This window comes from Chaetura pelagica, unplaced genomic scaffold (assembly GCF_000747805.2).
Source record: "Chaetura pelagica isolate M959 unplaced genomic scaffold, ChaPel_1.0 scaffold2, whole genome shotgun sequence".
NCBI lineage: Eukaryota > Metazoa > Chordata > Aves > Apodiformes > Apodidae > Chaetura > Chaetura pelagica.
Genome location: NW_009952796.1, coordinates 4,807,467 through 4,879,555, shown reverse-complemented (window position 1 = coordinate 4,879,555; position 72,089 = coordinate 4,807,467). Strand labels below are relative to the sequence as shown.

Sequence of the window (72,089 nt, the reverse complement as noted above, 5' to 3'; positions counted from 1 at the left end):
AAAAAAAACAACAAACAAAAAGCCCCCAAACCCCTACAACAAACAAACAAATAAATAAATAGAGGGATGTAATAAAACTCCAAGCAAAATGTGTTCCCAGCCAAAAATACCCAAAACAAACCTCAACAACTCAGGATAAAAAGACATTCACAGTCTCTGAATGGTTACTGAGATTAGACATAAAAGCCTCTTCAATTTATCTTGAGTTGTACTTTCCTCTTAATGTCAAAGGGTACCCTGCTGCATAGGGAGATGTTTATACCCTCTCATGAGAAGCTAGAGGCTTCAGATAAGGGAGTGTCTTTGAAAGAACAGAGCTTTAAATGTTTGGGAAGATAGCCTTTATTATCACCCAGCCCTCTATTAGGTTGGTAAGATTCCTGTTTGATTTGGCTGCAATCTCTAGCCTCAAGTTCCTGCCTCAGCTTTTAAAATAGAACCAGAACTCCCTCAAAAAGGGCAAAGGGTGGAACGTGTAAATAGCAATCAAAACAAAAATCCGGTTTTAAAAAACTCTGCCCCTAAAAGATACCCTGTGCTTTTCCCTACTGGCCAGGGTTGGCAGGCTTACAAAGCCAAACATGCCACACTAACCAGTTAAATGCAACTTGTCCATCTATTTCAAACTGCAGACATCACAATCCTGACATCATGCTTCCTTGCTCTAACGATTAGAGGCAATTCAGTCAAAAGGACATACTGCTGGACTCTCGTGTTCATGAGTGCTGGGCGCTGTCCTGGCTCTCCCACCCTCCCCCACCAACCTTGGGACATCTCTGTTTCTTGACCTTTCTGAAGTATTTTTGACAACCTATAAGTAGGAAGTTCTTGGACTAGGTATTTCTACATATTCTTACTACTACTAGGTTTTGTTCCCCGTAGGTTGGTAAGACAACATAGAAAGATAAAACAGTTAAGAAAATCAAACTTGGTTCAGGGAATAAGAACCCTTTATATCTTTCCTTACCATCACAGAGCAACCCTGTCAGACTCTTGCTTCGCAGGAATGGAGTGCACTCAGCTCCCATTTTCTGTTCATATTTTGTGACCTTGCCTCATCTGTTTCTCAGTTTTTCACCATAGTGTCATAAATGATGACTTTCTTGTCTCTCAGCTTTTAAATCAATACATAAAATGTAAGATCAGATAACTGGTACTCTCTCAGTGCACACTAATGCAATTTCATAATGTGATTTCGTTTTTTGGAGAAAGAATCAGAGAAGCTATTATGGGAACAGGAAGAACTGGGTAATCGATCAAGGACACTTTAAAGGCAAAATTCTTTGAGTTTTGAGTGACATATTTGGTTTTGGATTATACATGAGTGGCTTCTGTGACTTCCACTCCATTTGCACATGGAGACAACTGAAACTACTTCCAAAAAGCCAAGAACATATACAGCTGACCCAGGACAAAGTGGATTCACAGGATGATGTGAGATCACTTAAGTCATGGAAAATTTTCAGCATTTATAATTTCTTTTTATATAGCATTAGCATCATGTGGAAGAAGTCATACTCCAGCCCAGTGTTTTCTATCTCATTTCCAAGCAATATCTGACATATGGGATGAACCTAAGCTAACATGTATCTTGAAGTACGACAACACCAGATAGATATCTTGAAGAGCTGCAAGGTGAGAGGTGTGAAAAAGAATCAACTATGGAATTTTGGCGAATAAAAAAAAAAATCTACTCCAAAACTCATTATATTGATCTGTGCTCCAACAGAAGACAAATCCAAAGACATATTTTTTGCCCAGGGACTGCATGGACCAAACAACTCAGTGAGGAATACAAGCAATTTTCTGTGATGGCTGTTTCACCATGCAGTCTTGATGACCAGCCTCTTTTCAATTTGTAAAGGCTTTTGCTTTATAGGGAGAGATATGCTTTAGATTTTAAAAAACCATTGCATTGCAGTTATTCTTATAACACCCTTAATTTCCAAGTATCTTTGCTTAGCAGAATATCAGAAACAGTTTTTGCGTGAAACATGGAAATAAGCAAAGACGAAGAACTAGGTATCACTGGGATAGATTAATTTGATATTAGAAGAGAAGGAAATTGCAAACAGAAATTAAGGTATACAGCAAGGGAAATCAGCACAACACTGTATGAACATCATTATGAGATTCAAGAACACCCAAATAACCTCAATGAAACCAAAGAGAGGTCTCTGATGGGCAGTGGAGATGCCAGCACATGAAAGGATCTAACTTTTCCTAAAAGAAAAGAAGGAAAAAAGGTGAAGGATTCTGAAGATGCAGTCATCTCCACATAGAAAGTTCATCAATTCAGGAGAAAGAAAGGCATTTTTCTTCAAATCCTACAGTGCTAAAATTAAGAGCAATTCAGACTTCACTGGAGCTGGATTTCATCTGTTGTCTCTGTTTAAGGGACTCACAAATGGCAGAGCTGAGAAGTCTGCACAGACACTGATTTTAATCAAGCTACCAGCAAAAGTCAGTAGAAAGACCTTGAAGTGACAGGGCTAAGCCAGATACCTCAGACAACTTCACACAAAGACAACTTAATGTCACTGTGTGCCTTAAAGCACTGAAGGTTATGTGGGCAATTTGACACAGGCATACCTGACATTCTTCCCAAATTGGAGTGAAAAGACCAGCCTGTGATTTATACAGAGGGGAGACAAAGCTGCACAAAGGCCAGGGGCAGGAAAGAGATCAAAGTTCTAAAACAGAACAAGCTGTCTTTATCAGATGGAACGGTTTTTTCCCCATTTCAGGAAACACTTAAAATATTAATTTCCAGCTAAAATCTTATTGTCAGAATCATCTTCCTAAAAAAATGAAACCCGGGATTAAAAAAGATTCTGTTTTCTTCTCTTTTTTTTTGTTTGGTTAATTTCTCCTTTATAATTTTTCTTCTTTTACTTTTTCAGTGGAAAAATAAAATGATACAGAGAGGGAAAAAGAAAATGTCAAGTAGCCACAAAGAAACCTGAATATCTCTGTACAAATGCTGATGAATCTTTTGAATTAATAACGTATTTATGCTGTCTGCAAATATCTTAAAAAATAAAATATTTTTAAAGATAATTTTTCTACCATCACTTCTTCACAAGCCCTAAAATAACACACTGACTTTTACAAAGCTTTTCTGACATTTCAAGATTTTGCAGACTGCACTTGAATAAAATAGTAGTAATAACAGCTTAAACAAACAAAAAACCTGGAATGATACCTGCAGGTATCACTCAACATCAGTCTGAAAACAAAGTGCGTGACATGATTGTTTATTTCTTATTCTCTCTCCAGCTCCTCTTTTTAAAGACAACTTTTACAGGAGTACAGGGCTCATTCTTATTCCTGCCTAGTGTCCTTTGCTCAATGGCAAACACAACAAAACTAGCACTTGCTACTGCCAATCTGCAGCCAGACACAACTAAAGACAGTAATTTTCACGGCTGATAAACAGGGTGTATTCCTTGAAATGGCTATAGTTCTTGTCTTTGTGTTTCCCTGAAGAATTTTCTAGTTCAGCCATGTTTTGAGGTTTTCATCTAAAGCCTGGCCTCCCAAACATTGAGATTTCTGACAACTCCATGCTCATTCTGTTGTCAGTTGTTAAATTCCAGGACTGATTCTTTTAATTCTCTCCAGGCTGCTGGAAAGACAAGGTAGAGTAGCAGTTAGACACTTATTCTCATCTCTCATCCAGCTGATATCTGAGAAGAGCATTTCAGTGAGGCCCTAGGGGCAACAAGGACTTTGATTTACTCCAGAAACTGCTTTCTTAGAGAAGCTGCTCTCTTGGCAAAATTTAGAACAAATTCTTGAAGTATAAAGGCTCGAGGAAGGTTTTGACTTCCTGCCTCACTTAAACAGATATTGTTTGCACTGCATTTTGTGTGACAGTCCACCAACCACAGCAACAACACTTAAAATTTCTTGATGACATGTCAGTACATTGCATGTTTAAAGCCTTCATTGTTCGTAATATCAATAATTGTTATACAAAGATAATATCAAAGAATTATTTCAAATTCTTCTTAACCTCAGTACCAACAGGAAGCGGAAAGTAGGGCAGGAAAAACCTGTAATTACTGTTATGCATTCCCTGTAACATCAGTCACAGAGCATCAGTACATGGACTTCTTTGTTCCTCGTCTCTCTTCAGCTCGGATATCCTGTGGCAGAGCCAGCTCAGAGAACAAAAGCTGGATTAGACATCTGTATGAGTAAGAATCGTATCTAGCATCACACTAGCTAATGAAAAATGTCCAAAGAGATCAACTGTCATGCTTTAAGAGGATAAACTGATTGGCAGCTGAGGTCAAGAAAGAATAGCTTCCCCACCCTTGCCCACACAACACTTCAATGGAATTACAATGGGAACACAATGAGCATTTAAACCTTTTTTGAAACAGCCACAACTGGAAGCACTGGAAAGAAAACACTTGACCAGACAACTCACTTGCCTCAAAAATTCCTACAGAAGTACAAAAAATAGACAGGGTAGCAATCCAGATTAATGTAATAAAGGAATTTTGGCTTTCCTCTTGAGATGCTGGCAGATGACCTGTTTGCTGCAATTCATGCCAATAAATTAACTAGTGCCTGTTAAGGTACTACAGTTACTACACATCATATTGTCTGCATATCCATCAAGGACACATATTACAGTTCTGCACACACTGTTTAATTCCCATTGTTCTAATCACTTGTCCTGCAAGGTCAAACTGCCTTTGTTAAGTCTGGCAGTTCTTCCTAACTCAACTCAAATGCATTGAAGTCCATTACTCAAAAAGACAGTAATACACACTCTCAGAGGTACATGAACAACACAGGCCCAGCTAGTGGCCTGCAGCATGGAGAAAGTAGGCAGGCAATTACATCCTGTCTGAAATCTGTTCATCATCTTAAAACACAGCTTTAGATACAACAAATCACAGTAAAACAATCTGGAGTTTATTAATTAAATGGCATAACGTGGCCAGATTCTGTGTAAGGGAAGAAAGCCCAAAATTTCTTAGAAAACCAGAAGTGAAGGATTCCATTTTTAGAAACCAATGTAAACCTAAGCTTCCTCAAGTACGCTGAGGAAAAGCTTCAGCTGGCTCAAACACCATAAGTAAACACTGTAAGAACAAGACTATTATTATTTTTTAACAGTCTCAACCCTTATAACCATATCTAACCTTTAAAGAAATCAAATTATGGCTCCTATGTGTAAATACAGAGGTGTGCAAGAAAACTGCTGATCAAGGGATCATCTGTATTTCCTAGCCTCTATATTTACAAACTAAAAGATGCTTAACTGGAAATCCAGTATTCTAGTTTACAAAAAGCACACAAGATTTACAACTTTTTGATTAATATGCATATTGCACACAAAGAAGTATTACCAGGTGTCCTGGGCGAGTGCTGTCTGCTGCCACAGACTAAATCCCATGCCTTTTCCTGTTAAAACCTACACAAACAAATGGGAACAATAGATTAGTCAACTGAATTCAGCTTTCTCAAGCCAGCACACAGCTGATGGCTGACTGTAAGCAAGAAAATGAACTGGGTTAAAGCACGTGGAAGACAAGAGCTGGTTTCAGAGCACTGCGCCCAGGGACTACTGTAATGACTGATTCTACTCCCTCATGAAACAGGTAACCAGTTACCCAGATAAGGAGGTGCTCTGGCCCTAAAAGACAATTACTAAAGACTGTTGTATAGGATAACTTCCAACAGAAGTGAACACTGACTGATGGCTTTGTTTCCTATTGCAGACCACAGCAAAGCACAGAGCTACGTGTGGTAGCTTGAGTATGGAAGGCAGGATAAATAAGCCAGGCCAAAGCTGGTTTTGTCCCAGCTCACATCCTTTGGTGAAGCTAAGGGGAGTAGGGTGCCAGGTAAGGCTGTCAATACTTTCCTTTGCCTGGTCAAATAGAAAGATTCATGGAAGCAAAGGAGCCCCTTTGCCAAACTTGCTGCCTCAAAGAGGAAACAAATATTTCACCTGTTCCTGTGCTTGTTTACATTTCCTATGTTATTCCAGCTTCAGGTTTCAATCCACTTGAGAACCAGGGGATTTCAGGCAGGGCACCACTGCCCAGCATGCACGTGCTTTTTCTTAGCAGCAGCAGTCAGTTCTAGGTGCTGCTACACATACTGTCTGCTGCATCCACATCCAGGCAGGCTGGAGCTCTCAGATCTCACTTTACTAAACTAACTCAGTATATGGCAAAATCAGATAATCAATTACAGATTGCCACTAACATCTAACATTTAGCCATTGTCCTGTAGAGAAGGAATGGAAAAGTGAGGAGTCTTTTGACACAGTTTCAGTTTCTCTTCTCTATTTCACCTCCCATTGTAAAATAGGTTACAAACAAGAGCTGCCCCTAGTTCAATACATGGAGATACACCTTCAGATCCTCTGAAGTAAAAACAAACCAATCTGAGAACTGCGATAGCTTTGAGGAAATTTGCATTCAGTCAGACACACCTAAACGTACAAACATTAAAAGACTGTGGCTTCCTCACTGTCTGGGTTTCCTAAGGAAGGGTGGACCCATTTCCAGACAGCATGGACTTGGGTAGAGCAAAGACACTAACAGTAACAACATCTGACACGAATCTTTGCTCTCCTAATCTTAAAATACAACATAGTGAAACCAGAGCAAGTGTAAAAGCTGAAGACTCCAGCAGGGTTTCACATCAATCAGGCTTTTCAGACTAAAGTGTATCAAAGAACAGGAGTGAGACAGCAAATGTTAGATGTCAGGATGATTGAGCTCTTGCATAGTCAGAAGACAAAACAGGTTTAAATCCACAGCCCTTAGATTTGCAGTCCACCTCAGAAGCTCACACTGCCCCATTCCCAGTCCCTAGGTGGCAGAGGAGGTTACATGTAAATAGCTATGTTTGGGACAAGGCCACTTAAATAAATTAATCCAGCCAGCTCTCCTCCACTGTAAAGGGACTCCAACAAGACTGTACACCAGCAACAGGGGCTCCTTCCTCAGCAGGGCCTCTTTGCATGCAGCAGCCACTACAAGATTGGAGGAATGCAAGCACCAGGAGGAAACTGCTCTTGGTTGCTGAAAGCTGGGGGAGTAACTTGCAGAGTATCACAATGACAATGGACAAAAGGCAAATTTAGACCTAATATCAGAAAGATAAATTGCTGAAAATTCTTATGACTGGAGACTAATCCTCAGGAATTGCACAGCCCAGTGCCCCCCCCTTGCTGCGAAGGCCACTGCACCTGCTCTCCTGCTTGAGATCAATCACTTCCTCAAGGTCAGAGAACTTGGTGAGATATAATAGCAGGTCTTATTCAAGCTCTGTGTCTGGGAACATACACTTAAAAAGCAGGCACACAATGGCATAATTGCAGCCCCTCTGAACTTACTGGCCCCTTGCAGTATGGTAACCAGCTCTTGTGCTTCAGGATTCATGTTCAGACACTGCAAGGACAACTGAACTGAGCTGGAAAGGAGAACTTGAAGACACAACAAAGGTGGAGATAGTCCTGAAAGGAGGGTTGTGAAAAAGGCAGCCAGACATGAGGCATGTGTATAGAGACTCATGAAGTCCATCTGCCTTCTGTTTTACTATTACAGGTCAAGTATTTTGCCTTTTTTTTTTCCCTCCAGCTGTTTCAAGCAGTTTTAAAGCTTTGGTTCTTTGAATCATCCATGCATCCAGGCCTAGCATTTTGAATTTACTATTTTAAAGGCATCATAAAATATAATAATGAAGTACTAAAAATGGAAAATTAAAATAGTTTATATGTTCCTACTGTGCTGAACCATTTATAAAAATACTTAAGTAATTATAACATTAAACATCAGTTTATAATAATAAGAGTTTATGACTAGGACATATTAGCCTAGATTTTATATCTTTAAAATAAATTAAACATAGAGTATAGTATTTCCTTGACAGTGCCAAAACAGAAACAGATTATAATAATTAACCAGGATGAACTGAAAAATTAAACAGTTGGAATGTCAGTAACTTCTTAGCTACAAAAATCTAGGTATGTATTTGGAACACTACAGAATCCAAGCATATATATATACAGTTTCAGCTACATGTGCACAGCATCACAATATGCTACGTGACCAGCATAGATGGTCAAAGATACCTGCTTGTGTATTCAGGGAACCAACAAAAGTACAGTTCAACCTCTTTCCTCTATTGCCCATAACAAAACAGTATCTGGCATAAACCAAACAGGCATGCTCACATTCTGCTTTCACAGATGGGCTCGGTTTTGAGCTGCTCATTCAGGAGACAGCTCAGTCTCCATCCAAAGTCTTGACTGGTGACAGCCAAATTCACTGCACTCATGTACCTGTGAACCTGTCTAATAGATACCAAGTGAAACATACCGAAGTTATAGGACTAAAAACTATTTGGGTGTACTAAATTACTCGTCATCTAGAATAAGTATCAGAATTTACTGCACATTCATGGAATGCATAATTTTAAAATACCACTAAATTTAAGTGCATAAAACTTTAAAATTCCCTAATTACACATCAGTCATCTTTTACATGCTACTGTTTGCAACTCTATTTCATGCTTGTTACTCTAAGATAATAAAAGTTATTGTCTCAAATACTATGGTCTACACACATTTGCAAGTCATTTACTCCCTCTGTATCATGTACAAGAGTATTTCAATGCAAATAAGGATTTAGGGTATCTCACTCTCTCCTCCGCTCTGTCTTAACTAGGATAATTGAAGGCTATTTACCCAAGTTACCCAGTGCACCTGTGTAGCTGCCTCAAATTCTTGCATACAGCCTTCAGCATCTCGCAGTTAAAGTATATTAGTTCAAGTTCTATATTGCTTTTCAGCTGCAAATGATGGAAATACCAGATCGACTAACACTTGAATGATACGTTATTTTAGTAAGATTTCTTTCCCCAGTGCCATTATTTCACATATTCAAACTTCTCTGGAAAGTGATATCATCTAGAGATGTCAGAGGACAGTATATTGAATTCTCATTAGACAACAGCATGTTACTCATCTGGGACATATTAAGCTCGGTGGTTTAAAAAATCCTTATAGAATTGAGAAAGTCACAGAGGTTGCCTTCTGGCGAGCCACTGTAATCCAACTAATTTTCAATTTTTGCTTAATACTTACTGATTTACTTCTTTGTGTGAAGATAATGCCACACAAAAGAAAATGAGAATAAGTAATTATTCATCACTTACGTTAAAAAACTCATAATGCCCATCTTTGTGGAGTTTATACTCTGTCAGTGCTATGCCAAATAAAACACCTTAAAATTATTCACTACCTACAGCTAGAAGTATTCAAACCAGTACCAGTGTAACAAAGTGCTATTTTTGTCCTATTTAGTAGCTTAATACTACTGTGAAGTGTTAAAAAGTTGACAAATTATACTTCCCAAAAGTAAATAAAGCTTCTCTAATAAGAAAGGACCAGAGAGATTATGCTACACAGCTACACAGTCTACATTTCAAGAACTCAAGAAGAATGGATATCAACAAAAGAAGAGGAAGGCCTGCTACATGCATTTTTCTGATACATGAAATACAGGGAAAATAGGTTACCTTTAGTGTTTATTAATGTCAAAATGACATTTGGAAATCAAGTTGTTAGGGCATGTAAGAAAAGCCCAGATTTTTCGGGTCAGATGAGACAGAAGAGTAACTTAGAACACAGGCCAGAAGAAAGGGTGGAGTGAGGGATTTGGACAGTTTATTGCTATGACAGCCACTAGTTCAAGTTCTGTCAGATTGAAAAGAGCATATATTAGGAAAAAGGTTTGATGTTCAGCCAAGTCGTATCAGAGCACTTGGAAAATATTTGGGATAATACTATCATATATTATAAAATAGATACTTAGAACATAAATTTAAAAACATGGATTAAAAAGTACGTATCTAGACAGGCTATTTCCGTTAAAAAAAAAAAAAAAAAAGTGAAGGAGAGCATCTAACCTTGTACTCTGCTCCCCCCACGCTGCAGATACACGGCTGCTCCTCTGTCAGCTCCTGAAAGCTGCCTTTTACAACAAGATGATTTCAGGTGACCTCCTGCTAGTACTGGACAAGGGCAGACAACCAGATGTGCCACCTCATCAGTTATCCCAAGCCAAGCTGTCCTCACTTGCCCTTCGTTTGTCCTGAAAATGGCTTCAAATATACATAAGTTCAGTAATAACCTCAATACACTCTCCATCTTAAAATTTAAACTATGACATTTGCTATTATTGAACAGTATTTTAAAAACATTACTGTATGCAGAAGACATGGTTTAGGTAAAATTTTTAAGGATCTGACATAGTTTATATTTCAGTCATACTGTTTTCTGAGGATCTGGGCACTGTAACACAGCCAGCATTACCAAAGAGTCAGTTATGAATAATCTGTTCCTTTCCTCAGTCACAGAGAAGGGTGTTAGAATTGCTATTAAGATGAACCTATAATTTTAGTTAAGGCTTTACAAGGGTTTAAGAAAGTTTGTTTAGGCTTCAAAGCAAGGCCATCCATCTGTTCTAAAGACTCCTTGCTGGAAGAGTTCAGCTTGTAACACTACTATAATTGTGGCCAGCCTGCAGCAAGAGAACAAGTGTTATCCCTGCTGCTTTTAAGAACACAAATCAGCACCAGTTTTAATTAACTTCAGCGGTTTGGGAACTAGACTCAACACACATTTTTAACTAAGAGAACTTAAATTAAAGCAACATCCAGCTGCTCCTCTGGAATATATCTATCCATTTGCAGGTAAAATTACATTTATCAAAACCTAAAAACCAGAATCCAAATTGGACATACTACCTTTAAATATTTCAGGAATCAACCAAAAATCACGTCTCCAGGAAACACCTGAGTCTATGCAGCTTTCTAACGAGGAAATCTTAGGAAAAGCCCTCAGAATACAAGCTGCCAGGTAAAGGCAAAGTCAAGAATACTGGGTATGTAAGACTACCTAGTTTTAGTAGTACCTAAAATCTGCAGCCTCTCTATGCTGTGCATGATCTATTTTACAAGGGTCTCCAGACCTCAGATACCTTATTCTGATAAAGTGAGTGAACCGATGAGATATATAGAGGTGGAATGACTGATGCCAAACTGCTACTACATACAGAATAAACAGTAAAAGGATAACATTAAAGCCAGAGTAATTCTGAAATACTATCACTGGATCCAAATGCAGGAGTCTGTGGAGATCTGTGAGGAACTAAAGAGAAGCTATTCCCTTTCTTCCAGCCTCTTTCTTATACAGACTGAGCAATTTTTTTTGCAGAGGAAAGTAGTGTTTCACACTCTGGGACTACACAGCACTTAGCAGGATGGTGTCCCAACTCACCTTTGTAAATTGAATTCTGTATGTATAGGCACTTCAGATATTATTGGCAGAAGTAAAATCTAATACAGCTTGCCAGCATGTGGAAAAAATTTAAGGTCCAATTCAATGAAGTCAGTGTGATTTTGGCCTGAATCACCCATCTGCTACCTATATTAAGTAATAAAACATTCTCTATATATTAAAATTTGATCACATTTGACATTACTTACAGTGCTAACATTTTTGTCATTTGTCAACCTATATTTTTAGAGCTCTATGGGACTTGACTGCCAGGGCTCCACCTGGCAAAATTAGAGGGGTTCCTAACCCAAAGCACTTGAAAACAATTCTCCCATATTAGTTTAAAAAAGATCAAATTTAAGTGAATGCAGGTGATTGTAAGAAGATGGATTTTAAATTACTTAAAACACAATCAATGAAGTAGTAACTTAAAAAAACCTTTTACATTACTGTATCAGCTACCTACCTATCTACCATACTTTGTATCAGGCAGCTACATTCAGAGTGATTATGTATGGAGCATGATGTAGTATTTTAAAGAACTTACTGTAAATGATCATATAATATTTTGTTAAACTAATCACTGTATTACCCACATGATAAATGTGACTGTAGCCAGAGTCAGTGTCAAGGCAGCCTACAAGAGAAGCACCACATTTGGTCAGTAGGGCATGCACACATCCAGTTTCACTATGCAATCACAAGGCAAAGGATGACCTCAGTGACAGCAGAACAGTTAATGGAAATTAACAGTATTCTAAGCTCATTAGCTTCTCTTGGGACTTGGCAATCATTGGCAACTATTAGGGAAACATCTCAGGACAGAGTAGGCCTTGTTAAGAGTTCCTGGAGTGGAACAGGATCCCATGTCTCCTCACTTGCTTCTAGTAGCCTGTAAAAACTTAATTATTAATATTTAATTTTTTTCTCTCACAAGTTTCCTGGGGATAGGGTAATGCATAGTCTCATCAACCTTTAACTGTCACTGGAACCAACTCCAAATCTCTTCCACTTTCCAAGAGTTGTACTGGCTTGGATTTTAGAGTCTACGCATGAATTGACAGATGCTGCACACACAAAGATGAGGCGCTACACAGATAAACACTAAGTGTATCTATTTCAGTCATTGCTCGTTGTCCAGATAAGAGATCAGGAAAGAATAAATAAGTTAGCAGGAAGACAATGGTAAAGTCACGAAAAGCAGATACAACAGTAATATTGTTCACTAGCCAAGTATAATCGCTCATTTTAATATTTTCTAGGAGTACATTGAATCACAACACCTTATCTGCCCTTTGTTTTCTTTTTACTGTATCAGCCTTTAAGCCTTTATAAATCCTAATGAAAATACACCATGAACCTTTATCGCTTACCTCACCATTATAAACACTGCTATTAATATAAACAGTCAGGAGTTCCCTTATATAGAACACAGTCATGAAAAACTGGCTTAGAAAAAAACCTCAGTTCTGAGCTTACCAGCACAAAATGTCCTATGTTCTGTAGATGGGTTAGCTGGGGACCTGCTGTAAGGCCTGTGCCTCAAAGGCACAGCTGGGAAGATCAGCTGATGTGACAGGCAACACATAAGCATTACACACTTCTTTGGCAAGGTCTGACTGCAAGCCAATTAAACTATTATAACATTGCTATTATTTGAGAGACAATTTATTGCTTAGTGTGCTACATACACCCCTCACAGAAACTGAACTCAGTGGCCAGAAAGCAAGCTGGACAACAGCAACAGCCCAGCTTCTGTCTTACTCCTTTTAATCTCTTCATATTGCTAATAGTGCAAGTCTTAGCTCTTTATAATTAATGGCCTCTACGGTGCACAGAAAATCCCTGAATTGTTTTCATTACAATCACTTTGAAAGAATCTGGCTCTAAATGGGATTATGAACTTTAAAATAAATAAATATGAGCTTTATTTCCTATCTAAAAAGAATGTTAACTCTTTTGAAACCATGTAAAACCATTTAAGCTTTTTCTGTAGATTTCAACCTTACTCTGTTCCAGACAGTAGGATATATAAGCACTAGAATAAACTACTCCCAGACAAACCAAAGCATTTTGTCATATGATGCTAATCCTCTACATGAACATAAGAACAGAAAAAGCCAGACTTTTCTTCCAGTGATTTGTAACACACCAAGTACATGATACCACATCAGTCCATGAAATCTATCTTCTGTTATCTATGTATAGTAAATCAACATAATCAGCATAACCAAGAGATTAGAGGAAGGCACATTTGTCATTAAGGTTCTTATCACTTATGACATACTACACAATTCCAGCTCAAATCCACTCTCCCTGAATGACAACACCAGCAAGCTGTCCCACGACCAAACCATAGCTGTGATTTGGCCTATCCCTGTAGTTACACAAACACAATGTCTGAAAACAAATGTTTTGGTTACATGGTTTGGTTCAGCACTGTAGCTATATCTTGGAACTTTGCTGCGTAAGAAAAATGAGAGTATAATATTTTATGTATTTCAGCCTTTTGAATTGATCTGATACTATTGACAGTAAGTCCAGAACATGTGCATTAATTATGCCTTTCTCCACAGTAGATTTACTTCTAATTTTCAGACTTCGTGGGAAAAAGTTCTGTATTGCAAGGCACTTCATGCCCAACTTTGTAACTCCTGATTTCATACACATACATATGTCACACACATGAATTACACTTTTCTTGTAATCACTGAGAAGAAAATAATGTTCACTTACTTTTGTTTCTTTGGTATTTAATGGTAAAGTCTTGACTGCCAGAAAGGGCAGTTTAAATGTGTTACTGCACTATATACAGATACACAGCCAGTGCTGTTGATCTCCAAGAGTTTTTCTTCAGATTTTGTTAGGACAAATAATTAAAAATATCCCAAAACAAGCTGCCTTGCAGAGCTGGTCTTTTGTACAATCCTGAATGAACACAGTTACAGTTCTGCTGCTGTTTCAAGGCGTGCATGAGCACATCAAAGATAAACATAAATGATGTACTCAGAAAACATGGCAATCTCAGTACACCCCAAATGTTATCAATCTCACAAGCCCTGGCTCCAGAAAAGGGAGAGTTTCGTCGTAATGCTTTATTTCTTGAGATGGTTTATAAGAAGAATTCAATCTCTAATGCCCTAGAACAAAAACTAAATTAAACATTATCCATCTTATGAGTTACAGCAAAAAAGAAAAACATTCTGGACAACATCAGGTTTTGCTACACATAATGGCTTTATGAAATGTATAAATGTTACTGTTCTTTAAAATACATTTTTAATTCCAAAACGCAAATGATAATTCATACTTATTCAGGACTTCCCTCTTTAGTGCTTTAAACTTTTAAAAGAATGACACAGGATTGCCAAATTAAAGATTTATTATAGTGTCTTTATTAACAAACTTTCATTGGAAAGCTCTGGGCGCATTAACATAGGAGGCACATTGGCTTCGATGTTTGGCATTTGACAGTCAACAGAATTGCACTTCACTGTGATAGCCTTGCCACAACAGTGTGAGTTTTCATGGCAACCCTCATAGAGAGCCTCTCTCACTGACCTATTCAGCAGATGTTTTTTATCATTTTGGTCAGCCTTCAAAACCCGATCATGCTGCAAAGAATGCTGATCTAGCTTGCTCTCAGCTCTCTTTTTCTGCTTTGAAAGACAGGCTTTCTTGCTTTCAACCCCATTTGCTTCTATACCACCCTTTTCAGTACAGCTGTCCATCTGCTGGCAGAATCCCTTTTGGTTATTTGATACACTCTTCTCACATTCAGAGCAATGCACTATTACAGGTCCTGTGCTTCGGCAGAGAAACTGTGAGGAGCTCATCACCTTTGGGACAGTTCTTATGTTTTCATCTGGGTTTTGATGAGCATGTGAATCTGTCCTATTTATCATTTGATGTGCCTGAAACTGTTGCACGGACTGGAGGAAAAAATTTTTAGGCAGGGAGTTCTGTGTCATGGTTCTTTTGAGCCTTCCCTGAAGGCAACTGCAGTGGAGGACATGCTGGACTGGGTGCATGTAACCTTCAGCAGCTTGCTGCAAAGCATTTATGGGAGGTACAGAGCTTTGGATCTGGACAGTTCCTGGTGAAGGAGAACACTGGTAACAGAAAGTATCGTTCAACTGTTGACATGAGTGCGGACTCCACTTCACTGCCACTTGCTTGTATGCATCAGAACAGCTACACTGCCTGTTCTGAGAGAAACTTGGGCATATGGTGTGTTGGTCAAGAGAGGTCTGTAGCATAGTTGAACTAGCAACATTTTTTATGCTTTTTCTCACTTCACTATTATAGGCTGCATGCACAGGCACACATGTGTTTTGGGGCCTATTGCTGAAGAGCTCTGAGCAGATAGGAGTTTCTTCATAAGTCACTTTCTCTGCCGGGTTGCAGATACCAGTTTGTGATGCCAGGGGCTCGAGCTCATAGCGCTCATGTTCCACTTCTGGTTTTTGACTTCTGGAGTCCAGCTGATACTTGCTAATGGGATGCGACTTATTTTGACCTCTGCCTCCCTGGGCTCCTGAAAAGGTCTGAGAGAAGGCGTTACATCGCAGTTTTTTTGGTAGCGGGATCTGGCCACAAGTGCCCTGGGGTCCAAGGCATCGGCACATGCACTGGAAGAAGAACGTTGCAAAAGCCCAACTAATGCACATTATAAGCATCATAAAAGTGCCAAGCTGTGTGTATGCCAGCACGGTAGAGGGCATCATCATTGCTCCAGCTACAAATGTAGTCAGTGCAGCCATTGCAATAGCAGAACCCATACGACTTAAAGAAAAAATTACTTTTCCCTCTCGGTCAGGGTCAGGGGCTAAGCGATAAGCCACTCCATAATGCACAGCAAAGTCTACAGATAAGCCAACAGCAACTGAAATAGTGACAGATTCTAACACATTCAACTCCCATCCAAGAAGGACCAGAGAGCCTACAGTGACAAAAATAGTTCCTGCTATTGAAACTATTGCATAAAGGCTTATAATTATATTCCAAGTTGTAAGAAGCATTACGCTAAATGCAACAGCAACTGAAAGACCCATGGCAATCAGAGTACCATCAGAAAGACTGTCCTGAAGATCATAAAATTCAAGGTTACTCACAAACCAACCATTGCTAAGGCCTTCAGGAGCAGAGCTAAGTTCACTTGAAATCCATGAGTCCACCTCTTTGTAGAACTGATGCATTTTCTCATAAGCTAGTGTAAAGAGGTAGGTGCTTTGGAACTCCAACACCACTGCTCTGATGGTGTCATTTAGGTCAAAGCGAGGGCCTGGGGTTTTACTATCTAAATGGTACCCTGTGCTTCTTTCTAGCTCCATTATAGCTTTCTTGATACATAATTCAAAAACTTCTTGCTTGTATGGAAAGCTCCAGTGGCTGCAGCAGGGGTAAAGAGATGGCTCATCACAGTCTTGATTTTCCATCCACTGCTTAAACGTTTCAATAAAGCAGCTTGTGAAGTCTTGTTCTTCAGTCTGGTAATAAAATGTTTGATTTCTTAACTTCTGACAGAAACGTAAAATCCAAACCTGTGAAGCTGGGCTAGCAATATTAAAACTGCTATCTAGTTGCAACCTTCCTTTACTTTTAGGGTTTAAAGGGTCACCGTTATCCTCAGGTGTGACACCCCAGATTACTGTAATTGGCATGTGGAGCTCTTCTCCATGATGGACACGTTCAAACATAAAGAGCTTTTTGTATTCTGCATCGTATCGTTCAAATGGGTGAGAAGACCTAAATACCTGAAACTCAGAGAGCTCCAATGATGGCAACTTCATCTTTGGATTTACACACACAATATATGCTCCACCGATTGTTAAGGCAAGGAACCAGAAAAGCCAAATATATCGGAATTTGATAACAATGCATGGCAAAACCTTTTCAAAAAATATCCTGGATGCTTCTGAAACTGCAAAAATAATCTTGTGGAACATTTGGCACAACACTGTCCAGCAGCTTTTGTTGTTGTATGCTCTCTGCTGAGGTTTCTTAAAGCAACTGAAGATATTGAGAAGGTATCGTTCGTGCAACACGACTACAGCAGGTAGCCATGTAACCATCAAAACATAATTCACCAAAATGGCAGTGCCAGCATAAACACCAAAACACCTGATTGCTGTGATATTGCTGACATAATTAGCATAGAAGGCAGCAGCGGTAGTAAAACTCGTGACGAACATGGAAAGAGCAGCGTGCTGCAATGTGATGGTCACTGTCTCGGAGGTTCCAGCATGAGGTTTATCAAATTTTGTGTAGTTCCAAACATCACATAGGACAAAAGCATCATCTGCTCCAATCCCAACAAGAATAATCAATGCAGTGAGATTCATGAATGGAAAGAACTCAAAATTAAATACTACCCGATAAAGAAAGTAAGAAATAATCAAGGAACTAATTATTGCAAACATAGTCATCAGCGTGATAAACATGGACTTTGTGTATACGCACATAACTAATAAAACAATTACAATGGCTATGGCAGGATACACAGTATCCATCAACAGGTAATCCTGAAACAATCTATGTTTTATTCCAAACTCAATCCCTGTGACAGTTGTTACACCATCAGAAGCATTCCAGTTCTCAAAGTTATCTAGATATATACTCATCATGCTTTCCCCTTTCTCTGTTGGAGAGAAAAGCATGCTGTATTTTAAAGCTGGTAAGACATAATCAGCTGTCTTTGGGCTTAGAAAATCCTTGTCCACTAGATAGTGAAGGATCTGGTAAACAGCATTGTACTTGGTACACTTGCGAGGCACGTTTGTACACTTGAGCTGGTCCTTCCTTTTGGCATTCATATCCCAGCAGTCCGGCCCCAGGGTTCCATTGTAGTAGTATTTGGCACATGTGCGAAGCAGCTTTAAGGTGTGAGAGACATCCCGTTCAACAATTTTTTGACACGATGACCTGTTGTTCAGAATAGCAATATAGTTGCCTAGTGTCCAGCTGGGACAGCACGAAGCAGCAGTGGCTCTCTGGCAGAGATCGCCAAACTGGGAATGGGATCTAATCTGTATAAAGACAGGCAGGGCAAAAATCCAATTTAAAGTAATAGTATGAATTACTACAAACATTCACACACACACAAAATATTCAAATGATGAAAATTTGGCTTATGATCCTTTCGTGTTAAGATTTTAAATTCTTATTTTCACACACATTGGTTTTGATCAGCATCCTCTTTACATGCAGCAGACTAAGCAAGCAGTTACTCAGTAAACTGATTTATCACAGCAGCATAAAATTGGCGGAAGCATGAAAAACATTGTAATTCTATTGTTTGAATATGCATTTTTTTTTCCAGACTGAGGACTGTAAGCTCTCTTCTATTATCTTACACTGTAGTCCTGAAAATAAACACTAAGCGAACATCAGTGAAGTTCCGTTCTGCCTGGAATAACATACTGAAGTTCCTAGGAGAGGAAGGGACTTACCATCCAGAAAGAAAGGATTTGACAGCTTTATGACATCTTCCATCATCTGACCTCTCTTCTACAACCCTCACTTTATGAGTCGTTTTTTGCTCTTGTGCAGCTGGCAGACATATCCCCCAACCAAGTCAGCCTGCCACCCAGGCACTGTCTGTCCCTAAGACATGCAGAATTTCTGAGGTACAACCACAAGAAAATTCTGCTGTGGCATAAAGCACCCCAAAATAAGCCCTGCTGCAATCATGCCTTTGAATGCTGCACTCACCGTGAGGACTAAATACCAAGCGTTGACTCAGGAGCAGAGGAAAATGCAGCAATGGAGCAAATATAGCAAATGGAGCAAAGAAAATGCAAGGCCGGAGAAGTTAGGGGAGAAGCAGGCACCAGTGCCGAGTCCAGGCAGTGGACAGAACTGGGTCATGGGGGAGCACTGCAGCCATCAGCTCAAGTGACTGCTCAAAGCCTAGGAACTCTTCCCAGAGTGTTTCAAAATTTATAGCAATTAAAACATTTTAGTTAAGGAATCTCATTAGCTAAGAAGTGTTAATCCCTTATGTGGATACTCTTCTTTCACTTCAAGTATATTCCAGATGTAGCTGAAGCCAGTAAGAGCATGACCTAACTAAATTGCCATGATCAGTGTAATCACCATAGCCAAAGTTTCTATAAAAATAGAACTGAAACTCTTAAGTAACAAGGTTAGATCAGCAAATCCTTCCCCAGTTGGGAAGACTCAATCTTAATAGGGCACAGAGAATATAAGTCTTCTAAGCCAGAACTTCTGCCCTGTTCTATGTGACAAATCAGAATTAATCCTTCAAATAGCTACACATGTAAAATTTCAGTCTTAATCAAGTTACATAGAATGAACACATATTACTATGGCTGCATTAAAAAAAAACATTTATTAATGGATTTACACATACATACAGGATTGGGCCCTGAAGCATTATCCATACATGTTTTAAATTTAGGGGATGTGAAACATACCACTTTGGTGTGTTTGTTTTTTTGGTTTGGGTTTGTTTTTTTTTTTGGGCAGGGATTCAGTGGTTGTTTTTTGTTGTGGTTTGTTGTTGTTTGGTTTTGTTTGCTTTTAGCAAAATCGCACAGGTTTATTATTAGTAGTTCTTTATACTGTAGACAAAAATCCTGCACTTGTGAATTCTCATGGTAGTTACAAAAGCTTTAATATGAACCTAAATTTGTCAACCAGTTTCTGAACAATAAGAAACTACCATTCCAAAGAAACAGGATAATTCACATTTGATTGTTTCCAGATAAATACACGTACACATGCAAGCTCAGGAAAAACTGAACAACCTACTATAAATAAAAGGAAGCACTGGAATAGCATATCTGCATTTTTCATGGCATGTCTCCAGGTTAATCTTATGAGGATATAATGGGCAAATTGGGAAGAAAGGATTGTATTGTCTTCTCTATGTATTCAAGTTCAAGATGGGACAATGAGGTTCATATGCTATTCTTCAACACTTGCTGCAGGCCATAAACATTCACTGGTAAAGTAACTGTTGCCAAAGATACAGTAATGTGAGCTGGTAGCTGGAAATTGGAAATTAAAACACAAAATTTAGCTGCGGATAGCTCATTAAAATACTTGGTTAAAAATTAATATATTGTAACATTGGGCTTTGTTGGTGATCCAAATAAATTGAAAAGGCCATTTTGTAGTTGCCAGATTTGGTAAGCCACTGGCAATATTTTCATTTATTTTGGAACAAGATAGGAAACTAAACTGTACAACCTGCACACACGCTGTATGTGAGGACAGATTTGTCCCAAATGGATCTACACAGTGATGAAGAAACACAAATGCACAGCTCTGTTGAAGCAGTCTGAGGAAATTATTTTATAAACTTCAAAGACTGTAAATAACTGTTTACAGTTTATAGGGAAAACATTCCACAATTAACAAGTGAAAGAAAGGGTTCTTCTTATCCAAGTAGTAAAAAATTAGACCACCTCCTACAGCTATTTTGTATATTATGTTTCTACTAAGATTATAGGACTACCATATGCTGAGCAGCTGCAGGATGGAACCCCTAAGTGTCAGTAAAACATATAGTTAAAGTAGTTACAAGCAGATGGGAATACAATTAACACATAGGCAATATACTGTTAGCTCATATTAAAGCAAATATTAGTTGGTGCTGAAGTCCTGCTTGTAATCAGAAAAAATATAAATTCTAAGGTTTGCATTTCCAGAAAAGTGTCTGGTTTTCCTGACTCTGCATACAGAAAGCTTTGCCACTTATTTCAACAGAATTGCAGCCCTAAACAAGCATGAATCCAACAACCAAAAGAACTACACCCAGAGAAGAGTCTGCAAGACCAGAAGGTCACTGAAGTCATCAATTTCTTGTGATAGCTGCAGTGCAAGTCAGCGTCCTCTCTGGGGACTGGCTGCCAGTGGAACTTAACACGTGGAAGTGAGGCAATATCACAGCACTCCTAGAAAGTGTTAGAAGTGCTTAGAAATGTTTAGAAAGTGTTTGAATAGTTTAGACATGTTATTTGTAAGTAAGAAGCATATAAAAAAATATTAAAAAATCTTCAGCCCTTTCTAAGCCCGATTATCAAATTTTTATTAGAAATTTACTGATATAGACCAGAAATAACTGCAAAACCTAACCACATCGATTTGTTTTGTATATTAAATAGCTAAAAACCAATGTGCTATTATGATGCACTGTTGTTCTGCTCAGCCAAGATCATCCGATTACTATATTTTTAAGTAAATACCTAAATTACAAAGATGATCCATACAAACATTATATGCAACAATATTCTTTACAAATACCTATACAACTCTGGGTGTAGCTGAAGTAGCCATCATTTAATTTTTTAAGTGTTCTTATTTCAAAGCAGAAACTATTTTTATGGATGCAAACTGTGTGGAGCTTGCTTTTTGAAGTCTCATCCTTCCCTCAGAAAAAAAAGTAGCATTTGAAATCACACATTATTATCAAAGTGTGCATCTAAGGAGGAAAAAAAAAGATTCCTCAGGAGTAATGCAATAATTAAAAAAAATTATTATTCAAAGGTAATTAACAGTCTTTTTTCCATTATAAGGAAATATTTTTCTTTTTTTGTTCAGGCTGCATTGCTTTCCTACGACCTATACTACACCGGGTTTACCTGCATCAGCTGTCTATGTGACTAAGCTTCTTCAATTAAACATACAGATTAGCATCTCCTCCCTAACTCTTAATTTTTACCCTTGTAAAAGGGTATCTGTATCTCCAGAGATATCCACTGTATCTCCTGATTTAACTGGGATATGATTAACTTCCTAGCCCAGCTCATTCGAAACTGACCTGGGTTAGTTTAAATACTGTACTTTGCTCACCTGGCTCATGCTGATAAAGGGTAATCACATAAGCCAACCTGTCAGTGCAATAATCTCTGATGGGGAAACGAGGAACATCTCGTGAGCATGTGAAGACAAAAACCACTTACACCAACAGAAGACAATAAGGACAAAACACAGGTCAGCAGACTGCCAAAGGAGATTAACAATACAATGTTTCACTACAGCTCAACGTTTTAAGAAAGCAAATGCAAGCTTAGGGAAAACAGTTCGGGAATTGGCTAAATTAATACAGTTGTCTAAGAGGCAATGATAAACAAATCTAATTATGAAAATACCACTCATTAAATAAATGTGGTATAATATGAAGGTAATTGTTTATGATTATTTTCTTTTTGGAGTAATTATTCATTTGGAATAAACTGGAAATAAAAGGATCATTATTAATATATTAAAAAAAAATGGCTTTATTTCCATACCCAGTCAATAGTACACAAAAAAATTATGGTTATTTAGCAGTTCAAAGGAGTTCACTTCAGCAGGTAATAAGCTTATATTTTACAAATGTACCACCTAATTTATTTTAGCCTTTGTCAGTTAACTTTCATGAGTTGAAACTAGACATCAATTTCAATCAGGGTGCACATGTAAAAGAAGCTATGGGAGCCTCTGAAGCTGGTTATTACTATGATTATTTTGACTATGCAAGGCCCTGAATACAAGGAAAGCAAAGAAAAAATTACAAAGGGGCCAGGCAGAAATGGTCAAAATGTCTTCCTTCATTTTCTCAGCTTAAAAAGAAAATGAGTATTACTCTGAAAGTATCACTATCCACATTTAATTAATTGGACTACATTTCTAGTTATTTTATCTATACTCCTTTAGTGTCCATCTGCCAACCTATTCTCTTATGATGTAAAAAAAAAACACCCCAAAACAACACAAAAAACTTGAATGACCCAATGCCTGTCAGAGAAAACTGCTTATGCTATGAAGTTGCAGCAGCTTCACCTGAAGGTGAAAAAGCAAGAAAAGTGGAAATATTTGCTGGAAAACAAGGAGAAAAAAATGCAGAGAATAATACTCCAAGAGGAAACTCAGCAAAAATTAAGATAGTCCTTTCTGCTTAAAAACTTCTAAAGCAACACTCCTCTACCCCATTCTGGATGGTATTGGCAGCAAAACCAAATAAATTCCCCTATATAATTTGAATTTGTTTTTTAACTTTGTCTGCATGCTGACTGATGATTCAAAAAGGATATGAACAAAATGAAGTCCTCTAATCTGCTACTGGGTGGCAATGGGCATCAAAACAAAGTTTCAAATACACGCTTCAGACACACAAGTTAAATAAATTAAATGCCATCTTTACTTACCCTTAAGTTATCTACATTGCACATTGACTTAATTGCATTCAAATTCCATAAATTCTCTCCTTCTGTTGATGTAAACACCACTCGTGAATAGCGATCACCTGAAATTACAGGAGGGGGATTTTATAGATTATTTGTGTGTATCTACTATCAAAGACTGAGGCAAAATCTCACCATTCAAATGACACAAATGAAATCTCTGCCAGGTCATGGGAATCCACCTACTTTCCAAGACGTGCTATTTACTTCTAAGACTCTGCACATGAAAGTATCAGTTTCCTTAAAGTGCTTATAGTAAACATGGCATCTTCAATATTATATACCACTTAGAAGCTCTACAGACTTCTATTCAAGCAAACTATCTTCTGAAATACGACAAACAAAAATCAAAAGATCTAATCAGCAAACTATGAAATTCTTGGCACAGCATAATGGCAGTACACAGATAATAGTAATCAAAGGCTGTTAGTAAGTCATGTGGGAATATAAATAATAATTATAAAGCTGTTTCTGCAAGAATGTTTTTGCTTTCGAAGCAAATGACTGCAGTGGAAATTGACGTTATATCCTTGAGGCCACTTTTAAGAATTCCACAATTTAGACAGCTTAAATTACAACTTAAATTACATTTATTCCAAGATGGAACATAGGAAAGGAAATAATTACTAAGTGGCAGTAAGATCTTTTTGCATAGCTAACAAGGGAAACAAATATAAACATAAATACAGGATGCTGGATAACACAATATGGTACCTTGGTTTAAGAAACATTACCTCATTAATTATAATATTCTAACAACCAAAATGCTGATTTTTTTCCCACTGCTGTGAAAGTACAGAATTTTTGCCTTTTACAAAACTGTAATGAAAAGACTCAGCGGTAGTGTTTATGACTTCTGATTGTGCTTAAAAGATCAAGGAAACTGAAATCTGCTGATCCTGGAGCAGACAAATAAAGATACTGGGAATGACAAACAAGGGTCAAAAGGAAATAAACTGTTTTTTTCTGCTCAGGCTATTTTAGTTCTGCTCAGTCTACTATGGTTCTGCTCACAGGAGCAGAAATTACAACCTTGCTCACACCCTTTCACTTAGATGTAAGAACATACCATAATAAGAACATTTTAAAAATTGTTTTTCACCCCACTTTTATTGGTTATTGCTGTGTCAGATCAAATAATATAAACAAATAATTTCACAATGATGTTTTTGTGCTCTGTTATCAGTCCTCACATATTGAAGTAACTGCAAAAGAGCCCAAGTCATTGTATGAATAAATCAAGATCGTGTCTGCTAATGCATGCTCTCTGCCAGAACAGGGCTTATCAAAGTTATGCAGTATGCCAAGTAAAAAGTCAATAAAGAATTGTATTTTTGTCCTCTACTTAAACTTAGCTTCATAAACCTTCAGTACTTTAAGGTGTTGTTTTTTTTTAAAAAAAAATAAATTTTTTGAGGGGGGGTATTTTGTTTGGGTTTGCGTTTGTGTGTGTGTAGGGTTTTTTTGTGTTTTGTTTTGGTTTTTTTTCCTAAAACAAACCCCTTAAAGATATGACCTGTGGGTGTCTTCTATGACATATACAGAAAAAGTGCTTCAATTTAGGTTTTTTAAAGTTAAGCTGATAACACAGATAAAACACAGCTGTTTCCCTAGCATGAATTAGGTGCTACCTCTGTAGCAATATACAGAACACTGCTCTTCTAATGATTGGCATTACCACTAACTAACAAACATCTTCACAGGAAACAGAACTGCTTAAAGGAAGCACTTTAAAGTAATACAGTTACTCCCTAGGAAGAACCAATAGAGCACAACTTTTTAGCCCAGATTTTTCAAAGACAGAAAGAAGGTGCTTACCATGAATATAAGGAAGCAAAAAATATTTTCCTAAGAAGGCATACAATGTACAGAAGAGCTTGGAAATAATTCATTCAACAGGAAGGAGCTTTTAGCCTGCCTTTCATAATGTCTTGACTTACTTGGAATATCACAGAAAAACGTATCCTTGTGGAAGTTCCACTCTGCTTGCCTCTTCTCTCTGTCGTAGTGATCATCTGACCATCTGTCATCTTGATGACTAAAACAGAATAGATAGCTTCACCTTACCTTAGCAAAGAGATTGTTAAAAGGAGTATCCAAACAAGTCACGCAAGCTAACAGCTCTTGAAATTGAAAAAACATACATTTTTACCAATGTGACTTTGGTATTCAAAACCTGAAATGTTATTGAATTTTTACTTCTTAGAGACATCAAAGTAAACTACACTGAGAACACTACTGAAAATAGCTACAATTCAAAGAGATCACTAAAATGATACATTCTTCTAAAGAGCTTCTGATAGGAAATACTTAGTTCTATGTGAAAGGCCTTAAGAATTGTGAAAGACCAAATGAAATATTTGTATGAAAGCAGTGGCAGTATATACATTAACTTCAGAGAGTACTGGAGCAAGTGCTAAGTAAAAAAGCCCCAATATAATAAAACATATATTTAACACATACCTTTTAGCTTGCTCATCTGCATATTTGAAAGGATAGTTTGCAAGTGTTGCTTTGTACCCTGTGTTTTTCACCATGTTGTTCCATGTGACCAACCTCTGTCCTATGGCTGTCCCTCTTGGTTCAAAACCCTAAGACAGAGTATTTCAGAATTCCATGAATACTTTCCATTCTTCAGGTCAAACAGGAAAGTGATGGACAGTTTTCATTATGAAGCATAGTTTCTCTGGGAATTTACTTTTGAAGGTTTAATGCTTTATGACAGGTCAGACAAAATAATGACCAATGGTATAGAGTGACGAGGGATTAAGAATTCTCACACACACTACTCCTCCCACTGAGAAGTGATGATGATTTAGTCTATCAAATGTTCAACACTTAGTTTTCAGAGCAAGGGTGTTCTACAAAGTTCTTTTCTGTATCCCATTCTCTACTGATTAAACATGATTAAAAAACTCTGAAGTATATTTCCTCCATTTCTCCAAACATAAGGCAAATCTTTAAATAATTTTGAAAGTAACTGTAAAACAATTTTAATAACTTGGCCGTTTAAAAAAAATATCCATTACATATGGGTATGTATATATATGCTACCAATATCTAAACAACAGTAACTTACAGGAACAGTACCTTTTTTTTGAGTATAATAATTAAAATACAGTGTTTTCAATAAAAGTCCTGAAAGCTACTCATGGGTAATATATCTCACAAAAAGTAAGAAATGAGCACAGTATTGAATAGAACCTGATAAAAATTACTTTCAGACTTTCAATACGTATATAATTTCATGCCCAGAAGGCACTTAAAATCCCCTTTGCCTTAACAGTACCTGGCCCTCACTCTTTGAAATCTGATTTAGAACTTATGGTCAGTGTTGACCTAAATTGTACTCTTAAAACTGGGATGAATTTACACTATTCAATGCACAGCAGTTCTGTTGAAGGACACAGGAGCTTTCAATAGCAAAATGCAGAAGGAATTTAAACCAGTGGATAACTGCATCTTTGTATCACTGTTAGCTGCTCCAATGTCAAGATGTAATACTTTTTGAGTTTGGTTTTGGTTTGTGCTTTTTTTGTTTGTGGTGCTTTTTGTTGTTGCTGTTTTGTTTTTTTTTATAAGGAATTAAAAGGCTAATTTACCACCTCATTTCTTTTGTGGATTCATTAGACAGAACTTGCTTCTGCAACCTTACCACCAACTGAATCTCTCTGGAAATCAATTCCCAAATAGACTCATAGTATAGGAAACCTCCTGGGCATTCCTCAGTTTAAGAGGAATGTATCAACTGCTGCACTTGCATCTGCTGTTTACTGGTACCACTGGAAAACCAGCAAACCAGGAGTACTTCTTGGATGGTACAATTGATTAAGATTTACCTACCAGCAATGGATCAGAGAAATCTGGAAGATCTGGAACTAATATTCCAACAAGTGCACACACCACTATTAACACGGTACACATGCCCAGGACCACTACGGGCCAGTCGGCTATCAGCGCAGCATAGCTACAGGAGAGGAACAGAGGAAAGGATGTCACAAAAATTAAAGTTACACACAAAATTAATCTATACTTATCTGAAGTGCCATGTTAGAACACTGACCTTTTTCCTTTCAGGAAATTAAGCTAACTATCATGCATGGATGGAAACCACTGGGAAACAGTCTATTTCTACACTTTTTTTTTAAAAAGAAAACACAAAATCTCCCTCATTTTCTATGAAATCTCCATACTTGATCTGTCTATTCTCACATAGAAGAGCTTCTCATATCAGACTATTATTTTCTTCCCCAGGATTTTGACAAAAATGCAGGCTTTACCAGATTTGATTTGTGCTGCTACAGAGGCTATTAACTGTGGGCTACTGAAAGAAATATTTCTGCTGTTTAGTTCATGTTCAGTCCTTAAAACTGTCATTGTGATAATTTACTTTAAATGCACATAACATGTTTTTACATAAAGTGAAAAAAAAGCATACTTGAAGTGAAACCTGTTGTTTAACTAATTTTTAAATATAAAATTTCTTTTCCCTTACTTCATACTTAACATTTAGCACGGATATTATCCAAGGTAGGGAACCAACAGAAAACAGATGCTTTGATAAAAAATTAATGATAGAAAAACTTAGCTTCTTCTTTGAAAGCTCAAATATTTTGAAGAAAAATATCTGAGAAGAAAAATCAATGTTAAAGAAAAACCCAGTAGCAGCCATTTTGTCTGTATTTAAAACAGTCATTAAAAAAATCCTCAAACCCTAGATACTAATGATCCATAAAATCTATTGTAAATTCAAACATCCAAGGAAGTTGTGACATGATACATAAACTAATGCTTTCTTCTAGTAAACCACATACCCTTGGATTTTAACTCCTAGTTAATTCTAAATTTTAAGAGTACAAGAATTTTTGTAAGGAAACTGAATGTTAATCATTTTATAAAGTGGGGTTTTTTTGTTGAATTGACAGAAAAGTATCAGAAAATGAAATGAAACCCAGAAATCTAAATTTCTTAGCAATTTTTCTTACATTAAAGATTTGAATTAATAAAGTTTATGTTTTGAGGGTGACATTGTCTAATCTTGAAAGCAAAAAGTCCCACAAAGTTTTAAAAGCCATTAGGAAAATAACAGGTTATGAATAATTCTACATGAATAGTCTCTGTACACACTAAATACTGATCAAGAAGATCTACACCCTTATTTCCTCCTCAACTTACATGCAACATAACATGAAAGTTTCTAGCAATGCACTCTTCTTACTTTAATTTTTATAGTCTTAAAAGATTATGGTTCTTTCTCAGTTTCAGAGCAACTCATTATCTAATCACAATCCAATTATTTGCTCTACAGAAATTTTCTCTCTCATTTCTAAGAAGGGAGGTAATGCCCAGCTCCTCACTCCCACAGCTGCTTCCCAGTTTTCTAACTGTAAAATCAGCAGCAGTGCGCATTTCCCATTAAGTAAACATGGAGTGATTCTTACATTCTCACTCACACAAGAGGTTAATTAGCTAAAGCTTGAAAAGCAATATTAAGTGTAAGTTTTATTAAAGTGAAGCACAAAGGGGCAGCTTGCCAAATGAGCAATTGTACAAAGTAGAACTGAAGGGAAGCAAATGATCTAATAGAATTTTCCTATTTATAGGACTAAATGTTTTTACAAACATCAAGTGCCAGACTGACTAGCTATTACAGACATTTGCTCTGAAGTAATAAAAATTATAACCAAAAGTTTTTTCCTATTCATCACTAGTATCAGATCATATAAACACACAGAAACATACCATCTATAGTTTCCATACTGCTATGAGCAATAGATATTTGTGTGGCTGAATTAATATTAAAAAACAGATTTATATAACTCAAAGCAGATAATCAGCAAACAGGCATGGTTCTTTACTGAACATAAATTGTAACAGTTTCAGGTAAGTTGCTCTGTTGTTTTCTCTGATCCTGGCACTCTTCAGAGCATATGCAGTCCAAACCTAGTGTTCTTGACTGTGTGGGGTTTCTGATTTTAGGAAGGACTAAAAATCATTATGATGATATTTCTGAACTCTTCTGTCAGTTTGTTTTATCATCATTAATGATATAACTGAGCTGCTTCTCAGAATAAGCCATATTCAAAAAGTTACTGAGTCACAGGAGTTTTATGCTTGTGCAGAAAGCACACACACACACAGAGAACAGCATGGGCTGTAGTAAAAAAAGCCGTAAAATATTTGCCAAGAAGGAACACTGAAATCTGCATAGATTTTAAAATTCTGGCCCAGTATGCTGCCTCTAAAAGAAGATATCAATAGAAAGACTACTTAGGGGGAGCACAAATATTTGGCCACCGTCTGTGGTCTATCCCTTTCCTGCTCCTGCAGGATTCCAACATGTGTGATTTGGGATGTAAAAGAGCTTGTCCTTGGCTCCTTTTTTCAGACTTTTTTTAAGGACCCATTGTAAATGAATTCCTCAAAATGTTGCTTGGACTTGCTGCTGCTATCTGCCTCCACGATCTCCTGTGGCAGTTTGAGAAACTGACTACACAATGCATAAAGAAACACTTTCTTTTTTTTTTTTCCAAAATCTCTTTTTATTCAATTCTTAACTATTTTCCTTGAACATTCCTTACTCTCCTGCATTGTGTGGGGAATAACAGTTTTCCCATCATCTTATCTACTGCCTTTATGATTCTGCAAATATGCTAGGCGACAGTATTATATCTTACCTTTTTGGTAACTTGAATGGTCTGGCTGGCCTGGATGGAGGGAAAACAGAGAGTAATTGAAAATATTATGAAATATACATGCACTTCCCAATTTGCTTAATTCTTGGCATACATGTATAAGCAGCTAAATTATGAAAATCAGATATTTTAGAATATGAATTATTTTAAAAGGCATCCAATCATATTCAACTGAGACTTTGCAAACAAGTAATTCAGAGAGTAATTACAGCTACAGACAGCTGGGTTTTCAAAAGTGGAATTTTATGCAGCTGATTTTTTGAATTACTATTAAAGATGCTTTCCCAGTTTTGAACAAAAGACCAAATCAACTAACAGGATGGAAATTCAGTACCACTGAAAACCATGACAAAAAAAGGTTGCATATGATGGGAACGAACAACCAAAACATCACGTTTTGACACTGCAATTAACGAACCTTCTTGATTGTCTCTCATAATTCCTCTACAAAAAATGGTTTTGGACATAAATTCTGCCTTGTCACAAAGAACAAAATAGAATGACAGAAGATACCTATATAAACTTTTCTATGCAAATGTTTGTTATTTGTTAAAAATCTAATACAAACAGTATTACTTTGATAAGGAGATTGCAAACCCAAAGCAAATTATTAATATCTGCTGCTGTTCAGGGAGCATTTAATTTTGTTAGCTACTGGATGAGCAAGCTTGCCATAAACTTCACTTAAAAAAAACTCCCCATGAAGAATCTGTCAGTCCTTGCAAGAATTCCTTGTCCATGAACATGAGGCAAGTTACAGATTTGTTTTACCTTTACCTCCTAGGACATATTTAATATTAATTCTTTTAAAAGGTATAGAAAATAATTAAGAAACAGCTGTTTGCGTAAAATAGATCACTTAGCATTTCTACATTGAGGCTTCCAAAAGAGGAAAGATTTGCATGCTTTCACACCACCAGATAAACAACTCAAACTCTGGACTCCTCTGAGATTTCACAAGAGTCTAAAGCTTAATTAAGTGATCACTAATGATATTTTTTGTCCTTCAAAGGATAAGCTTCACTACACTGGGTTGAAACTCTAGTTCAGGGGAACCAAAACCTTCCAGCACCATCATCTCAAGGTAGCTGCAACCGTGCCCATACCAGGTGCCAGTGCTGCTTAAGACTGTATCTATTTCTGACTCTGGGGAACTGTAAAGGTAAAGGGAAAATAACCCATATAGAAATGAGCCTAAGAAACACCATGCTTCATTACACCAAATAACAAGTATAATCCACTGCAAACCATCTCTTAATGCTGTAACAGACCACTTCAGACAGATGTTCAAAGCACTGCTAATAAACATAGAATCACTGAATGGTTTGTACTGGAAGAGACCTTAAAGATGAACCTGCATGGACAGGGACACCTCCCAAAAGACCAGGTTGCCCAAAGCACCATCCAACCTGGCCTTGAACACTTCTAGGGAGGGGCATCCACAACCTCTCTGGGCAACCTGTCAACATGATGAAAAAATAGCGATGAAAACGTAATTGACAGCACAGAGTAACATAAATATGACCATTCCTGTTATTCCCTTCCTCTGCAGGGAGGTTAGAAGAAAAACTAGCAAAGCCAAACACTGATGCTAAGCCCTCTTTTCATCTGCATTCAGGATGTGTCTCAAGCAATATAGCATATAAATGTAACTATGATAGAACATTCCATCAAGAAATATAAAGCTAGTATATCTGTATCCTCAAGAAATATAAATACATTTTAATTTAACTGTTATAAGAAATTGGAATTGTGTAAAAGCAAATTTCTGTCAGCTGTAATTCACTGCTCTCTGGAAATGCTCCAATCTGGCAAAGCAGTAGCACTGCGAACTGGGACATGCCTGTAGGTAGTACATGGCAGTAAAATTTGCTTCTTGCAGCCATGGAGAAAGGTGGGAGAAAAGCAGAATAACCAGTCTGCAGTTGCAGTAACTCAAGGATTAAGGGGATGTACAGACAAGGATTTGCTGTTAAATCCAGCAACAAACATTAAGATTAAATTTATGAAATATCATCAACCTTCAGTTTGTAGTCCAAGATGCAACAACCTGACTTTCAGAGGCAGTGACCACACTCAATTTCAGAACTAATACAAAAAATGTTGGTACCACCACAGGAACAAGACTCCTCAGCAGTCAGTATGTACAGAAAGCCAAATGAACCGAGTTACAAAATGACTTTGCAATAGGAAGTTGCCTGAGACTGAAAAGAAGCTCTGGCAGTATCAAAGGACTTCTCACCACCCACAGACTCAGCCACAAAGTCAGCTTTTCTAAACTAAGGCTAGAGTGGATGACAAGGAATTAGGAACTGAAAGCAGAATTCATTAATCTGAATCTGAAGTTAGTAGTAATGGGCCACTGTATGAAGAGAAATGCTTTAACAGATAAGCCCTTTCAAGGACTAATTCAGCACCAACAGAGTGCAAACTGAATGCCTGCTTCCATGCCTGTATGAAAAAGGGGCCAAAGCTACCAAATCAGGTAACAGTTTTTTGTAATTCCTGCACTCATTCTTGGCTTTACTGACTAATTAAAAATATATACGTGCATATTTGATGTTAATATTGGGATTCAAACGTGTATTTATAACTTCTATTTGTAAAGATCTGTATTTCCACATATGTTCAGTTACTTATGAAAGTGAGTTCTGTTTTCATCTGTGCCATAATGGACCTCACCATGAGGAACAGTACCATACAACTATTTACCACAACCAGTAGCTATCCAAGGACAACTACTTACGTAGGCTGTTTTAAGTTGCATTTATACTCATTATATAAAGGCTTCTATGACAATTCAAGTTCACATCGGCAGATAAAGTTGCCTTCTGCATCCCTAGATAAGTATTACAGTGATCTCCACGACTTTGTAAAGGGTTAGCTGGTTCATCTAGAGAGCCATCACTATAAAATTCCCCAAATACAAGGGTTTGCTTGGACAGCGAGGTGCGGAACTGCCACAGAATCACCTGAGGTCCTCAAAGAGCTGGAAAGACAAACATTTGCTGGAAAGGACCAACGTGTAATTGATAATGTTCTAGGGGCAATGCAAGCACCTTCTCAATGTATCTTCTTGTGTATTCACCCTTTCCAAAGCTTTCCCAGTCCCTTCTGCATGCCACATCTTAGGAGACATGCAAGTTTTAAATCCCTCAAAAATTTACTGGCTTTCACTGGCAACCATATGTCAAAACAGATTTTCTTAACAGAACTTTCAAAAATTAACTGATGCTAACTTGGTTTACACAAGAGAGGTAAAAATACTAGCACAACCCTTCCTTATCCTCCCCCTTTCCCATCAAAACCAAACTACATTTCCCTCTGTTTCCTCCACCTGCAAAATATATTCAGTACTGAACAAATGATGATGATGAAGTTCTTCAAAGTTAGGGAGGGTTAAAGGTCACACCTGCTATCAAATTGTTTTGTTTCAAGAAGCATGCATTAAAAAACCTTGTGTACACTCGGGTGAATTCCAGCAGTGTAACCAATCCCTTGCAGCTGTTGTGATGACTCTATTATATTGGTCAATAGGAAAACTTATCCCTGAGAACTATGCCTCAGAAATTATTTAGTTATGCTCTAAAATACAGAAATGCATGGCAAAACCAGGTCTTTCCCATTTAGTTAACACTACTGTGTCTAATTTTTGAAGTATTATACTTCCATTTAGCCAGTTTTAAAAAATGCCACTAACCTCCAAAAAAGGAATCTAGACAGAAAAAGAAAATCCTTATCAGTTTTCATGAGAAAAAAATTGTGAATTCTGTAATTGTGCTGGGACAAAACCCACACTGATCTGTGTATTGAATTACCTCTGTACTTAGTTCTCACAAGTTTGATAGTGGAACATGACAATCACAGTTGTTTGTGACGGAACTAGCACAACCAAGTTATTATATAAATGACAGTCACTGATTAACATCTAATACATATTATGCACCAAAGGGAGAGAAGGGAAGGGGGAACAAAAGAACAAGTTCTGCTCTATCAATTTACTCAAGTCTCAGCCCTTATTCAACAGATGGTTTGCTTCATCCTGTCCTTTCCTAATGGTGAGTTTAGACTGAGCGCCACACAATTAGAAACTACGTGAAGAACCGTTAAAAACCCCAGACATTTCTCACATGAAATGGATTCAGTGGACCAGCATCCTGCTGTGCAACATGGTGAAAAGGAGGGGAAAAAAGTATTGCTATAATATCCAAAAGTTTACTGTAGGAAATACTAATATTTTGACCTGTCAGGCAACACAAAACATTGCTGCCTTTGAGCACACACCAACTTGACTGGGACAGTTCACATATATAATAAAAATACTGTTGTTTTACATATTTTTCAGTCTGAGAAAGAAAATGTCTAGTTCTCTAGAAGGGGAATACAACATACCACACAGCCACATTCTGCCTTCAGATTCTCAATGAAGCCAAAGTTTCCTTTCAGTTACAGCAGTGAGTGTGTTTTCTCATGGAAGTTAAGAAAATAGCATGAGTCTAACAGAAAGGGGAGCTTGGTCCTAATTTTAAGAACCACAATGAAGAGCATGCTTTTTGAAATAATAAATATCCTTACATCTAGTTCTATAAACTTAATATTACCTGGACATTACATGGCACAAAGCAATTTTTCACAAGAATATTCCTCAGCATAAGACCATTCCAGATTAATTTAACACTAAATAATAAAATTATGGATGGCCTACTATTTTTGCAGTGCATTTGTTTCATCAATCTAATGCACAACAGGGGAATACAAACCTGAATGTGTCAGAGGACAATGAGAGTATCTAGATATTCCAAGATATTCTTTTGCAGGTTTTCTTTGCAAATCTCTATCGTGAGAAAAGCATTAATTTAAGTAACCACCTTTGACTCACACCACAAGGAATCAATGCTAGCTGCTTCCTGGGCAGGTGCAAAACCATGAAAGAAGAAAATTAGGAAAACAGGCTGTGTTTTCAAGCATAAATAAATGGGAGTTTTCTACTTGCTGTGGAGAAACCAGCACTTCAAAAAAATGTCAGTGTCTATCGATAACCTGAAAGGTTGAAAAAGATACTAATATGATTTTCAACATCCACATTCCTGCCTACATTGGTAGTAACTTTAAATATAACAGATCACTTAAAAAGTAATTGTACTTTTTTATTAATTTATCCAAGCAATGCCTTCCTAAAACATTCTGAATTTCTATTATGACTCTGCATATTTTCCTGGCTGAACATCTGACTTGAGTTATTTCATGACACTCAGATGCAATTGCATTTCTGCTTCACAGTGTGCAGATGTAGACATTGGAAATCAGATGTAGAAAGGCTGTTGACCTCTGCCTGTGAAGCTACCAGCCCTGACACAGGACAGCACAGAGGAATTCCCTGGGATTGCTGCACCTTATTCTAAGGTGTAAGACAACAACTAAGAGCATCACAGGTAAATCTGAAACTAAAAGAAAAGGTGTGTCTTCTCTGTTTTATTCCTGAGAGCCAGCAGCTGTGCTCCCAGCAGCAGTATCCAGCTGATTCTGGTGCTTTGCTGGAGCTGAGCCAGCTCCCAGCTCTGGCAGAAAGGTACCGTGTCCCAGCACTGACTGATGAAGAACTGCTGCTCTTCAGATCATTGCGTGTCCCCAAGCAGTTCTGTATGAATCCCCAGCTGAATGGACCAGAAACATTGCAAAAATATATGCACCATTCTTTGCAGTCACATCTCCTACTTCATTGTGGAAACTGGTCTCAGATGAAAACATTCTGACTGCTGATAAATGTAATCCCTTAGCAAATCCAGCTGAGATCCATGCTTTGTGACGTTTGAAGATGAACAGTGATGGTGAACCATAATTTCAGGGCTCAAAACCAGGCACTAGCACAGCATGGAAATTATCACTGACAGAAACTTGACAGATTAGGAAGAGCCCAATTTTCCAAACAATCATTCAGAGAAAACTAACTAGTCAGGTGGCTGGTCTCCTTCATTTTGGTGCTGCACTGCACAAAATTTGGCAAATAAACGTAGAGCTTACAGCTATTTATCACAGAGTTACAGGGCAGTACATGATCACTGATAGTACTGCAGATAATTCAGCAGCAGAAGCAATCACACAACAGCTGCTCCAGCAGAGTGGAGATCAGAATAAATGAAAATTGTAGACATGGCAGTAGATCTGGAACACTTTCAGTTTCTGGCAGTAATGGACCAAACACTGACTGTTTTCACATACTTTTAATTCTACTTTCCTCATGCAGGTGTTCATAAAAGGGATGTATTATTTGTCTTGATATAAATAACATGACAAATAAAACCACACAGCATATTTATGCTATAGTGCACTCTTTAGGACACAACCTATGTCTTCTTTCTGAAGTATCTTGTATACCCTAGGTGTCTAAACATAGCAATACCTAAATTTTAATCATTAAAAAGTCAATAGCAGAAAAAACTAATTTTGCACTCCTGCCTTTCATATAAAGATTCACTTGAGTAAAAAAATATTAAGTTACAGTAAATAGCTGTACTTACTGAAAAAAAAAAATCAATATAAAGACACTCCTGTCAAAGGACTCTGAGGTGTTTAACCTCAATGCTTTACTTTGCCAGAGGGAAGCTATTCCCTTTGTTGGTAGATCTGGTTACAAGAAGCAGTAACACATAGCTTTTTGCCATTATTACACTCAAGGATAAGCTAAATCCCTGCAGGATAGAATGAGATATGCATAATATTGTACACCTTCCATGAGAACATACAATACAAACTAAATCCTGGTAGAGGAAGAAAAGCCTCATGTTTTCAGAACACCACAGACCCAAGAGAACCATTTGAATTGCTCTTAAATATCACGCTAGCTTTTGCTGCTGTATCGGGTATAATACCTAAGTGCTTTATCATTTTAACAATCACTCAGACAAATCCAACAGATTAAGTTGTTAAAAAACTTTTTACAAGCCTCCTACTGAATATTTTGTTATGATATGTAGAGTTTTCCTTTGATTCTAATAATGAACACTCTGTAGATGTTTTTCAAATATGCAGAGTTTATGGTATTTGTCTGTTCTTAGCTTTACTTATTTGCATGTATAAAGGAAGAACAGGACAACTCAGGAGAAGGATATCGTAAAGATGATAGAGAATTCAAAAATTTTTAGGTGTTTTTTTAAGGTTTTATTGAAAGCAAGAAAATGCACAGAATTCCATGTTCTCTCCCATATAAAATGTCAAGGAACAATACAAAAAAGATTTTATCTCTATCTCTAAATTATCAGGGTGAGATGATCTGAAACTAACTGCTAATTCACGCCATTAAAAAGTGTGACATCTCAATTCATGGCTTTGCTTAACTTTATTTTTATGAATTATTTCTGCTAAGATTATTCTTATGCATAAAATAAAGCAAAATTAAAGTCTTTGTAGTAGAGAGACCAAAAATCAATTATGCTATTTGGCAACTGTATTATATATGTCAAATTCACATCTTTATAGTTGAGATGCCAAGCTTTATAAAGGTTCTTCTCTGCCCAATATACTTAACTAAGCCAAGGTTTGGTTCACTTTGTTTCTGCTACGAAATCAGTATTAAACTTTATTAACCCACTATGAAAAAGTAATAGATAATTTTGGTATCTCCCCATCATACACTGCCAGGTCATGCCAATATATATCAGGAAATTATGTTTTCATCAAGTCAACAGAGACAGGAAACAGTCAATGTCAAATGTTGACATCCTATACATGTGTTTTCATTTAGAAGTTATATAAATTTAGTACTGCAATATGATTCATTATACACTAAAATTACAACTTCTATAAGTTTTGAGCATATAAATTACTTGAAATTTAAATGTTCCTATAAACATCTACAAGGTCTGGGGTTTGGTTTCACCCCCGTTCTCCTTTTCCTCACTGCTCCACACAGATGGTAGAGATGCAGGAGCCCAGGGTTTGCTTACAAAGTTTTCAGTTTTAAGGTTCCCTAGAACCTCATTTTCACATTTACTGACTTTTAATGCCTTCCCTTGTTCATTTTCAACAAACTAAGTAAATGTTATCAACTGCTAGAAAAGCCAGCTCTTTTCTTTAACAGCATCTACATGGCTCTTGAACAGTAATTAAATAATCTCTGTTGGAAAATCTGACAGTGTGTGAGGGAACCAAGCAGTATACACCCTACAAATATTTTTCTTATATCCTTCTTTCCCTCAATTTTTCTCCAATGAGCATAAGCACTTTTAAGCACAGTTCTCAAACTGTCAATAAGAAAACTGACAAACATACTTAAATTGGATTGTCCCAGCTTTACACGGCAAAGTTTATACATAATTTAAAGTATATTCTTCTCCACAAGGTTTAATTGACGCTATATATACACATATATTCCTTTAACTTCTGAAGCACTAAGGGCAGGACTACATATAGTTCTGCTTGGCAAGTTGAACAAAAGTTCTGAACTATTCAAGACAATAAAAAAGCTTAGTAAAATACCACCATGAATCATTATTTGAAAACAAGCCAACAGCTCATTTGGAGCAGACTAATATTATTTAAAGATCCTTCACAAGTCTAAAACCATTAGTCTTTTTTCTTTTCTTAGTAATTACAGTGAAATTAACAGATATGTTCTGGGATTTAAATGATGATGAGAGTACTTTTCAGCATTTTTACTGGCAAAAAGTTCCTTCCTTAGAAATATTTCATTTCAAAGCTGTTCTTATTACATTTCCCAGTTGAATGGAGAAACACAAGGTCATGGTCACATCTTGTATTTCTCTGACAGACAGGAAATTAACATGACCCAAGAAATCACAACATACACACAAGAAAAACTCCATTCCATTATACGAAAGAGAATGAAAGACATATACAAGAGCATCTATTTCTATCAACGTATTTATCAAGGAAAGCTGAAATCCAAGTTCTTACAGGCGTTATTGATTGACATTAAGCATATGTAAGTTTGACTCTGGAGTAGGGAAACTTTAGACTGTTATACATCTCGCTTTGACTGTTACATGCTTCAGTCTTCCTTCCTGTGCAGATGTAGGGATTTGTGAATATAAGTCACTAGGGGGTTCAGTTTTGTTCTCAGAAAACCTCCTTTGACCAGAGAGCTTTTCTGATTATAGACTACATACCAGTCCTTACAATTTCTTCAACTTACTAGAGTGACTATGGGGAAAAAGGCTGGTTTTTCTCTTTCTCCATGTTTCACCTCTTGCAACAAATGAAAACATTGTAACTTAAGTAATTTTGTTCCAAATTTAGCAAAGTATTTAATTTCAAACACACATTTTGGTGTTGAGCTGCTGTTCCAATGTCTATGATTTTAGCCATTTAGAATGTCGTAAGTTTTGAATTGTATAAACCAAATGTATATTCAACACAATTTAAATGTTTAAAAGGACTTATTAAATTATTACACAAAGAAGGCTCTTTGGCTTATGCTAGCATAAACAATAAAGCTGTATATATATAATGCAACATCACATTCTTTATCTCCCGAGATTAAATGTCTTTTGTTTGCTCAGTAAGAAGCAAGTGAAAAAGGGAGTATTTACTGAATGTTCAGAGGTTTTCAGTATTGTAGCTATAACTCAAAAAAGCACTGCAAGATTAAACAGACTATAAAACAGATTTACTATAATCAAAAGTATTGAGCAAAAATTTAGCAGACGTTCATTCACTTGACTGAATGAACTGAACATCCTACAAACTGGAAATGTAAAGCAAGAACTTATCCCATTAACACCACAAAAAAATATTGGAGAAGTGGGAGAAGGGATGCATGTAAGCTTTTCTAGCCCAGTATATTAATCTACGTATTTTATTTTTGAAAAAGCTAATTTCCAAATAGAGAGGCCAGGCTTCCTGATATATGATCAATACTGGTAGCTTAGGATTTCTACTAATCTCTTAGTGGTACCACCTCATTTACATTTCACATTGATAGTCAAGGCTTCAAGATATTTCTTTATTTGACAGACAACCTGGGCAGAAATCTCATAGCAATCTTAGCGCAGCAAAATTAATGCCAAATTGCTCAAACACCTCATGTATTTCTCTGTTGCATTGTGTTTGGGATTTTTGTTTTCTTTTAGTGTTCAAGTACCACTGGCTACTTAAAAGCATGCACATCTCCTAGTTATTACTAGGAGACAAAGGCAACCTTGAAATATCATCCAGGAGGAAGGACATGTGATTTTGGAAGGAGCTAGAGACAGACAGAACTATGGCAACATCCAAAGAGCTTTCCAAAGTCGATGTTTGTCATTAGGCACTTTCCCCCATTCTAAGGAAGACTTAAAACTTTCAGTAAGTAGGAATACCTAAATCTTTCAAATTCTGTTTAAGACTGCTGAAAATCAGGTCACTGGCCACACTTAAACTTTTGCTCTTTGTTGTCTAAGACTGTCTTGTTTCACATTAGAACCTCATCACAACCCACAATTAAAATTGCATGAGAACTACATACAGTCAAAGTATCCCAACAAATTGCCATTGTTTGGCTGTTTTGCCACTATTTTTTTTTCTAAATATATGTATGTAAAAGTCATCTCAAAAAGTGTACCTATTAGTCCTACTCAAGAATGAACACAGCTGATGTTAGTTTTCCAGTCAATTTAGTATAAAATAAAGGAACCATGTTTTTTACCATTTCCCTCACATTACCAGCTTTATGTCTTCTGAAGACTTCAGTTCAAAGGCCCAGCAGATTGCTAGTTACGTATTAGCTCTTCTGTTGTTCAAGAAAAGGTGAGGGATACAGGGCACAGGAAATCCATCTTCTATCACATACAGAACCTGGAGTTTGTAAGTGCAGAGGCGCAAGGTCAAAATATGGCCAGGCTGGTACTCAGCTGCACTCAGACCAGAACATGAACCTTCCAAGTGTCTTCTTCCTATTGCAAAAATGTTTGCTTCAAAGAGATCTGAATCTAGACAAACACTAATGCTCAACTAGTACAATTGAAAGTCTGCAAAAAATCCTTTAGAACTTCCTAATGAATGAGGTGGTATTATTTTTTTGTAAAGTGTACTAAATGTTTTTCTAGGCATGTTATTTTTAATTTGATCAGTCACTGAATCATAAATGGCATTTTTTATTTGTATTCTGTCCTCTGTGTGTCAATCCTTTGCTTTCAGCTTTGTGCAAGACTAATAAAAACTGCAGCATGTTGTCTGCATAGCCAACAACACACAATAATTAACATGGGAAGAGTAAATTAATTAATTAAACCAGAATAAAACTCTTATACTCATGGATAAAGTAAGACTAAAAATTGAAAATTAATAAAATAAGCAAAATTGAGAGAGCACAGCTCAAATTCTTGACTGCCATGAAAAGTTATTTCAGAGAAAGAAAAAGAACCAGTTTGTTTGTTTGAAGGAAGAGCTCCTCTTCCACACATGTACAACAGAGAATCCCACATTTGGACTCAGATTCAGAAGGATGCATAAGACTGCAAAACACTCCCTTTCTTTCTCTTAACAACATTAAAATCCCTAAGTACGCCACCAGGCTGCTAATGCAGAGACATAAAAGGGAACATCTAGTTTGTAGTTTCCATCTGCCTCCAGCCTCTTCCTTCTGGAATAACACTGGATTAAAAAAATTCCTATTTTAGCAGGGAATAAATGGCTTAACAAAGAACAGGGCCAGAATTTGCATTGTTTCCATACAAATCACCAATGTGCAGGACACAGTATATCTATATGCATTTTGTACAAAAATCATGAGTATACATTTAATATGAAAAGCTCAAAAGTATCTTTTAATGCATCAAATACAGCATAAGCGAACAATTTTCAAAATGGAAAATATTTAGATAGGTGGAAAATACTTTGTTTTAAAAACTCCAGGTAGGAGTTATTGTGAACAGTGAATGTTACTGAAACTATTGAAACTATTGCCGAGACTCTTTGAAAATACTGTATGCACACATACAACTAGCTCTGTAAGCCACACAGAATGTACTAGATAACAATTATCCTCTTCCTGGAATCAAGCAGAGAGCTGTTTCATAACACAGTCTTTTTATTAAGATTGGTATTTGGCAAGCATTTCCATGCTTTTTGACAAAACAAGAGCTGTTTCTTTCTGGTTCCAATCTTTATGCCAAGTAACTAGAAGGAAAATATAAAATGGGTAAGAGGAAGCTATGTTCTATCCTCACTTCACAGCTTTTTCGTTTTTATAGATCTCCTTTTTAAAGTATTAATTGAAGTGTAAGTATGTCTGCAATACTGTTTGAACTGTGTGGCATGGAACTCTCTGAGATACAGCAGAACCCAGAATCCCAGAACCGTCACATAAATCTGCAATGCCAAAACAGTTCAAATGAAGGCTTAAATCTAACTAAGAGGAAGATGTACGGTAAGCCTGAAGATACTAATGCTTTACCAGTTTCCTGACTCTGAAGTACTATGGTTTTTGTCTTGCTTAGAATATAAATTGGTCTACCCAGCAAACACTTTGAATCCAGCAATTCAAACAAACTAAGCTTGAGGAGCTAAAACATCCAGCCTAGGCTGATGGGGGATGAGAAGTGATTTACATATGTGCCAGTCTTTCATCTTAGCCAAACGAATGTTTCTGTGAGGCTTTAAACCGATTTCATGTTCACACTGTAGGCTTGAAATGGCGGCATGATCACACAGAGATCATCCCACATGTCTTTTTATCCTGTCTTTTTTTACCTGAGAGAACTCAGATGCTATTCAGAACAATTCTCTTTACTTTAGCAAAAAGCATTAACAGTATAGTCTCCAGGTGTAAATAATGGTAGGTGATTTAAAGCAGGTCTACACTGAGTATAGAGTACCTGTATGAATCGATTCGCTCAATATTGCAGAAGCGCAAGTACTACACACACCAGCAGTCAGAGCAGTTTCCCTGTCAGCGAACCATTGGCTCTTTCGCAGCTCCTGGATTTCTACTTCCCCCCCATCTCTTTCTGTAAGATCATTGATCCAAGTTTTCTAAACTGTATCACCAAAGAGAGATTCCAGAAGGGTTGGTAGCAAGATTAGCAAGGATACAGGTAGCTTTTAACTGGTGTTTTCCCATTAAAAAGTTCACATGCAAGTCAGAGAAGCAATCCACTTGCATATCAGAGACAACGTCCACACACAGTACTGTAACACAACACTTTCCACAACCCTGAGACCACTTACTGCATGATGTCTGCACATTCTTTCTCTTCTGCTCCTATTCCTTCCTATATAAATAACAGATTTTGAGGGGTACCAGAAACAATCTTAAGATTTTCCTGGTTTTACATTTCTTTACTGTAGTTTCTAGTTCTGCCAGAATATGCAACTCTTCATTATTTATTTTCTCTCCTTTCATTACACTAACCATGCCCCTGGGCTGCATGGTTTTACTCTTTCCTACTGATTCCAAACTTGCTGCTTCCAGCTGTCAAGCACCAGTCTTCCTGCTTCTTCCACTTCTTTAAATTAACAGTTTTACTTGGTTCCTCTTCCTCATTTCTACTGTCTGCTTGCTGAAGGTTGCAGATGATTACAAAAACAGATAGGAGCAAAGGAGGGGCAATAACTACCCATCTTCCCACCGGCTCTAAGCCCAAAAAGGTTTCTTGAGACATGTAAGTGCATTCAGTCTAAAAGAGTTACTTCAACAAGAGCTCTCCAATGAGTCAGGGTGGAAAAAAATATCTCATAATAGTACCTAAGGGGAAGGACTAATCATACCATGCTTCAAACTAAGTTTAGAAACCATTCGTTTCTATGTAAATCTAGTCCCCAGACTTGATTCTGATATGGAGAGATGGCTGGAATTTCCCAGAGAGTGTTTGTGCCATCAAGGTATTATGCCCACTAGAAAGAAAGATATAAACACGTTGGAATGAAATACATCTTAAATATGTTCACAACACAAAAAGCTTCGCTCAAGATGGTCCAATCTTCAAAAAATACCTAAAAATCATGAGCATCATTCCAACCAGCAGCTGACCTATTGTACCGAATTTTACAATAGATATTTTGCCGCAATCACTCTACAAACCACCAACCACTAAAAATATTTTATTTTATGCTACAAGCCTTTTCCACCAATATAAAAAAATCACTAGTTGCCTAGATGTTTAAGTTACAGTGTATAGATTATATTTCCAAGTAATTTAGTTTAAGCTTCAAAGCTGAATACCCAACAAAACTCCAGATCCAGCCAGCCTCAAGAGGATAGGACAAGTGTGGCATTATTTCCATCTGTCTTCTTTAGATGCTCCAATGTGCAGTGATATTCCAGAGCCACATTCCTTTAATATTAGGTCACTGACAAACGTTAAGCCTTGGGCTTCAAAACCTGTCATGCTGAAACAATTGCTTACCTGCCCAGAGCTGTAAGCATCAGCAATACAGTTTGCAAAGAGTGTTTGCCCCCCTCTATCTGTTTCCCTCCCCCCTTCAACTTACTAGAAAAATATTTGAATGCAATTTTTAACCTACAAAAAACCAAAATGAAAGCTAGTTTGAACACACACTGAATTTAATTAATGTATCATATGAAAGCCTGCATTTTTAATAACCCTGTAAAAACATGTATATTTTAAAGCTGGATGATTTCCAATAGCCTTGTAAGAAAAGCATCTGGAGAAAAAGCTATTGTGCAGATTATAGGCTCAAAATATAGTAAGATTAAGGTGTGGAACTGAGATAATGTAAAAATATCACTTAAGTGTTACTCTTCTGCATAGAGAAAGTTATTTGAGCGTGTAAAAAATGAATACACATTTATTCGCCTCTTTAGCATTGTAAAGCAATTACCAATGAGACAGTTTGCTTCTTCCTGAGTACGTGTTCATCCGGCTGCAAGGTTGCATCCAGTTGCTCCTCGTTTTTACCACCTATATACTGTAACATCTAGACATGCCTTGTAGAATATTCAGAGACAAAAGAAGTCTTTGATTCCATGCTAATAACACAAGTGATGTGCATCGACACACGCATGAACACAGCCAGTTTAAGGAGTTTAAAAAGCATTTGAGGTCCAGCTTCCCCAACATGGCACATGACCCGAGTCCTATTTACCACATTTAGAGCTAAAAGAACAGGTAACAGCAACCCAGAAGCTAGGTGGCTTTTAGGAGATAGACTCACTTAATTTGTAACCTACAAGGCATATTGCAAGTGCAACTGAATCTTCTTGCTGAGAAAATTCAGTTGCATCAGCTCAAACGAAATCCAGAAATGAAACAGTAACCACTTAGTGAGGGGTATGTAGAGTACGCTAATGCATATAGTGGAGTTAATAAGTACAGGTGCTTTAAAGGTCAAATTGTATCCTTATTTTGACTGCTAGCAGTAAAACAAACATTTACCATAAATCATGATTTATAATTTACATACATTTATGTACAAATATACACCATAGGGAAGAAGCGCAAGAATCAAGAAACCTTTGCAGCTCAAGATCTGAATCAGAACAGTTCAAACAGTCTTTGTATTTGTGAAGTGCTATGGAAAAAAATATTTTACCATATCTGGAAGAACTTTCTACTGTTCTTTTTTCTAGACTAAGAGAAGAAACACAGACTGTGGTTCACATTTGTTCCCCTCCTCGAGACTATGGAATACAGATGAAGTTTAACAGTCCTGCTGCATGTGAGAGAGAAAAGCAGTGAAACTAGTGCACCCATTTTGACAGTTTGAAAAGTATGACTGACTGATTCTGTAATGGCTCAACCTCTGGCATACCTTTGCATATAAAATTACACTGAAGTTTTAATCTTTACCCAACGTTTAAAGAAGTATAGGGTGGAAAAAGCATTCCTTATTGTAAGCAGCTCCAACAACTAAGATTTTTTCCATTTGTAAAGGGAATAACTGGCAGGGGAAAGGCAATTTGCACTTTGTATTATTATCCTTATTTTCATCTTTTACCGTAAGGAAAAAAGCTTTATTCACTTTGACTTTTTTCCACATTACATATTTGTCCTAGTCTGATATTCTCAGAAGTTTAAAATTAGTTCATGCATTTCACCCAGACAAAATCATTATAACTGACTGAGAAATACCTGTAGTTTTCGAGCAAGGATGCAGATGTTGGATAGCAGAGAGAAGGGTAGCTTTTACTACCCCAGTGCAAAATTATCCAGTTTGGCTCAATGGCAACTCAAAATAAGCAACCTTGCAAAAAAAGCTATGAAGTGTCTTAATGCAATGGAGAATTTGATTTTTACAAATTGCCTCTTGGTCTGACTAATTTTGCCCTGGATCAGCAGGCTGTAGAAGATTTTCTTTGTGGTTGTTGTTCCTTGTAACTGTTGGGACTTCTGTCACTGGAACTCCAAAGCTAACAGATACAAAGAGGCAAGTTTGTTTGAAGTGAGGGTGAGGAAGTATTACAACTTGGAACAACGCAAAATTTTTCAGTTCAAGCACACCTCTGAAGTTTAACAGACAAATACATTGAAAAGACATGAGGGCAACTCACTGAACCAGCTGACCTGACCTAAAGACATTTATGAATAGAATTGTTGAAAGCATTTTTCAATGCACCTTTTAGAGGAGGTATGGATTTTTATTAGACTATGCAGACTTACCAGTTCTTTCAGTATTTTCTTAGCTATCTCTGTACTGGTTTGTTTCATACACTATGTCTTGTAAAAGAATTCCCCGACTTGGTTTCTTCAAAAAAAACCAACAAACTCAACAATGCTAATGCATCAAAAGTTAACTTGTAAAAACACTTTGGAAGAAATTTGGCTCATCTTCCTTTTTGTTCTTGTGCTTTTGTAAGAAAATGCAACAGTTATGAAAAAGGTTACCCATAATGAGAACTAACAAATAATGCAATCTGCTCACCTTATCTTGGCTATATGTTGCTGCACTGGCTGATGCTGAAAATGGTCAGGCCACTGATGGTGAAGGCAGAAAGATGGGGAGGGCTGAAGACAGCAGGCAGGCTGATATATAGGGGCGTGTTTTTGGCAAATAGATGCAGAATACTCAGTATGTGGCTGCATGCAGCACGAAGTCATAGGAGATGGTGCTGAGCTGCCAACCACCGAATGACATTCTTGTTTGTTATTATGGCTACTTAAAGAATGGTGGTATGGACAAGGGTGGCAGCACTGCGACAACATCTGCTGAGTTCTTTGGTTGTCTAAAGGCAGAAAGGATGGTTTGATTGTGCCATTAAGCTGAAGGCAGCCATTTGGACTTGCTTTTGTTCTTGGGGTTTCCTTGGATGGGAGTTGCTGGACTGCAACGTCTTCATCTCTAGCTGCAATGATACCTGGGCCAGTAGCAGTTGACAAGATGCTGCCATTGCTCAGAACCACAGAGTCACTGACATTGCTCATAGCCATGCTCCAACTTCTTGATGGACACACAATGTTCCTAAGAAACAAATAAAGCAAAGGTTAGAAAGCTGCAATGTTTTCAGATGCTCAGGTATAACATTGGATCAAAATGAGTAAGGCTCCTCTCTTATCCTTCACAACACAGGAGAATGCAAAGAAGTCACACACACACTGTTAGGAATGTTTTGTTTGAAGAACCTTCACTTGTTCAACAGAAAGTTGAGTGAAGTTAAATGCTCAGTGATTAAACCAAAATATAAGTTGAATGAATAGACATTTGACAGTGTCCCTGTCACAGCCAAGAAATGGACTTAATACTAAGTATAAGCCACTATTTATGAAACAGTATAAACTGTGTAACTATCCACACCTTGCATTGCAATTTGCTCTTCTGCTTTGAAAACCAACAGTAGACAGAAACACACAGTAGAGACTTGTTTAATAATCTTGAATGTGCTGATTTCAGTAACTTACTTTCCTATCTCAAATTTCTATTGAAAATGACGGATATCTGTATTTTTAAGACATTGCTTTTAAATGTCTGATTTAAATAAAGCAAGCCACTTTGGCAGACATCTGTCAAAATTTTGGGATGACAGTCTAGGTCTTCAGTAGAAGTTCAAAATGAACTGCTACAAATACTAAAAATATACCCTAGAGATGTTTAAAAGAAATGTAGATAAAGGGCTGAGAGGCATGGTACAGTGGTGGAATTGGCAATGTCGGGTGGATGGTTGAACTCAATGGTCTTTTCCAACCTAAATTACTCTACTTCTAACATGGAAGACAACCACATGCTTTTCCCAAGCTTAAAAAAAAAAGGTAACTCCAGGACTCTAATAACTGCTGATTGAGAAGCTTATGCTTCTGAGTGCCACATATTCCAAAGGCAGCTAAGAAATGCATTGTGCTGTAAAGAAAGGATATTAAAGACTTTATTCTAAAGTATTGTATTTTACAAGCAAAATGTAAATAAGTGAAAACTGTTAACACTGGAAAGGTGACTGAGGAGCTTAGCTCAAAATAAAAACTTATCTGAGGCACCCATTGCAGCCAATTTCCCCATGTTAGCTATAATAGGGTTTTAATAAGCCTTGAAAATAAATTGGAGATGAGTACTTTGATAAATAACGCAACAGTTCAGATACCACATTTGGATAAGAATTTGTTTCCCAAGTTACATGGGGAAAAGGGAGGAAAAAAGAGAGGAAGGAGGAAAGAACACTAATAATATACTATTTAGAAGAATAAATCAACACTCACTTAAACAGAATAAGTTAATTACAACTGCTTTGGTGATCTTAATATTGCCTTTTTGATACTAAATTTAATCAACAACATTCCAAGTCCAAATTGCAAGGCTTGCATCACAGATAGTGAACTTTGCAGAAAGACACAACATACTGATTAAGACAGATAAGCAAGGAAGTTTCCAACTCCTTTTCCTTCCTGATACCTTTGCTGAGTGCTCAGAGAGCTAAATCTGACCAGCCAGCTGAGCTAGTTAATTGCCTGAATGCTAATTCTGAGAAGAAAGTGCTTTGCAGAGTGGAATGCTAGCCCCTGCAGCCCCCCCGCACAGCACCTCCCCTAGACATAGCTAAATCCTTCACTTCTGAAACAAAAATTAATCCTCTGCTATTTGCTCTAGATCATGTGCAGAGCCAGATGCCCTGGGAAGTCGCTTTCATTTAGATAACTGCTCAGAACAGGAGAATATGCTGCTCAAAGAGCATATTTTTTCCAGCTTCTAATTCCACACATTCCTACTGGGTACCCCCTCCCCTGGCCCAGGCGAGTCAAACCCATGGAGGACTCTCTGCTGAATACAGAGAGTCCTGCTGGGTACCCCCTCCCCTGGCCCAGGCGAGTCAAACCCATGGAGGACTCTCTGCTGAATACAGAGAGTAAATTCAAGTGGCTGACCAAACTTATTTTCAGGCTGAAGAGACATACCCGTGATGTGAAATACTGCTGTGTTTGAACAGTCTGGGTTTCTCTCGCACCAGAGGCAGCTTCAAAGCCTGCTGAAGTGGACAGAGCAAGGGCTGGACGTCAAGGCAGACAGAGCTCCTCTGGAGTTGTTTGGCAGCATTTTAGGAATTTCTGGCTGCTTATTTTCAAGTTCACTCATGTAAGAGAAAGGTTGCATCGTGACATTGTTGTGTTTGTTTCTAACTTAGTTTGACACATCCATATCATCGTCTGAAACTGCTGTACACTGATCAAAGTTACTGTTCTGCTGACTATTACTGTAGCTGGAAATAAAGTATGGAGATACTGCAAGTATCTAGCCCTTAAGTAAGTCAGAGACACCATCGTTTTGCTTTAAACTCAGGACATCTGCAGCATGCAGTGGTTGAGATAATAGGACGTAACTTTTAGTAGCTGTTTCAAATCAGTTTACAAAGGAAAACACACATTTAGGCACAAAGCACATGTGCCAGACAGAGATGTGAGCTAACTCACACCCACAGAAACATGGCAATCCCAGCAGAGACACACAGGCTTGGGACCTTCCTCATGAACATTGACACAGGAATTACAGCCCAGCATCCTCCATTTAATACAATCATAGGTAATTTATTTTTTTCCAACAGATGTAATATTTACCTGCATGCCTTTCAGTTTAAACACAATCTTCAGAAAGACTCTTTAGAAACCAGTAAATTCAAAGAAAAGCCAAAAATTATGTACCACAGTACCACAACACTGGATTCTGCCTTTGTTCTCCTTGGAACAAGCTACTCATTAACTACTTCAATTTATAAAAAATTTAATAGATCAAGCTGATTCTTTCTTTCTTCCTAAGCCTTGAGAAACTGAGATCTGTCCATTTTCACAGTCTTTGAGGAAGGCAATGGAAGCACCTGCTTATTTTGAAGCTCCTTCAATGCCATACTCAAGTAACAAGAGGACTTTGCATGCCTCAAGTAGCCATCTGATAAAGTATTTTATTCAATCACAGATAAGAGGGACCAGGACTCAAAACAGTTATGCAGAATATAAGCTGGGCTCTATTTTTTATTTGGATGGGTACCTTTTTTTTTAGAAAAATATAAGATAGTTGATGTCTTTTGACAAGCCCAATGTTATCCAAGTTTTCTTTCACTCATATTTGAGAGTATGAAAATTTATGTACAGTGGTACTTATTTTGTGTCATGGTCTGTATAAGCAACTGCAACTTCAGTGACAACAAAAGTTCACTTCAAACTATCGCAGCAAGATATATTCTTACAAGAATTATCTCTCTGTATTTTGTCTCCCCTGCCACAATGGCAGTGGCTGAGAACTTACTATGAGACGTAATGGCACAAGGAAACAGTTACCTGATAATCTCTCCTTTAAAGGATGCACAAACCAACAAGCTAAATGCAACAAGTAAAAGCACAGTAAGATTTTAATATTGTATGGACTTGAGAAAACAAAGAACCTGTCCATCATGAAAAAAATCTAAACACAATAATTTTTAAAAATACAGTCTTTGACATTTCTGAATTCCTTCAATGCTGAAATTTTATTTTTATGGAACTCCTCAGAATGCTTTAGGACGTAGTATTCTCCAACAGAGTAGATTTTTCAGACCAATTAACATTTATACCTGAAGGTTTTAAAGCAATAGACAGGTATTCTGATTAATGAGGCTGTAAACAATACAAGTTTTAATATAGACAGCCCTACTTGACAGAAGTTTAAATGCTATTTTTTAAAGTGTTAACCTACATGTTCAATACATCACATGTAGGTATCTGCCTCTCTAGCTGGACACACAATATTTTAAACATTAATATCTACTTAGAAATTATGCGAGCTGGATCACTAAGGAAAGAAAACTAGAATTATCTTCAACTACTGCATGCTTGGTAACAGTAACCACTAAGAAAGCACTTCAGCCATGTAGTTCGAAACAACTTGGAAGAGTGTCATATCGGGAAAGTACCACAATCTGCAGAGGCAACGTTATTTAGTGACAGTTTTATGGAGTAATTTCTCTATTAATTGTGGCACTAACAATGAACACATCTTACCCAGCAGACATTTGCCATCTGCATTGCAAGCCCTTCAGGAAATAATGCTGCACCACACTGAAACTATGTAGGATTTGGTGTTCCCTAACTAGCGTGTCCTTTTTAGACTTGGATTAAGTTCACCTGTTCTTTTGGCTGCAACTGAAAGAATGTTTCTTTGCTTTAAGGCTTCTTGGGGTTTTGGTTTTTTGTTGTTGTTTTTAGAAAAAGACAGACTTAAAAAAACATTAGTTCAACAAATCCCATCTGGACTCATAATGCCTGCAACTAAGAATGAAAGAAGTGCAAATTCAAGAGGGAATTATGTAGTAGAAATGTAGTACAATCTAGCATATTAGTGTAGATAACTTACAGATCTTTAGAAGAAAACAAAAAAACAGCTAAGTGTTGAGAGTTATTTTAACCATATAAGGAAAACAAACAAAAAACACAAGCACAAAAATCTGTACCTTGCACTGGGATAAACTAGTTGTAAGACTTCTATTTAAGGTAGGACAAAACTCAAATTTAAAAATTATCTAAAGCCTTTCATCCAGCTGAACCAGTCCAGATTTTCTGGATCTTGCACACCTGTCAGCTGCAAAGCCTCACAGCTCTGAAATGATGTCTGAAGTAACAAAAATGTCTTTTCATATCAAAAGTGCATCTAAAACAGCCGGATTCTAAAAGCTGTGAATTCTTGAAAAAAGGAACATTTAACAACTACCAGTGCTACCTATCAAGTCTCCTTCCAGATGAAGTACTATAATGGACTTAATAGTCCCTTAAGATACTAAAGTTCCCCTCCTGACTTGTTTTGCTGTGTCAGCCAGCACACAGCCACTCCTAGGGAGGGTTCTCTCCTCCTTCACATGACCAAAATTCTTTGCATCTTTGGTTTTTCTCAGTGTTCGCAGGAGTAACAGGTGGTGCCTGGTGTTTGATCCTGGGTTTTATGGGAGACATCTAGTTATCTATCATTGCAATGGTCTTTAGCAAGTCAAGCAGCTTTTCAATGTTTTATGGTTGCGATCTCCATTTTGGCTCTCAGCGAAACATTTTTCAAATTCTCTAGCTCTTACTCCTATGTGTTCATATGTGGTGCTTGGTTTCCCTCAATACCCTGATTCTTGCTTTGCCATTTCAGCTATTAACCACTAGGACTTCCATTTAAAGCTTACACTACACAAAATAAGGTGGTTACATAGAACAAGCCTTCCCTGTCCTTCCCACTTTTTTTTTTTACAGCATATATTAGAAGTATATACTTCATCTTCAAGCAGATTTTCTAATTCTTACTTTATTAGCACATTAGTTGAGGTGACTTACTAATGCAACAGTTTCACTTTGAAGATTGGTACAATGTAGCTGCTATTTTTGAGACACGCAATTATGGTCAGTTTATTTTCTGCACAGTCTATAAATCAGCATTTTCTGTTAATGTCTCCATGTTAACAAGCAGATTTTCAGCAAAATTCTTATATCATGCAGCAGTAGTCAGAAGACAACTATGAAGAAGACATTTTCAGAAGGGAAAATTCCCCTCCTCCATTTTGTAGCAAGGGTTTCAGAAGCCAGCCTAGCCCTTCCATCCCTCTCCACAGCTGGAGAGGGTAAACTGCCCCATCTTGAACCTGAAATATCATGAGTTCATTTCCCACGTCGCAGGCTGGCTGAGGAATTGCAGTTCCTGTGACAGAGAGTCTCCAGATGTCACCATGCCAGGATCAGGGCTCATGCTACAATGGGCAGCAGCAAAGCAGTGTTGCCAAGCTGGCACACAAATGGACCCACCAGCCACAGCTGTGGAGTGAGTGAGCTAGAAAAGATTGCTAGGTGTGGGAAAGAAAGTATTCTCCAGAACTTCAGAAATAGATTTTGCTTTGCCTTTAACTAAAGTTACTTCTGGCATGAACAGTAATCCAGATCATTTGCAGGGCTCCGACTAAAGAAATCAACTAAAGTGCTTTAACTACAAAGTCTTTTTAAAGTCAGAATTCAAAATAAATGTAATTAAGCTATAGGTAGAAACAACAAGAAGCCCTGAAAATTCACCTCCACAAGTTTTAGGTAATCTTCACATTTTATTAAGAAATATCTTAAGTATATATACATATGGGAAATGGGAAAAGAAGTGTCTTGGGAAACCCAAAAAAACTTGAAACACTCGAAATTTTGGAGAGAGATACAGCTGCAAGCAAAAATTACTGTAACACAACATACTACTTCAAGAAAAAATGTACATAGTTCTGGAAAGCAGGTATACCTTGGCACGGTTCAAGACCATGGAAACTGTTAAAAACAACCCCAAACATTGACTACAACTTCCAACACTGTCATCACACAATTTTATTTGAACAACTTACTGACTTCCATTACCATATGAAAGATATTTAAATTTTTGTAACTGCATAGTTCTAATTCTTCTTCAAAAGAGGGGTAAAAAACATAGTATGTCCCTTTCTGGATGTAAAAGGCATTACTTGCATTTAAAGTTCCACAGGTTTTTAACTTCCTCATGCTGTGGGATTAACATTTCAATTATTACAGCTGTAAAGGGACACAAAAGCAATACTCTTTAGGACACAGCTCCAGCTATGCTATGGGATTACCCTGGCTGTATTATGTAAAAGGTTAAGAAACCATCTGTTTAGAAGCAGGGGTTTTTTTCTGTCCAAATTTAAAGACTATGTTTTAACATCTTTAAAGAATCTGTTACTAATAACAGCATTCATCATTTTTTCTTCTTATTTTAATAGCAGCACTAAGATAATTTTACAAATACTGAACACTACACAAGCAGAACACTCGGCGAGTACACTGGGGCACATGAAGCAGGCACACACCAGCAGTCACACCTATTTGGTAAACACAGAGCATTTTTTGCATTTAGCCACCAAAAAAAATAAAGCAAAACAGTTTTATACTAGCAGTCCAACCAGCATTTTCTTTGAAAGCTAAACATGCTAAAACTGATCCCCCTCCCGCCCCTCTTGCTTCATTTCCCAAGTGTACCTTTTTTTTAAAAAAATCTCCCATTAACGAGCCGATCTATGAAGGTCAAACGCCAAGACACGGAGCCCACTTGTAGCGGATCTGCTCAAATAGCTGTGTCTCGAGTCGAGGGTGGTGTGGGGGTGGAGAATGCTGTTTTTCTTTCCCACCCACCTCTCCAGCGTTAGAAGGATCCTGTTCGAAGCTCCCCAGAATTCCTACCCCGCCGTAGTCTTTTACAAGCCCAGAAGTCTACTTGCATTCCAGAGTAGCATTTCTGTGTAAGTAAACTAAAGGTACGTAATAGTCTTAGTTAAACCTGCATCCTAACTCCTCCTGAATGCCTGAACTGTTTCAGCTGTAACCTAAGATACACTAAGGGAATACACGGCCAGGTTCGGAGCAATCCAACATTACACACCCCTTCATACTCACCAGACCCGAGACGGAGAAGGCGGTAGCCCTCCCTTCCTCCAGGTATCCCCCGCTCTTCTCGCAGCCACCCGGGAGCCGGGCCCGCCCCTCCCGCCAGCAGGTCCCGCTGCCGGCTCCTCCCTGCTGCTGCTGCGGGAACCCCGGCGCCGCTCCCCGCCCTCGGTCCCAGCCCCACTCGGATCTGGAGGCGAGAGCCGCGCTCTGCTGCCCCGTCTGCCCGCGCCGCTGGGGCTGCGGGACCCGCCAACCCCGCCGGGCTCCCGAGCGAGCTCCGGCACCTGCGTGCGGGTAGGAAGTGCAAGGGACATCACATTCCCACCAGCACTTCTGAAATGGAAAGAGCCGAGGAAGGGGGGACACTGAAACCACGAACCGAGCGTCCTTTGGAGTGATTCTCAGTCTCACTTTAGTCTTCATTAGTTCCTGGCAGTAGGTCTTGTCCCCCAGCCCCAAGGCTCTTAATTAATCGTTCGGTTGTCAGGCAGTTAGTAGAAAATATCTCCACGTAGCTACTAATCTCTTGACACTTCCAACACCAACAAAAAATTACTTAGAAAAACAGGGCTTTTTCCCCAAAAGATTTTAAACTATTTGTACCTCAAATGCCTTTTCTTGACCTTCCTTCACACCTGAGCACTTGAGGACCTGGTATTCCACAAGTAAGCATCTCCACACATCTCAGATACGTATTTTAAAAAAAAGACTTGAAAAACACTGAATTGTTCCAGACTATTCATGTAAAAAGCTGAAAACTCCATGAGAACAGAAGAGCCTGGTCACTTACAAGTAAAAATGAAAATAAAATAATAATAATAAAAAGATTGCCAAATTCTGGGGATATTGAAAGCTTCAATTCCTAGACCCCAAGAGTGAAGCAGCAGGTCATGTGTTTAGAAAGAGCTCAGTGTTAAAGTATCGAAACTGTACTAAATTTACAGATCTGTGTTACAAGGAACTTTAAAAAATGCACAGTAGGAAATGCCACAAGCTGGTCTCAACCTGCTCTTCCAGGGTATGGTCCAGCTAGCAAACCTCACACACCTCATGTTTTGGGATGTGACCCCTGTTTTTTCCTTAGCTCTGGGTATCTCAGATGCAAACCTCAGAATTGGCATCCTCCTGGGTGGAGATCTTATAAACCCATCCCCAGTCACTCCAAAGCAGGTCACAATCCACTTGAAGCTGGCATATTAGCTCTCTTTCCCCTCTCCTGAAATACTGGAGCTCCAACTTCGGGGCCAATTTGAGCTGGCTGTAACAAAAGGAATTTCTTATCCACAAGTATCTTTGCTCTTAGTAGGGCAAAAAAATCCTGCCAGAGGAAACACTGGGGCTCAGTTTCCCTCAGTGTGACCTTAGAATTAGGCACTCTAATTCTGGTCCAAGTGTTTATGCCAGGCAACTCTCCGCACTCATTGGATCTGGTCTTTAACAGGTGATGAGAGACTGTGCTGCTTCCCCAGTTCTAAGGGGAACTTTTTTATTTAAACCAATGTTCCTTGCCTTTCTTACTTAGCTTCAACTGGAAAATTTCACTGGCATCAGCTGTCCTGTCTCCCCCTCCCACACGCCATCAGCATCCTGTGTAAAACACCATTTTTCTAACAATAACAGATTCCCTAGCAGAACACTTGCCTTCCATCCAATGTCAAGTCATTCAGTGCTAATGATGCAGGACAGGTCTTACAGAAGAAAATCAGATATATTTATTGAACAAACCAGCAATACTACAAACCAGTTAATGTCATAATTCAAAAACAACACAGTATTCACTTTCTGAATATTTGAAATACACATGCCCAGAAGCACCTCAAGAATAATCTCAAAGCTCCTTTTCCAAAATCACAGAACTGTATTTTTGAAGAACCTATCTACTAATAAAAGTGTTTCTTAAATATGTAAATACTACTGCATATTAGCTCTCTGCAGGTATCACTGTATCACTTGTATTTGCTAACCACCTCAAAGAAGGGACAAGAGGCACCTAATATCTGCTCACTGCTTTGATATCTAGGAGGAAAAGTACTATAAAAATCCAATGAATTACAATCTATTAAAGCTCTTAGATTATATGTATTGCATAAAATAGTGTTACTCTATCTTAGCACATCAACATACTGCAGACACTTCGTTCCCAAGGACAATAGTAAACTCAATGTATAATGTATGTGCATATGTTTAATAAAATAATGCTGTGCAAATTGGATTTAAATACAGAATCAGATATTTGAATTACAGTCTTGCAGTCAGTTATTGCCTTTACAGTATCTGAAAAGCAAACTCAGCACTGAGTCCTTAGAAGCCTTTCCCCTAGGCTATGCCCTATCCTAAAGAGCCTTAAATGCTCCTGGTTTTGACATCTCCATCACAAACCCTTGTAAATCCCCTTTTGCACAATATCCAACTTTCAATGTTGCTACTTGCCCCACTGTTCATCTCCAGCAATATCAGACAGATGTTGACATTTTGTAAGTAATTAGGAAAGACAATTGAGCCCTGCAGCATATGGAGTGCAGGTACAGGAAAACTGGGGAAGGAGGAAAAAGATGGAAGAATTTAAACTGATTCAAGGCAAATCAGGAATGTCAAATGTGATTTGTGAAAGCCTCGAGAAAATAAATTAGTAACCCTCTGCTCCACCCACCACCTGGAAATGCATATATACAGAGGACCTGCAGGACACCTGCCTTACTAATTCAGCCTTGGTTTATGTCAACACAATACTTGATCTACCAGGAAGTTCCACCTACCTATGGATCAATCAACACATTTTACAAGTGACTGAATTTGCCGTAAATAAAATGAACTCTCATAGGTTTACTATGCATTTAAGAGAGAATTAATATAATACAATTTCACTATTCTGCCACCTTGATAATTATTAAGTTTCATGATTCCTTAAAAAAATTTAACTTCAAGCCCTTGAAGATAGACATGCTGCCCTCACAAACAAAAGTACTACATATGTTCTGGCCAAAGAAAAATCCTTTAAACTTTGAAAAATGGGCAAACTGTCTCTTATTGTAACTTACCCCAATAAGTGGCTTTTTAACTGAGATTAAAAAAATAACATTTTTCACAGTACATTTAATAAAATCAGGTAGTAGTAAAAACACTAATAGTTTCCAGAATTCTGCTTACAATCCTTCAGAAAAAAAATACTGTTATGATGACAGCCAAATCCCTGTTAGAATTAAATCTCACCAGGGATGGTAGGAGCAATAAGAAAAGCTTCTTTATGTATGTTGGGGATGAAAGGACAACCAAGGAAAATGTAGGCCCTCTCCTGCAGGGAACAGGTGAGGTAGCAACACAGGATATTGAGAAGGCTGAGGTCCTCAATGACTTCTTTGCTTCAGTCTTCTCTGGCAAGTGCTCCAACCTCAACAAAAGGCCACAGAAGGTGAAAGCAGGGACTGGGAGAATGAATTACCCCCCACCATAGGTGCAGAGCAGGTTCATGACCATCTAAAGAACCTGAAGGTGCATAAATCTATGGGACCTGATGGGATTCACCCACGGGTCCTGAGGGAGCTGTGGATGCAGTTGCTAAGCCTCTGTCCATCATATTTGAGAGGTCATGGTGGTCTGGTGAGGTTTAATTGATCCTGTAACCAATGTGAATGCTATTAAAGAGAGTTGCACATTGGGAAGACCCAGGGAACCACAGGCCAGTCAGTCTCACCTCTGTGCCTGGCAAGGTCGTGGAACAGATCCTCCTGGAAAATCTACTACGGCACATGGAAAATAAAGGTGATTGGTGACAGCCAATGTGGCTTCACTAAGGGCAAATCATGCCTGACCAATCTGGTGGCCTTCTACAACAAGGCTACGGAGATGGTGGATGGTGGCAGAGCAACTGATGTCATCTACTTGGGGTTGTGCAAGGCATTTGACACTGTTCCACATTACATCCTGGTCTCCAAGCTAACAAGGCATGAATTTGACAGATGGACCACTCAGTGGATAAGTAATTGGCTGGATGGCCACACCCAGAGAGTTGTGGTCAATGGCTCAGTGTTCAAGGGAAGGCAGGTGACAAGTTGTGTCCCTCAGGGGTCAGTATTGGGACCAGTGCTGTTCAACATCTTTGTTGGAGACATGGACAGTGGGACTGAGTGTACCCTCAGCAAGTTTGCTGATGATACCAAGGTATGTGGTGTGGTTGGCACCCTAGAGGGAAGGGACACCATCCAGAGGGACCTTGACAGGCTGGAGAGGTGAACAATGCCACCAACCTCATGAAGTTCAACAAGGACAAATGCAAGGTCCTGCACCTGGGTCAGCACAGCCCTAGGCATGATTACAGGCTGGGGGGAAAATGGCTGGAGAGCAGTCCTGAGGAGAAAGACCTGGGGGTGGTAGATGATGAGAAGCTCAACATGAGCTGCCAGTGTGTGCTGGAGCCCAGAGAGCCAAACACATCCTGGGCTGCATCAAAAGAAGTGTGGCCAGCAGGGCCAGGGAGGTGATTCTGCCTCTCTACTCTGCTCCAGTCAGACCCCATCTGGAATACTGTGTACAGTTCTGGTGCCCTCAGCACAAGAAAGATAGAGACCTGTTGGAGAGGGCCCAGAAAATGGCCACCAAGATGATCAAAGGGCTGGAGCACCTCTGCTCTGCAGACAGGCTGAGAGAGTTGGGGCTGTTCAGCCGAGAGAAGAGAAGGCTCCGGGGAGACTTTATAGCAGCCTTCTAGTACTTGAAAGGGCCTACAGGAAAGCTGGGGAGGGGCTTTTCATCAGAGAAGACAGTGATAGGACAAGGGGTAATTGTTTTAAACTGAGAGAGGGGAGATTTAGGTTAGATATTAGGAAGAGATTCTTCACTATAAGGGTGGTGAGGAACTGGAATGGGTTGCCCAGAGAGGTTGTTGATGCCCCATCCCTGGAGGTTTTTAAGGCCAGGTTGGACGAGGTTTTGTGCAACCTCATCTAGTGGTAGGGGTCCCCACTCATGGCAGGGGTGTTGGGACTTGATCATCTTTAAGGTCCCTTCCAACCTTAATGATTCTAAGATTCTATATTAGAGATTCAAATAAATTATAGTTTGTATAATACCTAAGATAAGCCTAGAAAATGAAGCTTATATTTACAAAGTACAGCTAACGTACTGTGTTACAATGTATGAAGTCTGACCAACCCCTCTATTCAAACAAGATATAGAGAGCTGCTTCCATAACCTTTCCTAAACTGAAGATACCAAGCAATGTCATCAAGTGCCAGGCACTTCTGCTAATTTTGGCTGCCCATGATGAGGAGTTGCTACCAAGCTAGTACCTCTCCAACACCGTAACTGCAGCTGTTCTCTGTACCACATTTTCTTGGCTGGATGTCTTCACCTGCCTCTCTGAGTTTAATATGATATTAGTCACAGAGTCTTCTTGTCAGAGCAGTGCCTTTTAATGAAAGAGTCAAGATTTAGAAGAAGCTAAAGGGCTTTGACACTGTTGGATGTTAATAAGAGAACATCTTTGGGTGCTCTGAGGACAAATTGATCTTGAAGGACTATACAAGCACCAGGGAAAAAGTGCAGAGGATTTTGAAATTCCTGAAGGCCAGAGAGCACCAGAGGTGCTGCAGAAATTGAATTGCTAATGAAAAGCAGAGAATAAGGAAAAATTGAATAGAAGAGCTAATTAGAGGTTAAAATGACAGAATGAGTTCTGTACATGGCATATGTACTCTGCAAGTATTTTATTAGAGCTACACTGAATTTTTATTACAATTCCAATGCACCTACAGAATTTCCTGACTGATGTTTTTTTTCTTGGACACAATATTCTCAATTGCATCTCAGATGCTATAGTATAGTAATTGCAATAGGCAATTTACCAAATGCCATTTAAAACAATGTGGTGGGAGAAATACAGTAGGGACTAACCATTTATTTACTACTCTTCCTACTAAAATATATTTTTGTGCAACACTTGAGGTAAGACCGAGAGTCACATAGGGCATATATTGGGCTCATTCATATTCTAGCAGTACATGGGACATACCAGGAGCACAGTACTGAGAAGGCTAATTGGATGGAGTCAGATTGACCCATCAGAGATTACAAGATTGCTACCGATTGTGTCACACCTGACAATTCTGCAGAGATATCCTAGTGCCTACATGGTGTGCCAGCATCCAGAAATACAAGACACACAAACTGACCTACCTGAGACTGCAGCCACACAAAGCTGAGTCATCTGCTCCTAGACCTAAAGTGAACCTGAAAACAGAACAGCTGTGTTAAGAAGGCATCACCCCTGAGACAGAAACTCTTAAAATGAACCCTTGGGAGCCTCTGAACACAGCAGAGTTAGATCACTATCTAGAAGTCAGAGTATCAGAAAAGATAAAAACAGAAGCACACAGCAATGAGAAACCTACACTTAGATCTTTGGTTTTACTTCATTAAGACACAAAAGCTAATGAAAAGGAAGTAGAAAGAAGAAGTTGATTAAATACTAGCTATTAAATATAAAAACTTGCAACACTTTCACTGACATTCTTCCATAGCCTCCTTTTTTTTTTTCCCCAAGGGTGAATGGGACTCACCTTAATATAAATAATAATATAAGCAAAACTGATTCAGTATAATCATATACCTATGGCTGAAGCCTTAAGTATTGAGCTTCCATTTTCAGACTGCTAGCTCCACCAGGATGAAAGATTGTCTAATCAATAGATGACATGAAATAAATTGGCTGTCCTTCTCCAGTAGCCACTCAGACTTCATCACAAAACTTTCATAATTGATATCCTCAAGAAGGCTGAGAATTAAGTGAATACAGAGGTTGAACAATCTTTCAAGCCTTGCAAAGCAGTCTTCTCCAGCACTAGTGACAGCAGAAATGTTAGATATGATTGCAGATCATTCTCTAATTGTTTTGGGTTTTTTTTAGATAAACAAAGGACTTCTGGCTTGTCATTGGGAAATTTAAACTCTACACACTACATTCAGTAAAACAGATACCAACACATTCTTTTAATATTTCAGAAACTCAACAGTTTAAGGTCATATCATATCAAATAACACTGGAAGTTTAAGCACAGAAATAAATTTCTGGGGTGAAAAAAAGGTCTTTCATCGTCCCTGAAGTGCCTAGAACAATGTGTTCTCAGTCCCTAGTGTAATTAAGAGAGTCAGTTCAGTATGATACTGCAAACAAATACAGCAGGATTCTAAACTATTTCCTTTATTGATTTTTACAAAAAGCTCTCCAAGTATGATAGTGACATTTTCCAGTATTTTTTTCTCCCCCACCCTCAACTGAAACAAGACACTGTAGTAGTACTTTTCTAGCTTTTTTCACTGAGATCATGAGGTTTTAAAAACCAGGTCATGTGAAGGTTGAGTTTTCTGAAATAAGACTGTCTTGTCTACTTACAGAACAGAAATACTAACATCAATTTAATGATTTTTTCAGTGAAGATCTAATAGAAGTAAATCTTTTATTTTGTATGTATCCAAACCACATGTACTCTAGATTGAAATACCTATCTGCAGCTCCATAGGAATTCAAGTCCCACATCACACAAGAGGCTTGAAAAGCTACCAAGTTAAAAAAATTCCCCACATTGTAAGCAATTATTTATATTACTAAAAAAGCTATGCATTAATAATGAAAAACAGAAAAAATCAGGTTTAATACTCTGCAAATAGGCTTTAATATGGAAAGTTTAAGACAGTTTCATTAGCATCTCAAATAGTTTTCAGATGCTAATTGAAAACTTCTAAAAAGTACAAATAAATCTAGAAGCAGATCTGAACTTCTATACTTTTAATTATCTACGGCTCAGAACTTTTTGAAGGATTTTTTCATAGCTTGTCTTCAGTTGTAACAGTTTCATTCTCTAAACAAAGTGCTCCAATATGTTACATTAAAATGCAGCTGCATAAACATGTTTACACAGTTACATTTTCTCATTCACATTCCTTTCTCACAGGTGAACCTTTTCCACTATGAACTAACTACACATAAGTGTATCTTATGTAAGTGCATATGTGTATAATGTCACTTGTAAAACAGTCCAGACTGACCAGAGAGAAAACTAACAATGTTTTATCTGAACATAAAATAAACAAGTGACATAAAAAGCAGTAATTCCACCATTTGTATGACACTAATATTTAAATTACAACCACCACCTTAATGGTAATGAAAACAACTATTGCAGCATAACTTTTTTCTAAATGACAGGGAAAATGCACATTACCAATACTGTTGCAGTAATTACCGTATTAAAATTAAATTGTCTTTAATAAAATAAATAATTTCTCCCATCGTTTGGAGGAATGCATACAGCAGTTCAGAAAACACAATTACCACTACTTCTATTTCAGCTAGAGAAACAACGGGAGGTCACTTTTTCAGATTCATACTCTTACTGCAGAAAACAGCAAAGTCTTGAAATGTAAAGGATTAATTTTAAAGTTATTGATATGTCAGTGTTTTAAGATAAAGACCATTTTTTGCACTTAAAATTCAGGGAAACTAAAAATGTAACGTCAACATTTACTGCAACTTTTTAAGTATCATCATATGCACACAATGTGCAAAATAAACATTTTTGTTACAGATATTAGAAAATTATACATGTTGTTAATTCCACTTTCACAGCTAAAGTAGAAGGTTCTTCCTATTCACTTAAGAGCAAATTAGGTGACAACTGGAGTTATGAAACATTTCTTCTACTTATTTCAAGTTTAACCTTCATAGCATGCTGTTCCCTCGGCTTAGTTCAAGTACCAGGAGAGAAAACCCTTACCAGCTTTTTAATTGTACATTTTTCTACAGGATTTTCAAAATTAACTGCCTAAACCTTCAAATAATGCTGAAAGGGGTCCCCTGACTTTGTGCACAACCCACATCACACCTTCACCTTTCCTCATTAGGAAAGAGAAATAAGCACTAAAGTGGATCTTTTTTGATTCAGGGGAAAAAAAAAATAATAAAAAATTAAAAAATCCAAGTGTTTGGAATAAACAAGCATTGCTAAAGCCCACAGAGGAGCTTTTATTTGATGGGAACTTTACCAAAACACTAACTCTTGCCTGACAGACAAGGCAAGAGAAAATGCTGTTTGAGCTCAAACTCAGTGTTTGCTCTCTAGGCTGCTTGCCTGCCAGAGGGTTACCCAAACACAGCTCCTGCAATAGGAAGTCAGTCTTTTCTAGCTGTCTCTTAGCAAACAGATGTGAGCCTGGGAATTTCTCAATTCCCAGATAAATGAAGAACAAGACCTTTCAGAGCACCAATCTCCATAGCTTTAGAAGACGTCAGATTTCCCTGGGACCCTGTGAGTTCACACTGTTTAGAGGAAACTACAGTCATTGCCTATCACACACAAGTAACATCATTTCCAAAGCTGTTCACTAAAGTTTGAGAGATGTCTGCTTTTCCTGCTACTCTAAATTAAAATCCTTGAAACAAATCTAAATTATGAAACAGTTATGTAATATTCCCCTATATCTGATTTTGGCATTTCCAGCAGTGCATACCAATTCCCTGGAGCCCCACAGTTCTGAGCTGGATTTATGTCAATACAAAACTGCAACTGTACACCTTCCTGATTAATTCTCAAATAAAAAAAAACTTTGGAAAAACACAGGGTATATAGAAATCACATTACAGTTTTATTAAAAACTTAATTATTTTTCTGCATGAGGTCCATTTAACAAACCAAATATTTATATTGAAGATGTCCAATATTGACAAAATGCCTAAGATCATCTATTTGAAGGCTTTTCAAACTTGATGATACCACTTGAGATTTACATTCAATAAGTACAGTTGGATAAGATCAGTCATCAATTAGATTTCTTCTGCTACAGTCTGTGATGTATGCAGCCAGTTCAGTCAGACAATATTGCCTTTTCCAATTACTACAGGCAACCCATTTTACATGTACAATACACGCTCTGTTTCTAGAAGACTCACTGGAATAGGATTTGGTTCTCCACTGGTTAAGTGAATTGTAGTCTCAGGTTAACTTTCTTCACATAAGAATTTGGAAATCTGAAGAGGATCAGGTGCTGAAACATATTTAGGAGTACAGTGTATTTCCATCCTCAGGATTTGAGGATCATTAAGCACTCTGGGACTGAGAAGCAGCAGGACTGATACCAGCTTTCCTGCACAGGAAGCCAGAATATGGGAATGGAGAGAATACAAGCCACATTTGGTCATTACAGAGTACAACCATGCAGAGATTTTTTTATATCCTGGCAGAGAAGAGTGACTGGGTGTATGCCAGCAGTACCACAGCTGTACGAAGTCAGCACCAGTAAACCACCTCTGTATCAGACATGGAAACAGGCATCCAGCAGCTGCCGAAGACTTGTGGCAGCCCCGTGGCAGCAGCAGCTGAACAGACATTCTGTGGCTAGGAGCAAAGTTTGGTCCCTTTGCAACTCCCTCCATTTCAGTTCACTTAATTGGGCCACGTACCTGTTCCAGGGCACGAGCACTGCTAATTTTAATAAAACTAAGAAAACGGTTTACTGCCAAGCCATTGAATCTTTATAGCAATGTGCCGATATTAAAACCTGAATAGTTTTTACTATTTTAAGTCTTATTTAACAGAACAGCCTTGTTTAGTCTACAGTATGTAACAGCTACTAGCCAGATACTATTTTAATATGAGCAATGCATACATAAGATACTGACCTTCCACAGCGAACTCAAGGCCGAATCAACTACTGAAAGTAAAAGAGCAGCCATGGAAAGACTGCTCCATTTGTCAGAAGACACTCATCTCTGCATATACCCTTTCTGAAACAATTTATGCACAGAACTACCTGCAAAAGAAAATCCTTCCCAAAGAGTTTGCTTTAGAGACAAAGAAAAATATAATCTAACCTTGAAAAAAGCATCCCAATCCATTACGGATGACTTTTTCTTCATGTTTCATGACATATTCGCTACATATTTTTCCCCAAAGTGAACAAAAGATATCACCTGGATCTGGTCACAGTACTCAAAGCCAATTGTATACAAAATTATTGCCAGGCACTGGAAAAGACTGCAATATCTGCCAGTGTTCTTCCTGCCTTTCCAATAGAATCGAGTACGAGATGTCTGGCAGGATCAGCAGTATTTGTGCATGGTAGATAGAAATAGGTGACCCTGAGCTCCTTGGTTACTGGCAAGGTGCCTTTCAAGAGGAAGGGGGGAGGGAAGAAGGGAGAGAAAGAAACCTAGAATGCTCAGCCTGAGGTCAGAAGACAAGGAATTTCAAAGCTAGGTGATAATTTGAAGCAAGCTTCTATCATGTCAACATGTGCTAAGACACTCACGCACACAGCTCCGCCCCATACATTACTTTTAATTCCAATAGATTTTCCAAATTGATGGCAGGAATGGGCTGATGTGCTTCTTTCAGTGGTACTGATTTAGGTCCATTTGTGTATATTATGGCATATACGGTAAAAGTAATAACTTACACAGTTCATATTTAGCACTAAATAGAAACTTCTAAAAACTCTGCTTAAGAATAAGCACGCAGTACACAATACAATTTTGAAAAGTAGAACTGAAATAGAATAGATAAGTATGATGCATAGTTTCTGGTTTTAAGTTTTCTATAAAAAAGTTATTGTTGAACTAGTTTCAATTTCTCACTAAAAAAAAAAATAACATCAGAAACAAAGGGTTACGTTTGAAATGCTTACAGACTAAAGTTTCAGTCTCTCACATGTGGGAATTTCTTTCGCTAGGACAAAATGGAGAACAACTTAGCATTCCAATTCAGTACTAAAATTAGTTGGGTACAATTGGTAAAGCCATTGAAGGGTTCTTCCCAAGTTTCTTGCTTTCTTGTTGAAAGACTGCAATTTTTCTTTCAGAGCTGACATCAATGATTCAACAACATCATTACTTTCTAAGTCTTTCTTGAGAAGTACTGCATTACTGTCCTATTTGCATGACTACTGCAAACACTGAGCAGAAGCACTGATCCTCTTCAGATTATCAGAGTACGACCAAAACAGTCAGGCTTCTCTCATGCACAGAACGTGTCTATAACATAACAGCCATCATGTGCTAGCTTGCAAGGCTGCAGGTAGACACAGGAGTGACAGCAATCAAAGCTGTATTCCATTAAAATGTCACGGATGAAACACGTGTGTGCCTTCAGAGGTAGGTAACTCAAGAAAACTTATACTGTGATGTACTGATTTCTGCATATTGCTTAGCAAAAGCCTCAGAGTTAAAAAAATAAAACAGCCAGGTCCTGTTAAATTTATTATGCTCACCCTCCTTACATTTAAAGATGGAAAGAAATACTTCCCTCAGGGAAGGGGGGGCCCAGCTCATAATTTTGGGATTAAACCCACTATTATTAGCTGCAGAATGAAATTATTAGTGACAGGTTCACTGAATTACCTTTTTAACAGGGGTCACTAGAGCTTCTTAGAAACCTAAAACTGCCATTGTAAATTTAGCAAGCAGCAAGTCAGTTTTTTAAACCATCAAAATTAAGAAGTAAACATAATAAAGAATCTGGTTTAGTACCCTAACTTAGTCATGCACTGAAGAATACATTTGCATTTTCTTCAGTTTGGAGTTACAAACTGAGAAATACATGAGCACTGGCATGCACCACTATTACATCAACATTATATACCCACAGATGTGGATACAGAATTTCTATTGCTTTTCAATAAGCTTATTTCTCTTAAAACTATGACATAAATCAAGAATAATTTCTTTGGCAAGTACACAAACTGTAGCCTCATCAGCATGTTTAAAATCAGTTTAAACAGAGGCCTAGAACAGGATTAAACAGAAGCTTTCACAATGCAAATTTTGTTATGAAATCAGTTTTGCAAATATTAAGAATCTGGAAACAAACAAGAAAGCACATGCACAAAATCTTACTTTCATTCTATATTTACTACTGCCATTTTAAAGCTTCACTCAATTATTTATAAAGGACTTTAGACAGAAATTGTTCAATCCACCACTTTATAGGCTATGCTTAGTTCTGTTAAGATTCCAAGACTGCTAATAAACTCTGTGTCTTGTTTCATGGAAAATACATACACAGAACTTGAAGTATAGCCTGTTTCTCCCCTTCCCAGGTAAGTGACATCATAATTAGATTATAAAGTCCTGGCTGTCTTGCTTGTGTTCTGCCTCACTCTGATCCTGTAAATTTTCTGTTCCTAGGAAGCTCTTGATCCTACTCTAGTAAACAGCTGATTAGCTAAATAGTTAAGTCCCCACTACTTGCTGAGAAAACTGAGCTGGAAATCCTTCAGACAGAGTTTGGCACAAAATCCGTATCTTTTTCTTAGAATCGTCATACAGTTGCCCAGCAATGATAACCAAGTATTGCAAGGTATTAAGAGATATTTCTTTATTGCTATCGCAGTGGAACTTAGACACTTGGGGCACCGGTAGAAGAGCACCTGGCACAGCCTCTGCTCTACAACACATCAGCATACCTTGACACTTGGACTGCAAGAGGATGGAGTGCTGCACTTGTTAATACCAAGCTCTCTACCCTTCCCAATGCAATGAGGGCCTTCATTTCTCTTGTCCCTCCTAACTTCTGATCTACTTTGTCAGAAAAACTTCTAGAAATGACAGCACTATCCTAGCTAAAGGTATTTTGAAACCCCATTTTTAAACAGTGTAAAATAAACATCTTCAATTCTGATAGTTGAAAAGGAACTTGATGGGTTAAATGGTGCTATAGCTGAATTACTGGGGAAGAAAATGGTCATGTTGGACAGGGCTTTGAGCAACCTGGTTTAGTGTAAGGTGTCCTTGTCCATGCAGGGGGGTTGAACTAGATGATCTTTAAGGTCCCTTCCAACTCAAACCATTCTATGATTCTATGAAATGCAATGCCCCACAAAACAGTCCTGGTAAATCTCACCCTAAAATGAGTGTCACCTCACTGTCACAACGGAGCCACGTTCATTGGTGTTTAACAGGAACTAAAGTTCTCAAAGTTCCACTTTACATAGATGTAAAACATAGTCTGTTACGATTTATTTTACTAGTAGAAAGCTATTATGCAAACATAATTGAATGCCACTAACCCTCATCATGAGTTTGGTGGAACTGACCAAAATTCAACAGCTGTCATATAGACTCTGAAACTGAAGTGGACTGATATTAACTTATCATTAAGAGACTAAACTACCATAGATTGCAGATTTCATGGTCTAAAACCAGTTTACTATAAATACAGTTCCTTTTGTAATTTTTTTATGCTTAATATTTTAGGAGGTTTTGTTTTAACAACTATTACAACTCAAGCACTAAATAGAGATACCCAGTAACAGATGAGTACAAAAGGCTGGAAAAGTTCTTGATTTACCAACTGTAGGATTCAGTATAATCTTTTATGCAGGGCACATCTACCTCTACATAAGGAGGCAGACAACCTCTTCTCTGCTGGGCCAGTTTCTCTCACTGTGTTAAAGAGGAAGATCACATTGTTCAACTACCTCCTGGCACGGGGTTTAGTTCCTCAGATGTCTGGGTAGAATACATGACCATTCCAGGTAGAATAAATGATCATAAGAATTTACTTGAATTGCTCCACTTTGCAGAATTTGCAGACCACTCTCAGTAGGATTCAGCTAAGGGGGAACAGGAACTTAAATACTAAAGTATTTGGTCATCCCACAAATAAAACATCAAGATAACAAATATCCATATAAATAGATAAGCAAAATACTGATAAATTTGTAAGAAAACATACACTGAAGTCCTGGAGTGGTCTAAATTACACTATCTTCTAATACTAATAACCTGAATTTCACTAATACTAATATATTTCACTATAGTTTCAAAGTTCTGTGGGCCTAGCTCCCCTTGCAGCAACTGGCACCTATATTTGAAGAGCAACTTCTGCTAGCGTTCAAGTCATTAGGAAATCCAAAATTCAACAAACTGTCACAGGGTCTGCACTGAATTATCTAGCATCTGGAAAGCATAAAAATCAGAATTATATGAAGGGTAATGAAAAAAAAACTATTAAAACTTGATGGTAAAGTTTGAAAACTTTCCAACAGAACAAACTGGAAATCTGCCTTTTATGATGACCCATACAACTTAGAGCAATCTGAGTGAGAGCTAAGAGCTCTGAGGCTTCAGATGAGGCTACTCAGCAGGGTCTCCTACCTGTGGAGATAAATGCCCTGGAGATACTCCTTATTTCCTTCTACAAAGAAACCCAACATCTTTTTGTTTAACTTTTAAATTGGATTTTAAACAATAATCAAATTTCAAAACATTGAAATTCTTTGCAAAAATACAGTTCTCTTCAGCCAACTCTATATGATCTGTTTCTGAAAAATTTAGCACTGCTCAAAATTAAAGGACTATTTGGAATTGTCTTGCATAAACACAAGCCAAATAGCTTAAGTTACTATAACGGTCTTTATATAGGCTCGTAAGTCACAGAGTAAATTTTGGCAGAAACTGACTTCAAACTTTAGAACATACACATTTCAGTATTTGAGTAGAGTGCCAAAAATCTCCCAAAGATAAGCAAAATACACCAGGAAAACTGGTTTTAATATCCAAAGAGTTATTCAACCTGAAATGAATTAATCAAGATAAAGAATGATTTTTTATTGCTGTTCTGAGGACATACAAATCGTTCTGCTCAATATCTAACAGCTGTTAGAAATTCTGCTGGAAATTCTCTGAGATTCTAATAGAAGTCTTTTATAGAGCAAAAAAATTTGCAACTTGAATACCAGGTTTTCTATAATGGAATAAATTCCTTTTCCATGATCTTAATTTCAGTCTGCTTCATATATTCATTCACCCTACAGCCTATAAGCTCTACCTTCAAGTTGTCTTATCAGCAGTTTCTTCCATAAAAAGACTTGTTCACTTAACAGCACTAGTCATTGCTCAGTGAATACTGGTTCCGGCAACCAGTTAGAAAGTAACTGAACATACTCTAGTCTGATATAAAAAGCAAAAAAAGTTAAACAAGAACTAAAAAGGCTACCTTTTCAAAGCTGAGACTTGTCTGTGAAGCTAGGTAGTTTATTCTACATAAAATAGTTCCACTTATTCCTTAATCCAAAAATGAAAATTGTAACCTTTCACCAATTTACTAAAAAGCCTTTTTTTTTCCACCCACAGTTTAAGCCAAATGTGTCTCAGCACTGGATCCAAAACTTTAATTTCCTTCTACTTCCCCTATTGTTATGCCAGCACTCCTAAATATTTACCCTTCCCAGATTCCTAAAATGGAAGGAGCCAGGCTTCTTTTATAGTGCTGATGAATTGCACAGACCCCAAGCAGTAGAGAAATTCTCACGGTTTCATGGGAGGGAAGTGGATTTAAGGGACATTTTATTAATGACTGGGTAAAGTAATCTTTAATAAATCTAAGAGGAATTATGTATACCTTCCTCACGTACAATGATAAACATGAAAGTTATTAACAAACATTCCTTAGAGAATGGCAGATTTACATTTTTCATAAAGTATAGATGTGATTAAATTGCATATATGTGTTATTTTATTGTATATGCCACTTCATTTTAACTTCCAAAAAATTAAATTGTCATTACAGGCAAGGATTCAGTAAAAGTAAATGCTTAATTGAAAACCCTAAGGGAGGACAAACAAAATGCAAGCATTAAACAGCATGAAAAATGGAAAACAACTTTTTGGGTAGTGAATGTTTTGGAGGCTCTGAACAGACAGTTTAGCCACTGTTATCAAAGGGGTAAGCCAGTTTGGTCTTTGCTAATATTGCGCATATTCAGCTAAATGATCTACATGAGAAATGTTTGATATCCTATTTATTTATTAAATCAAACCCATAGTCTAACAAATCAAGCTACAGTAAATCTAAAGGAGATGTAAACTTAGAAGATACTACTACATAATCTGAAACAAAAGCAGTTTTCCTTTTCTTTTTGTAAGCACACAGAGTTAAATTCTCCTTAACTGAAATCTGTTGGTAAGGCATTTACTCATCCTGTTGCAACATGACAGGGCTAATTAAAACCTGCTAAATCCATTGATCATGTAATCTTAGCCAAAGCTGCGAATAAAATTATCAACATATTATAATATTCTTTATTTTAAAGTTATTAAATTACACTAATTGGAAGAAAATCCTTCCAGAAAATATTTCTGAGC

General features: G+C 37.7%; 1 protein-coding gene across 1 annotated transcript; it reads right to left on the bottom strand.

Moving 5' to 3' along the window:
- Positions 1-14,698: 14,698 nt before the first annotated feature.
- Positions 14,699-47,533, bottom strand: DISP1 (dispatched homolog 1 (Drosophila)). The gene is made up of 7 exons (XM_009994759.1): positions 47,028-47,533; positions 30,192-30,221; positions 27,358-27,481; positions 25,978-26,105; positions 25,455-25,552; positions 23,479-23,576; positions 14,699-18,348 (listed from the first exon to the last, which is right to left on the bottom strand). Exons 1-7 carry the CDS (start codon positions 47,531-47,533, stop codon positions 14,704-14,706), a joined length of 4,629 nt encoding a protein of 1,542 aa, XP_009993061.1. The 3' UTR covers positions 14,699-14,703.
- Positions 47,534-72,089: the final 24,556 nt, after the last annotated feature.

Excerpts from the sequence above, each read along its gene's own strand:
- DISP1 (XM_009994759.1), bottom strand. The coding sequence starts at position 47,533 with ATGGCTATGAGCAATGTCAGTGACTCTGTGGTTCTGAGCAATGGCAGC. Across the intron at positions 30,222-47,027 it reads CAACATATAGCCAAGATAAG|GCCAGCCAGACCATTCAAGT; the intron begins GTGAGCAGATTG and ends CCCTCCATCCAG. Across the intron at positions 23,577-25,454 it reads GTTTTTCTGTGATATTCCAA|GTGATCGCTATTCACGAGTG; the intron begins GTAAGTCAAGAC and ends CTGTAATTTCAG.